The 71,764-nt window shown below is 38.9% G+C and overlaps 4 protein-coding genes and 1 long non-coding RNA gene across 10 annotated transcripts; 4 read left to right on the top strand and 1 right to left on the bottom strand.

Annotated features, from left to right (window-relative positions):
• Nucleotides 1–4,873: 4,873 nt before the first annotated feature.
• Nucleotides 4,874–9,864, top strand: LOC146704943 (mannose-binding protein C-like). The gene is made up of 5 exons (XM_085465155.1): nt 4,874–5,008; nt 5,166–5,346; nt 6,965–7,069; nt 8,494–8,559; nt 9,482–9,864. Exons 2-5 carry the CDS (start codon nt 5,181–5,183, stop codon nt 9,862–9,864), a joined length of 720 nt encoding a protein of 239 aa, XP_085321281.1. The 5' UTR covers nt 4,874–5,008; nt 5,166–5,180.
• Nucleotides 9,865–16,185: 6,321 nt separating this feature from the next.
• Nucleotides 16,186–18,466, top strand: LOC146704942 (mannose-binding protein C-like). Of its 2 annotated transcripts, none has more exons than XM_085462429.1 (5): nt 16,186–16,313; nt 16,563–16,761; nt 16,899–16,955; nt 17,147–17,212; nt 17,663–18,466. In XM_085462429.1, the coding sequence occupies exons 2-5, from the start codon at nt 16,578–16,580 to the stop codon at nt 18,043–18,045; spliced, it is 690 nt and encodes a 229-aa protein (XP_085318555.1). In that variant the 5' UTR covers nt 16,186–16,313; nt 16,563–16,577; the 3' UTR covers nt 18,046–18,466. The 2 variants fall into 2 exon arrangements, with proteins under 2 accessions (XP_085318555.1, XP_085318556.1); XM_085462430.1 differs by having other exon boundaries at nt 16,187–16,313; nt 16,563–16,662.
• Nucleotides 18,467–29,302: 10,836 nt separating this feature from the next.
• On the top strand, nt 29,303–32,357 carry LOC146704941 (interferon-induced transmembrane protein 5-like). The gene is made up of 2 exons (XM_085462428.1): nt 29,303–29,711; nt 31,353–32,357. The coding sequence occupies exons 1-2, from the start codon at nt 29,505–29,507 to the stop codon at nt 31,572–31,574; spliced, it is 429 nt and encodes a 142-aa protein (XP_085318554.1). The 5' UTR covers nt 29,303–29,504; the 3' UTR covers nt 31,575–32,357.
• Nucleotides 32,358–37,189: 4,832 nt separating this feature from the next.
• LOC146704940 (uncharacterized) lies at nt 37,190–45,107 on the top strand. Of its 2 annotated transcripts, none has more exons than XM_085462426.1 (11): nt 37,190–37,378; nt 39,942–40,090; nt 40,276–40,464; nt 41,226–41,287; nt 41,527–41,580; nt 41,702–41,800; nt 41,953–42,088; nt 42,364–42,482; nt 43,090–43,185; nt 43,378–43,488; nt 44,585–45,107. In XM_085462426.1, the coding sequence occupies exons 1-11, from the start codon at nt 37,371–37,373 to the stop codon at nt 44,669–44,671; spliced, it is 1,110 nt and encodes a 369-aa protein (XP_085318552.1). In that variant the 5' UTR covers nt 37,190–37,370; the 3' UTR covers nt 44,672–45,107. The 2 variants fall into 2 exon arrangements, with proteins under 2 accessions (XP_085318552.1, XP_085318553.1); XM_085462427.1 differs by having other exon boundaries at nt 37,204–37,378; nt 44,606–45,107.
• Nucleotides 45,108–50,222: 5,115 nt separating this feature from the next.
• Nucleotides 50,223–56,169, bottom strand: LOC146704939 (uncharacterized). 4 transcript variants are annotated; one of them, XR_014921242.1, is made up of 3 exons: nt 54,939–55,994; nt 53,859–54,237; nt 50,223–50,800 (listed from the first exon to the last, which is right to left on the bottom strand). It is a non-coding gene; the product is annotated as an uncharacterized LOC146704939 (long non-coding RNA). The 4 variants fall into 4 exon arrangements; XR_014921240.1 differs by lacking the exon at nt 50,223–50,800 and having other exon boundaries at nt 50,827–53,980; nt 54,073–54,237; nt 54,939–55,990; XR_014921241.1 differs by lacking the exon at nt 50,223–50,800 and adding an exon at nt 56,009–56,169 and having other exon boundaries at nt 50,828–54,237; nt 54,939–55,087.
• Nucleotides 56,170–71,764: the final 15,595 nt, after the last annotated feature.

Genomic DNA, 71,764 nt, shown 5'->3' with positions numbered 1-71,764 from the left:
ATTGCTCCCTCCATAATTCCTCTTCTACACCACTGCAATCGGGAAATATAAAATATTTAGGTATTAATGTTTCTCCCAAGCTTGCAGATCTAACTAAATTAAACCATATCCCACTTTTAAAGAAGGTAGAAGATGATCTGGCTAGGTGGAAATGTCTACCCATATCACTCATGGGAAGGGTTGCCGCTATAAAAATGATGGTCTTACCAAAAATAAATTATTTATTCTCAATGATCCCAACTAAACCGCCACAAGATTGGTTCAGATCTCTAGATTCATGTATGTCCAAATTCCTTTGGAAAAATAAACCCCCACGTATAAGCTTAAAAACACTACAAAAGACCAAAGATAGAGGAGGATTAGAACTACCTAACTTTCAGCACTACTTCTTAGCCAACAGGCTTCAGTTTATCTCAGGATGGCTAAAACATACCCTCTTAGATGAACCTTGGCTAGATGTAGAACAAGCACTTTGCAATAATCTAGAGATCTCAGACCTACCATTTATCAGCTCAAACATCCAACGACATGAATGCTTTATTACATAGAGTGCACTATACAGGTCATCGGATGTTCAAGATGGGCTTTACGTCTACCAACAACTGCTCACACTGCCAAACCAATTCACCAGACAATTATATCCACGCTCTTTGGTTCTGTCCACCAGTTCAGAAGTTTTGGCGCGAGATATGTGAAGACTTATCAAAGTGTCTGAAATGTAACATTCCAACTTCCCCCTTAGTGTGTTTGTTGGGCAGCTTAGATAATGTCACTTCAGAAAAGAATATAGTCCATATGGTTTTCACTGCCCTATGCATAGCCAAGAAAACAGTCCTCATGAACTGGAAAAATAAAAATAATCTTAATTCTAACCAATATAGAAATTATCTATTAGATTACATTAGTCTTGATACAGCCTCTGTCACCACACCAGATCAATTGCTCTGGGCTTCATTGATCAGCTCCATCACCTAGTGGGGGTGGGGGGTCATAGTTTGGTCCCGCCTTCACTGTTGTGATTGGTGTGGGGGTATGGACAGGCCTAGGGCGTCGGTGGGTTCCCCGGAGGCATCTTCCTTGGGGTGCTCAATCCGGGGTAGCGGTCATGTCCGGTTAGGGGCTCTGTTGGCTCTCGGGTGACTGTTTCCTCGTGGCTGCGTGCAGCGGGGCTAGGGGAGGGTCTGTGCTGACGGACGTGGGTTACTGACCTGGTAGCCTGGCTGCCCCTGGGTGGGTCCGGGATGGGCGTGAGGTTCTGGGGGCGCTCCGTCTCTGGGCTGGGGCCTTGGCCGGGCCTCAGGGGCTTGGGTCCTGGTTGGTGTGTTGCCGGGGTTGTGGGCGGGTGGGTGCATGGGGGCTCAGCCCTGGCGCAGGGCGACGGTGCGTCGAGCCACCTGGGGGGCTCTTCAACTGGTGGGGGAGATTGTCACATCTTGCAGGAGCTTTCCGCTCTTCAGGAACTCTCTCTGCAGGAGGGGGAGATACAGGAGAGGAGGAGGAAGATCTCAGCCTGGGCATCTATTGTCTTATGTAGTCTGGAAGATAAGTGGATGGTGGGGTGGGTGCAGTTTTCTCTTTGGTGGGGTTGGGTGGACTGTCCCGGGCTCTGTGGGGCTGGGAGGCGCTGCTGCACTGGGCCCCGGTCTGGATGGGCCTGGGCCCCTTTCCCTGGCGGGTCGCGGAGTATGGGGGTGCCTACTGGGGTCAGCGGGGGAGCTGGCCCCAGGGAGGGGTCACTTGCCCCTCCCTTCCTTCCCTCCCCATCTCCAGCTGCCTCCCTCTTCCTCTTCCCGCTCCACCACAACCACCCACACATGCAGGGCCTTGGAGTAGGGGTATGTCACCAGGGTGCAGAGGAGGCTACCCCCCCCCCCCCCCCCCCCCGCCTCTGTCCCCTTCTGGCTGCCTCTGCCTCAATTTTATCCCACAACTTAGACATTCACATTGCTCACACTCTCATTACACATACATATAGGATCTTGGGGGAGGGCACGACACACGGAATCCAAATTACCATCAGGGTGTACACCTCACCCTTGGCGTCGTTGCCCACCTCTCAATTTTAAATACACGTAGACATTGAGGGCTAACAGGAGGGACTATGCGCTTACCTGCTGCTCCTTGGCAGGTAGCTCCATGCCCTCCTGGGTTTTAAATGCACCTTAGAACACACATGCATCAACACTACAATGAGCGGGTGGAGGGAGGTTTGGAGTCTTCTCTCACCCCCGTTCTCTGCGGCCCGCTGGAGCAGGGGGGCTAGGGGGAGGAGATGGCCGTCCGGCTGCGGTCTGGGGTGTGGGGCCTCCCTGCTGCTGCGGAGTCGGGGCGGTCTGCCTCTCCCCACCGCAGGGAAAAGGGTAACACCACCTGGGTCTGGGTGCAGTTCCCCCCTCCAGGGGCAAGGGTACCTAGACCTGGTTCGTAGAGTACGCTTGGGGAGTGTGATCGTGTGTACAGCGTCTCTTTATGTCTGTCTCCATGTTGGTTGAGTGTGGAGCAAGTGCATATGAGAGCATGAGGGTGGGAATGGATGTTTGTATCTGTGTGCGCCTGTATGTCTGTGTCTATATGTCAGGTTGGGTATCAGACGCCACCTCTCTGGGGACATCTCAGGCCCTCCAAGGTTTAGAGGCCTATCTCCCCCCACCACCACTTCCCCACCACCACAGCTAAAGTCACCCAAGGTGAGCCACGTTTCAGTCACCAGGAGAAAGTCCAAATTGCGAGCGGTGAAAAAGTCATTCAGGATGACTTTTTAGCCAACGACCTGGCGTTAACCAGGGCCAGTTTAGCTAATGTAGTATTCACCGTGGGCTCGAATGATCGATCCAGAGGGCGAAGATTCTGGTAATCCACTTCACCCCTGCGAAGACGTGGGGAAGGATACCGTGGAAGCTGGATATTTTCCCTGGAATGCTGGATATCTTCTCTGGAATGCTCCCTGGAATCGGGAACGGGTGCCGATTCCAGGAGATGAACAACTTGATGTCCGAGGCTGCCGTGTAAGTAGCGACGCAGTTTCTGAGTTTTACCAGTATTCCACCCCGTTTCCCTCGCCTTCTGTAGGATTTCTTCCTGAGGGGAAGGCTAGGTGGATAACGGCAGAGAAACAGTGGTACGGGTTCTACCACAGGTGGGACTCGGTAATCCTCACCTCCTGGGGCCATATGATACTGCCCATCAACAGTGGCTCGGATGGTTAATAGCGATTGGAAATCATACACCAAAAGAGTAAAGACATTGTTGAGAAAAACAGATATAAGCAGGGTTAGTAGAATCAAAACAGGTAACAGCTGATGGCAAGCCACACACACAGACACCATCTTGAATCCCCACTGGGATCTACTTAATCACCCAGTGGTATCTCGCTCTCCAGTCTTTTCATTTCAAGGTGGTCATGGCTGATTTCCTCTCCCTCTCGTGGGTGGTAGGGTCGCCCGGATGGCTCTCTGGCCTTAGTTGGGTGCTGGAGGTATGTGGCAGGGGTGTGGTCTGCAGCTCTGCTGCAAAGGACTGGTAGGGCAGTGTGTCCGGTGAGCAGTGCCAGAAGGGTGGCAGACCAGCTGGGACTGGTTGGTGTGATCAGTCGTGCTATTTCAGTTACCAGCTGCGACAGGAGAGAAAAAGGCTGCACCATGAACATGTCAGCTGAAAGCTGATCAGAATTATTTAAAAAGTTGCAAATAAAATGTAACCAGCCTGTTAACAGTGTGTACTTCCGGGTCCTTTGTGTCACAGACACCAACTGTCTATCATCTATAATCCAGTTTTGAGATCCCTTCTCAGGTGCCTTAATGCCCACTCACATCTTGTGTCAGTTGATCTCAGTAAGTCACATGATAGGGTGAGGCAAGGTTTCACAGTGGTTTCAACTGAAAACTCTGGTAATAATGACCCACACTCTTTTTCAAACCTTGGCACACGTGATGAGGAACATGATCAATAATGGCTCAACAACCTTCTTGAAGGAAAACTCCCACTAGCGCTTAAAATCCTGGGAGTCTCCACCATTTGGTCTCAGACTTAATGAAGCTTCTTGGATGAGAGACAAAATGTCTTCAAGAAATTTAAAACAGTCGTATGGTTTTTCTTTCCAAGCTCCTCAGATTACCATGACCTGAACCTATACAGTTATGTAAAATACATGTTTCATCAAAGATAAGTCTGTGTTCTTTGTGGTTTAATATAATAAAATAGTAAAGTTTGAACTACAATTTGTTTTATGATACACATATTTGTCTTTCTCAGAGTGTTTTAGCTAAAAAGAGGCAGGCTTTGGGCCTCATGCTCCCCCTCTTTTCTGTGTCCAACACAGAATACACACAAAATACTCACCTGGTTTTTATTTCCTCTCCAAAGAGTGTCAGATATTTTTGACTTTGGGTTCTGAAATTGTTTTAAAGCTGTACATGAAGCAGCACAACTAGACGATAACTACTTACGTATAATGGTGAGTTTCTATTTTATTTTCATTTTAATACAATTTGACACTAACATAACTGAATAACTTTGCAATTTACATTTATAAAAATTCAGTTTAAAAAAATTACATCATCTGCATCTGGCTATCCTTTCTAATAACTGTGAAATTACTGCTTGATCATATTTACTAAATGTCAATTGGAATTATGATCAGAACACTAACATAAACTGTAAATAAGAAAATCTTTCACCAATACCGAACCAACATTACTGATCAGATTCTATTTATCTTTAATCTAAACCCTGCTATATTTCAGATCTAGGAATGCAGGCCTTTTGATTATTCATGTTTGACTGATCACAGTGGTTTGCCTTTTGTGAGTGGAAGGAAAAGCTTTTAAAAGGCATCGGTTGTAAGTGAACTCTCGATTATGACACCAGAGGCAGACTCTGTTTTTTTTCACCTGTCTCTCATTATAGCTGGGCTGGATGTCTTATATATCTGACTTTGACTTTTTTCTTTGCCACTTCTGTTTGGAAGCTGCAAAGAAGGATCACATCCATATCATTCGTCATTTAAACTGTGAGTATTTGTCTCTAAAAAGTACAGTTTTTTCTATTCAGCTGACAACCTGCAACCAAACAAACTGTTATTTTTCTTTGATTTCATTTATTTAAATTATCATAAAAATTGAAGAAGATTTTCATTAGAAAATAATTTCCAATATGTCACATTTCAGAGTTGCATAAAGAAGATGAAGCCATTTGTTTTTGTCATAACCTTCTGCCTCATGGTTCCTGTGGGCTACAGTCAGCTTTTTGGTCCTCCTGGTCCTAAAGGCCCACCTGGGTCACCTGGAGAACCCGGGGCATATGGAGAACCTGGAAAACAAGGACAGAAAGGCTTGAAAGGAGAACCTGGTGAGTGTGATAAACATCCCCCCAAATACACTCTCAGGGAGGGTTATTTTTAACCCCATAATGCCAAGTGTATTGTACAGGACTTTTTATAGGTTTTTAAAAATTTTACATTATCAGTATGATTCTTTTCCACCAAAAAACCTAAATAAACTGCACAATACATTTTCAAGCAATGATCTGTTTTTTTTTTTTGGTTTTTTTTTTAATTCCAAATGCAGTAAGTTGCGGTAAGCAGTAGTTCAACAAATACTTCAATTAAAAAACAAACAGATTTTCCTGGAAATTACTTCATGGTCTAACATATTTGTGCCTCACATGGTTCTGGGTATTTGACCCAGTGCTTTTTTGATTTTGGACTGTTGAATGTTGTTTTGAGGTTTATGTGATTTCTTTATAGTTCTACATTGTTTAGTCTTTTGTGTCTAGTATTTCCCAGTGCTTCCTATTTTAATTATTTATGCGTTTAGTTCTTAGTTCTTTGTTCGCTTTTGAGCCCAGGTTTTCTTAGTCTAGCATCTGTGTGTCTTCCCTAGTGTCCCGTGTATGTTGTCGGTCTTGCTTCCATGTTTATTCACCTTCTTTCTCCACAGTTGAGTGCCCGTGTCTCTTTGGTCCCTCTGTGCCCTGTCTCTGTAGTTTGCCTTGTTTACCCTGTCAGTCATGTCTCCATGTAATTTTCCCTTGTCTACGTCAAGTTTGTGTGTCTCAGTCTCCATGTCAGTGTTAGTTTCCTAGTTTATTGCTATAGTCACTTGTGTTGTGTATGTTATGTATGTAGGTTTCTTTCAGTTAGATTCTGTTGTCATGTGTGCCCCAGGTGTGTTCGAACTGGAGATAAGATAATGTGGACTCAAACGCAGACACAGATGCAAGAGAACTTTTAAACTGAAAGCCAGCCTTTATTAGAGGCTCTACAAAAGACTGCAAAACAACTAATGAAGGGAAGAACTAAAAATGCTATAAAAACCTAAACTGGGTGAAGCTAAATATAATAACATGGGAAGCCTCAAAAACATTACAAAAAACAGACTTCTAATAATAAACAACACAAAACACTGGGTCACCGAGCCAGGACCGTGACAGTAAGTGGTGATGTGTTCGGATTTGAATTTGGCCCACGTTCTGGATCAATATATCTACAATATATTTGGGAAAAAGTAAGCCCTCATAACTTCCTTAGCGTAAGAGCTACACTGGTTTGAAAAAGTGTTTGCCGCGTTCCTGATTTCATATTTTTTTTGTATGTTTGTCACACTTAAATGTTCCTGATCATCAAACAAATTTGAATATTAGACAAAGATAAAACAAGTAAATACAAAATGCAGTTTCTTAATAAAGGGGTTTATTATTAAGGGGGAAAAAATCCTTGTAACGTTTGATCACATAGTTTGAATCAAGACTTACAAATTTAAGTACAATATTGGCAACATTTAACAATTTGACTCCAACATGGATTTTTTCACATTGTTGTGTTGTGTACATGATCATTTTCCCCACCTTATATGGACGACATTTATAAACAACAACAGGGTAAAGTTTTTTTCTCTGGAAAACCAGAAACTGGAAACATTGGTATGAACTTCACATCTTATTTGATGTGTTTATATCTTCACTTTAGGGGCTAGAGGGCCTCTAGGACCACGTGGATTTCCAGGACCTAATGGACCAAGGGGAAAACCTGGACTGCCTGGCCTACCTGGAACTATTATAATGTGTGGACGAGGTTAGAACATAAGAATAACTTTATTGATCCCAGAGGGAACTTCACAGACACACACTTTAATAGTGGCTCTATGGTGTTGTGGTTTATACATTTACCTAACAAGTCATATCTGAATTCAATCCTGTGAAACTTAAAACCCTTTGGGGTTGTGTCAGGGAGGGCATCTAAGGCAAAAACATGCAGGGCTACCTACTGTGTTGACAACTTGTGAATAAGGGAACAACTAATAGCAGTTTAACCATAAATATACAACACACGAAAACTACATTCCCATAAAATATGCTCTTTTAAGTTTCTAGTGAAAACCAAAAATCTTAAAAACAAAGAAGGTTGGTGGTGTTTGTCTTGACTCCATTTTGAGACCATTTTTTCTCCTTATATTTGATCTTTCTTTTGTTTTAGTTTTAATTTTACTTTCTCAGTTTTTCTCTAGGTTTGGTCTCTAAACTTAATTGGTTAGGTTTCTGAAAGGATAATGGTTTTGGGAGTTGAATCACAATTCACTATGGTTTAGCTTATTAGGGAAGTCAAGGTCCCATCTAATACAAAGTATGTCTGGTAAACCTGTCAGGGCTGCAGCTCCCACACATCCCACAAAGAGGACTCAAAATGCAGGCACTTACTGAGTTGTGAGGGAGGTTTATTGCAAAAGGCAAACACAAAGACGGCATTACAAAAACAGAACTAAGGGTAATCTAAGTGTGAAGTGCCAGTGTGTGAATGTGTGTGTGAATGGATGAATGACTGAATGTAGTGTGAAGCGCTTTGGGGTCCTTAGGGACTAGAAAAGCGCTATACAAATGCAGGCCATTTACCATAAACTGGGAGAAATGTAATTTAACAGCAATCCTGAACACGAAGGGGGACAGCAGGGAGAGGACACAGTGGATTCACAGACAGTTTTCCAGGAGACGAACACAGACGGACCAGTCATGAGTACATGAGTTTACACAACATAAAAACACACAGAGGGACACTGGGAAATCACACATACACAGGTGGGAGACACAGCTGGACCTGATTAACCTGACGAGACAGAGGAAAGACTAACACCAGGGACCAACAGAGGGAGCACCAACCCAGAATCCCAGCACCAGAACACAAATAATCCCAAAGCTAGAAGATCACAAATGATAATAATAATAATAATAATAATAATAATAATAATAATAATAATAATAATAATAATAATAATACACCAAACCCAAAATCACTGAGTCCCGGGACTCCATGACAAAACCTTTATGCAGACAAAACTTTTAGTATATACTGAACCAGGTTTAGCACCAGATGCATTGTATTGTGAGATGTCCCTTATGTTTTCATAATTATTTTACAGTTTTGAGAGACGTGGAAAAAGACAGATAACTAAATATGCAAATGAATAAATACACACTTTGTTAACTCTAATGTGTTTTGTCCAGATCCTATTGGCTCTTTTCAAAGCGACACTGAAAAGCTAATGAAGAGAATTGCCAAGTTTAAACTTGGTAAGTATCTTATCCATATTCATTTGTTTCAAATACATAACTGCTATTTTATAGCATAACAGACAGCTGTTATTTCTTTCTGCTGTATTTTAAATTTGATGGTATATCTCTGTTCTGGGGAGTTTGGCATCACTATTACATACACAAGACTCTTCAATGGAGAAAACTGTATTAAGACCACCCCCACCTACAATTTAAAGCAAACCAGACATAAGTAACAATAGTCAAGATGTTGTTGTCAGCCACAGAAGGGACTGGTGTGGTAGTGGGTTGCAAAGTAGCTTGCAGATGACCAGCAGCTGTAGTCAGGACTCAAATTGATGCCTATTTGTATTATTTTGTTCAGATTAACGCAAAGATTTGCTGTCACTGAATGAAGCTAAGAGGTCACATCACTATTGTAATCAATAATAGTATAATAAACAGCATTCTTTAAATTGATAAAGAAAAGACTACATAGTCAGTTTTTAATTTTATTTTATTAAAATACCACCAGTTTGCAACAATAATAACCTGAAGTCAACACTGTAAAAACTATATTGATAAACAGTAACAAAATAATTTTCCAATGCCAATGCAGTAGCTGTAAAGAACATATTATTGATTAACATTAATAAAATTCTCATATTTAGAGGTTTTACTTCAAAATCCAAGTTTCTTTTTTGAGACAATTCATGGTATATTAGTAAAATAAAATTTAACTGAATAAGAATCTTTAGATAAGCTTTAGAAAAGGCAACAATTATTTTGCCAGAAAACATATCCTTAAGATTGCCTACAAGTAATTGGTTTAAATGGTTTAAAATGGAGCACTGTAACAAAAAATAATTTCCCCCAGGGATCAATAAAGTATTCTGATTCTGATTCTGATTCTGAAGTAAATGTCTTTTTTCTAATTTTACTTTTCTGTGCTTTTTTTCAGCTGTAAACTATGATTTTGTCCAAATAGTTGATCAAAAATACTTTGTCTCCAACAAGCACAGAGGCAGTTTCTCAGAGGCTGTAGTGTTTTGCAGCCAACGTGGTTTAGAGCTGGCGTTGCCACAGAACGCGGAGGAGAACAACGCACTGACTCAAGTTCATGGCAAATTCAGAGCCAAAGCCTGGATCAATGTGAACAATAAAAAAGCTGAGGGGGAGTTTAAAACTGACATGAAAAATCAACCTTTGACCTTTAAAAATTGGGGAGAAGGGCAGCCAGACAAATCCATTGAGGATACAGGCTGCACAATGCTGTCAGAAAACGGTTCCTGGCAAGTGACACATGAATGTTCTCTCAATGTCCACATCATTTGTCAGTTATAGAAATGTCTCATGAGAAGAACTGCAAAAAACTCCCAAAACAAACAAACACAAATCCCACATTTATGTGTATATGTGTATTTTCAGCTTTGCATGCTTAATCTAACTCTGTTTCAGCCTTCTTGTGTGTGATGGCAACTAAAGATTATGTAATGCCAAAAGTGAGAAAGCAATGAAAAAAGATCAAAATGATCCTTATGTTCCTTATTCAGACATGATACCTTTTATGTTTAATTTACATCAGTTCATCTAAATCATCTGTTAATTACGGAAGAGGATTAGGGCCACTGGAAAAAAAAAACAATTCTGACTTTAATCTCAGAATTCTGAGATTAAAGTCAGAATTCTGAGAAAAAAGTCAGAATTCTGAGATTAAAGTCAGAATTCTGAGAAAAAAGTCAGAATTCTGAGATTAAAGTCAGAATTCTGACTTTTTTCTCAGAATTCTGACTTTAATCTCAGAATTCTGACTTTTTTCTCAGAATTCTGACTTTAATCTCAGAATTCTGACTTTTTTCTCAGAATTCTGAAATTTTCTCAGAATTCTGACTTTAATCTCAGAATTCTGACTTTTTTTTCAGAATTCTGACTTCAAAGTCAGAATTCTGAGATAAAAGTCAGAATTCTGACTTTTATCTCAGAATTCTGACTTTAAAGTCAGAATTCTGACTTTAATCTCAGAATTCTGACTTTAAAGTCAGAATTCTTTCCTTTTTTTTTTTCCAGTGGCCCTAATCCTCTTCCGTAGTTAATGCAGGGTGTCTTTACATTAGAAAAACTACTTCATGGGCTAAATTTTTCAGCTTTTGTTTTACAAAATATTTCCTTTTGCCTAAGCATATTCATAAATGCACTACATTGCTAAAAGTATTCCCTCACCCATCCAAATCACTGGATCAATCACTTCCATGGCAACAAGTGTATAAAGTCAGACAGCTAGGCTGTAGACTGCTTATACAAACAATTATGAAAGAATGGGTTGCTCTCAGGAGCTCAGTGACTTCCGGTGAGGTATCATGATAGAATATTACCTAACTAAATATTCCACAGTCAACTGTTAATGGTATTGTAACAAAGAAGAAGTATTTGCAATGACAGCAACTCAGAGTCAATTGCTACAGACCTCCAAACTTCATGTGGCCTTCAGATTAGCTCAAGATCAGTATGTAGAGAGCTTCATGGAATGGGTTTCCATGGCTGAGCAGCGCATCCTTACATCACCAAGCACAATGCAAAGTGTCGGATGCTGTTGTGTAAAGCCTGCTGCTACTGGACTGTAGAGCAGTGGAGACATTTTCTCTAGAGTGACAAATCATGCTTCTCCATCTGATGGGTGGGAGAGTCTGGGTTTGGCAGATGCCAAGACAATGGCATTTGTCTGACTGCATTGTGCAAAGTGTAAATTTGGTGGAGGAGGGATTACAGTGCAAGGTCGTTTTTTAGGAGATGTACTCGGACCCATGGGTATGCCCAATGACAGAATGCAACTTTTACAGGGAGTGCAGAATTATTAGGCAAGTTGTATTTTTGAGGAATGATTTTATTATTGAACAACAACCATGTTCTCAATGAACCCAAAAAACTCATTAATATCAAAGCTGAATGTTTTTGGAAGTAGTTTTTAGTTTGTTTTTAGTTTTAGCTATTTTAGGGGGATATCTGTGTGTGCAGGTGACTATTACTGTGCATAATTCTTAGGCAACTTAACAAAAAACAAATATATACCCATTTCAATTATTTATTTTTACCAGTGAAACCAATATAACATCTCCACATTCACAAATATACATTTCTGACATTCAAAAACAAAACAAAAACAAATCAGCGACCAATATAGCCACCTTTCTTTGCAAGGACACTCAAAAGCCTGCCATCCATGGATTCTGTCAGTGTTTTGATCTGTTCACCATCAACATTGCGTGCAGCAGCAACCACACTGTTCAGAGAGGTGTACTGTTTTCCCTCCTTGTAAATCTCACATTTGATGATGGACCACAGGTTCTCAATGGGGTTCAGATCAGGTGAACAAGGAGGCCATGTCATTAGTTTTTCTTCTTTTATACCCTTTCTTGCCAGCCACACTGTGGAGTACTTGGACGCGTGTGATGGAGCATTGTCCTGCATGAAAATCATGTTTTTCTTGAAGGATGCAGACTTCTTCCTGTACCACTGCTTGAAGAAGGTGTCTTCCAGAAACTGGCAGTAGGACTGGGAGTTGAGCTTGACTCCATCCTCAACCCGAAAAGGCCCCACAAGCTCATCTTTGATAATACCAGCCCAAACCAGTACTCCACCTCCACCTTGCTGGCGTCTGAGTCGGACTGGAGCTCTCTGCCCTTTACCAATCCAGCCACGGGCCCATCCATCTGGCCCATCAAGACTCACTCTCATTTCATCAGTCCATAAAACCTTAGAAAAACCAGTCTTGAGATATTTCTTGGCCCAGTCTTGACGTTTCAGCTTGTGTGTCTTGTTCAGTGGTGGTCGTCTTTCAGCCTTTCTTACCTTGGCCATGTCTCTGAGTATTGCACACCTTGTGCTTTTGGGCACTCCAGTGATGTTGCAGCTCTGAAACATGGCCAAACTGGTGGCAAGTGGCATCTTGGCAGCTGCACGCTTGACTTTTCTCAGTTCATGGGCAGTTATTTTGCGCCTTGGTTTTTCCACACGCTTCTTGCGACCCTGTTGACTATTTTGAATGAAACGCTTGATTGTTCGATGATCACGCTTCAGAAGCTTTGCAGTTTTGAGACTGCTGCATCCCTCTGCAAGATATCTCACTATTTTTGACCTTTCTGAGCCTGTCAAGTCCTTCTTTTGACCCATTTTGCCAAAGGAAAAGAAGTTGCTTAATAATTATGCACACCTGATATAGGGTGTTGATGTCATTAGACCACACCCCTTCTCATTACAGAGATGCACATCACCTAATATGCTTAATTGGTAGTAGGCTTTCGAGCCTATACAGCTTGGAGTAAGACAACATGCATGAAGAGGATGATGTGGACAAAATACTCATTTGCCTAATAATTCTGCACTCCCTGTATATATTTTTGTGTCATGCTGTTTTTTTCCTTCGACTTTACTATGTTTATGCCACCACTTTGAAATGGTCCATATTATTTTCACTTTTGACTCAAGAAACTTTACACAGAACTCAGAGGAACATATACAGTTTGTTTTTTGGTATATGGGAGCAAGTCACCAAGACCACTATTTAAGCTATGAAGTAGCCACATTCACATAAGTGAATGTGGCTGCTCCCTTGGTCACATAAAAGGGTAATTTCAGGCGCCATGTGACTTTTCTTCCGCACAATATGTTTTGTCCACTGTTAGGGATGAAAAAGATTAAATAAAGCAGTTTTTACAAACACGTCACAGAGCTGACTTTGCACAAGAATGAGGAAGAGAACACCATACTAAATCAAGTTTTTGGATATATTTACAAAAAGGCCTGGATCAACTTGAGAAACAAAAAAGTGTCTGTTCGTGTGTGTGAGTCTAAAAAATGACAAATGCACAGAAATGATAAATTTGCTTAATAAATTGTTCTTAAATTTGGTTCATTGTTTGATTTCTTTTTTGTTCAGCTACAAGCTACAAGTTTGTCCAAAGAGTTGGTCAGAAATACTCTTGCAAGGATAGAGTTTCCTTCGCCTTGTAGTCCAGAAATAAGAACTCTGCATGCATCAACACTTGAGCTGGCTGTGTCCCAGAGTGAGCAGGAGAACAGCGCATTGACCAAAGGGTGTGGGGGATGTTTGCACAGCAGCTTAAATCAATGTCAGAAATAACATTACAGAAGGGAATTTTGAGGTTAACATGAAAAACCAACCTCTGACCTTTGCCAAATGGGGAGATACAGGCTGCACCATGCTGTCAGAAAATAGCACCTGGCAAGTTACACTGAAATGCCTCCTTGAGTGCATTTGTCAGTTATAGCAGAGATATTATTATTATTGTTATTGCAGGGAAGCTAACTGTGAGACACCAATTAATTTCCTCTTTCATAAAGTGGAAAACACTTCTGCATCATATCTGCACCTTGCTCTTTAAAACACAAGCTGCAGAAAACTAATTAGTAGATGTTTATAGTTTTACAAATACTGACATCCCATTAGTTCGTTATTTTTTGTTTTTAACACAAACACTTAATCATTCAGTCATCAATATATAAAGATGGAGACAGTGATTACAATGGAGATTTATAATCCACTCAGAATAAAATCTATAGCCTCCATTTTTCTAACTGGAAATTAAGTTGTCAGACTGTCAGTCAGTCAGACTTTTCAGCACACTAATCAATAATCACCCATTTGTCCTGTTGTAATTTGTCACACTGATAGAAAAAATGTCTCCTAAAGTTGGATCTTGGAGATGATGTTAATAGTTGTTCACAGATTGACATTTAGTCACATAATAATGTCAAAGATTCTGTGAGGTACAATGTCTGAAGTTGAAATTCTAAACCCTAACATATTTGGAACCAAATACTCTTGTGAATAGCCGTGTGAAGCAGGCAGGGATAGACCCAAATGGAGACTCATTTGGGTGAAAAGGAAGTCAAAAAAGGCAGCTGAACTAAACTAAACAATACAAAAACCAAACTGAGAAATGTGTGACCTAAGCAAGTGTGTGGAACACATGGTGGGGAATGAGGGCGATCACAAGAACGGACGGAGGTAAACAGAGGATTTAAATACACATTTATTATTAAAATAGACATAACATAAAAAAAAAATAAAATTCATGTCCGAAGCACCATATCATCCCGTTATCAGACAGAACTATCACATGATCAAACAGAAGCTGTCAGTTCAGCTGTAAAGTGGTCAATCATAATAAAGCTGTTCATTACAAATTGTAGATTCAAGCTGCTCTTTTGGCCACCAGATGTCACCAAAGATAACTGTGTTGAAAAGCTTTGAGTAATGAACCGTTTTGCAGTACTTCAATGCTTCAGAAAGCTTAATTTGCCCATCCCTAGGAAGTGATACTCTACCGCAGAGAGCACGGACACACATAGGAGTGCTTGTGTAAATCACCCTTTTGCCATTTTTATCCTGACTCAACAGGTCTGTTTAGCAAGTAGTCAGATCAGATTGATTTTAGCGAGCAGAATTCAGCTTTGAGATCAGAACTAACTGTGACAGCATGAATCAGCTGGAGCGCTGTTGGACACTTTCAAAGAATTTAATTGTGCAAGTGGGAATGAATGCCTGTGCCAGTGAAATTAAATTTTAGTGATGATGTTTTCTCTCATATGCCACTTTTAACCAATATATAATTCCGTACTCAAGTCATTATTAAAAGATTCCAATGGAATCGGAAGCAACCCTGCTTCCCAAGAGAATAGCCAGCTGTGACCATAAGTTAGCAGTAATTTAAAAGGTGTTGCAAACATGCAATGAGACAAAAGTGTAATTTTAAAGAATGTCAAAGAATAGTCTGGACACACAAAAAAAGGCTATAAGTAGAAGACTTTTGGACTCCAGAAGCAACAAAATTTTGACTCTAACGGGGTCTCAAAAACAGTTACTTAACCAAAGATATTTTCAAAACTTCAATAAAGCAATAATTATTACTAACAGTTAAATGGATGCATTAAGAGCTGCTTTTTTCTGCCTCTTGTGCCTGTCACAAATTTTGACACAAGTAAAGATTTTACTGTTTATCTGGATTCATAATGTCTCCCTGTGCATAATTACTATACATGGATTTGGATTTGCTGTCTGTGCAACAATTCTCAGGGACCACCTTGGAGATGCAATTCACTTTAGAAACATATTATCGTAGACATTTTTCATGCACTGATAAAGAAATTATGAAACAAATGAGCAATTAAAACACAACAATCCTATTTGTCTTAACAACGAGTTAAGTTAATTGTTCGCAACAAGTTGACGACTGTTGCATTGTTTCCAAAACTGGAAATCTGAAGCTCATTTAGTAATCTTTATCATCAACTTGGCCCCATATGTCTCTGTCAATGTCTTTGCTACACTAAGTTCAACATGTTTGAAGTTTTAAATGTTCAAAACAGACCCAAGCCAAGTATTTATACTTTTCAGAAACATACATTTTGTGAGTGTGGTATTTCTATTGCATGAAAACTATGCTCTGTGTCACCATACTTTGTTTCACACTGAAGTTCGTCTGTGCACAAATACCTGAAGAAAGACTGTTTTTTGTCTTAAACCATGCTTTATTTGTGGTGGGGAAATAAAGAGTGCTGAAAAAATATCAATCTGGAAAGTAGGTTGTGCTTCAGCACAAGAGGGAGGATTCTACATTCTGACATTTTTTTCTATCCCAAATGGGATTTTGTAGCTGTTGTTTACTTTGGAGCGAACGATCCATCTTACATTAGTTCTACCTAATATCTCAGTTATTTTGTTGGGACATTAGCAGTGAGGCAGTACACCCAACAGACTGCTCTTCATTTATATTGTAAGTACTTTCCTGCTTACTGCTTTATTCTACTAAATTTAATGTTATCATGCGAGTTACATATTGTTTGAAGTATTGCTTGACATTCTAAACATATACCTAGAAAATCCCTCGGAGCTACAATCACAATATTTAATACAATCTCTGTTTTGAAAGATCAGATTTCATTTTTGTTACACATTGAATCAGTTAAACCAAGGTAAATCTGGGAAAAACGTACATTACATATATTTTTAATTATCATTTCAGTTCTTCACTGAGAAGATGAGCCCACTTCTTTTTTTGTGCATCTTGTGCCTGTCGGCCCGCATCACCTACACTCAGTTTCCAGGTCCTCCTGGTCTTAAAGGTGAGAAAGGAGATCCAGGAGTTTCTGGGACACAAGGAGTGCCTGGACTACGTGGGCGAACTGGAATTCCTGGACTGCCTGGACTGCGTGGACATCCTGGTGGAAAAAAGTCTAAAATATTATGAGTTCACCACAAGAATGTTGTAAAGAATATAACTTCTTATCATCGTTTGATTTTGACACATATTTATGTACTTTGACTTTAGAAGGCTTTATGTCTGTTTCTTTGCTTTCAGGGGATGTAGGAATATATGGGCTTCCTGGGCACCCTGGAGAAACAGTGTGCACTGAAGGTAAAGATAAGATACAATAAGATGAGAAGATCCCATGTAGCATACTGATATTAGTCCAATCTGTGTCAGACAGCACAAGATCAGTTTGATGACAGATTGCACAGTGAATTAGTTGATGCTCTGTAATTTAAAAGAAAAATAGACCACACAGCTCCTTTCATTCCTGTTGTACGCTCACAATTTAATTTCAGCTACAGTTGAATCCAGTTGCCCAGATGTTGAAACCTTAAAAAGCAGACTTGCTGAGTTAGAACTGGGTAAGTATCATCATCAAGGCATTATTAATTATGTTTATTTAAAACTCTTTCAAAGACCATCCGTTAATAATTTGTTGTTGCAATTTACAATAAATCCAGTGTTTTTGCCTGATGTTACAACTTGATCAACATTAAAAAAGTTAGTTGATTAACAGTTAGCAGCAATAAAAAACAGCTGATCAGAACATCAAAGCTAAAAACATTTGAAGATGACTGATGAATTGGCATATTCATTTAGAAGCCTCCAGAGATTTTGGGTATGGTGTGTGATCTTGTTCCTACAAGCTCTGTGTTTTTAAAATTTGATTTTACTTGCCTTTCTTGTATCTAACTATGACAAATGCACCATGTAGATGAAGCTTTTTTCATTGTTTCCTAATTGCTTATTTACCTTTGTTGATAATGATTTATGAGTCACAGTTTGTTCCCTGACATTTTTCTGTTCTCTAGACATTAACTATCATTTTGTCCGGAGAGTTGGTCAGAAATACTTTGTGTCCAACAAGGAGAGAGGCTCTTTCTCCAGGGCTGTCGAATTCTGCTCCCAACAACACATAGAGTTGGCTTTGCCCCAGAACGAGGAGGAGAACAACGCACTGACTCAAGTGTTTGGCGATGTTTACAAGGCAGCTTGGATCAGTGTCAACAACAAAAAGGCAGAGGGAAATTTTGAGGTGGATATGAAAAACCAACGTCTGACATTTACCAAGTGGGGAGAAGGTCAGCCAGACAAATCCATCCAAGATACAGGCTGCACCATGCTGTCAGAAAACGGCATCTGGCAAGTTACACCAGAATGTTCCATGAACGCTTACATCATTTGTCAGTTATAGAAAAATCCCGGTTCCTTGCGAATCTTGCTTTTGGCAATTTCCCCCCACTATCATGTTTATCTCAACATTTTTATTGCATTTTTATTTCTTATATTACATGTAGAGAAATGTTCTCATTTACCCCAATGGAAGAAAAAATCTAAGCTTGCAGTTGTTTATGAATTATGGGTAAAGCATCGGGGCTGCATTTTGTAGAAGAAAGAAAACTTTGTAGTATTAAAAATGAGACCAACAATTCTCAGTTGACCAACTGAAGTGAAACTCCCAATGGCAATGAATTCATGAATGCATTGTAATAGGAATAACTATTATCTCACAGACCTAAGTTTAAGTCAGTTATTCTGATGCTTGACTGATGTATTGTCAATAAATCATTTAAGCTAACTCTTCATGGTTTCAAATAAATGCTTTTGCATCACTATTGTGCTTTCTGCTATATGTCAGTGTCTTTATGTTAGACAAAAGCCTTTTTCTGTCTCCATCTTCATAATTCTATAAATATAATAATAAATGTATAAAGAATTAAACATTGAACTGCAATAGAAACAAATTTTGTAAGTGTGGCATTCTAATCATGAACTAGTGAAAGTAGGTATTAAAGTATTATTCACATGGTTATAATGCAGTCCCAGACAATGCCATTTGAAGATATTGTTTAATTTTTTCCAAAGGGTGCTTTGAACACTTATGTAGTGTTTTCCTATAAAAACATCACATATTGTGCATTTCTACATAAAAGCCTTTTCAGCTGATTGGTGTTTGCTTTTTGCGAACGCAATACTGTACTTGTGGCTGAAAAACTGGAAAGAAATATTAACATACTTAGGAATAAAATTGAGGTGTCATCATAACTTCATAATATCAGAGATCAAAAAAGAGGTTGTGAAATCTTTATATAAATAAAGGTATGTGCTGTTATATTTGTTGTTAAAAATCCCCCCCCCCCCCCCCCCACACACACACACACACACACACACTAATCCAACTCCCAGTTCCCATATGAGAGTATGCAGCTGTTGTTTATATGGAGGTCTGTCTAATATCTCAGCGATTTTTCTGTGGAATGAGCAAAAAGGAGGTCCACCCAACATAGCAATGCTTATTTGTATTTTGACTTCTTTCCTAGAGTCTTTTAAGCACATCCCTAATGCTTCCATGGGAGTTGAGAGGACAAGTAGCAGCCATATGCTGCTAATCAAATGTACCAAAATTCCTCTACAATTATGAGAGAGCCTGATGAAATCATACAGAGGATGCTTTGTTCAAATTATTGCTGCTAAAGGTGATTCTGCAAAAGTCTGATTCACAGTGTTTGTAGTTTTTCACTAAGAAGTGAACGTAATGAAATATTTACATTGCACACAACCTCTGCAACATCTCAGTGTACTATTTTAAACATTAAACTACTGTTAAATTTCCTTTAAATATGTGTTTCAAACAATTCAGCGTCAACTGATTTATTAATCTTAAATGTTGAACTTCGTCTTTTTAAGTCTGTCAATTTTAAGAGAGCTTTAAAACAATAATGCACTCATGTTTTAATCTTATAGTGATGATTGTGTGGTCAAAATGTGCACAATTCTTTTTGAAATTGAGTTTTGTACAGGGAGTTGCCTTTTATGTTAAGTGGCAGAAACTGTTTGTGCCTCATAAAGTCAAACGTTATCATTTCATTCACCATGCTGTCAGAAAACAGCATCTGGCAAGTTACACCAGAATGCTTCCTGAACGCTTACATCATTTGTCAGTTATAGAAAGTTCACAGTTCCTTGCAAATCTCACTTTGGGGGATTTTCTTTCCCCATGTCATGTTTATCTCAACTTTTCATGAAGGGAATTAACACATAACTTTCTTAAACAATGATAAATTACATTCTACCCCGTGTGGGGTTTTTTAACAGTTTATTATTTTTCTTTTACCTGTATTATAATATCTGATTTTAAAAAAAATTACTACTGCAAACGAAACATATTTAGAGTATTCATCTCTCTTTTATATAAATGCCAGATGGTATTCTTAATGTGTACATGCTTTAAATATAAAAATTATACAATAAAAACAACACTGCAGAAGTGTGGGATTTTACGTTTACTTTTTAATTTTTACCTTTTACTAAAGTGAAAAAACGCAACTTTAATTGCTGTTTTCATTAATTGGTTTGACTTTGTAAACTGATATTAATGAGGCACCATATAGTTTTCTGCTCTTTTTATTAAACGCAGACAGTAATTTTGTTTGTCTCTAAACATTTTAGAAAGTAATTACATAACAAAGAGAGTGAGAATTTCAGAACAAAGATAGTGTTGTAGATATAAACTGTATATAGGTATAAAGTTACTGTGGTTTGATTAGATGTTAATACTAAAATAAACATTTATTCTAAATGAATGTAATTACACGATTTAATGTAACATTATGTTACATATCTTGTAAGATTAGTTAATTAAAAAAAAAAAAAAGAAAAAACATACATAGCAGAGGATGGTTTCGATCCATCGACCTCTGGGTTATGGGCCCAGCACGCTTCCGCTGCGCCACTCTGCTGCGCTGAGTTAGCGGCACGGGACACTATCAATTGGAGCTCTGCATACGCCCCTCCCACTGTTGTCTTTCGCAGAAGCGACGACGATAACACCACATTTTACACCACATTTTGAGACGAAATACTTCGTAGATAATACGCAGCTTAAACCTACCTATCACACTACTGCAACAGTCTATGAGAACAACAGCTACCTGCTCCACGGTCACATAAAACATCACGAGGGACTTTTTTTTGGTTGTTCCGCCTTTGTTGTAAAGCACAGTTATAGGCGGCAGAGGGCGTTGTTGCTCATTTTGTTTCAACATTTGAAACAACAGCGTTCAAAAGCAAAGAGACACGTTTAAAAATCTAGATGATTCAATTCATTAAGTTATATTTGTTTTTTTTATTCAGCCATACTTTGAACTCACAGCTCACTATAGTGGTCATAAGATTTCACAGTACTCATTTCTCTACTTAGCGCATTATCATGCCCGAGTTTATCATCAAAGTCGGTTTTCATTGTGTCATTGGCTCAAAGTTGACTCATTTTTATCACGTTTAAATAGCATCAGAATCATTTTACTGGTGTTCGGAAATCAAACGAAGAAATTGTGCCTCTAACAATGTTTTTCATAAGCTCTACAATACAATGACAGTTATTGTTTTGCTGAAATAAATCTTTTGAAAAATTGGAAATAATTTATAAATTAAATAACCTGTGTGTACTGTAATATTTTGATTATGCATATTTGATTGATTGATTGAATCTTTATTTTGAACATGTTGAAAAAGTATAAAAAAAAATAGAATTAAAAGAGACAAATGAACAAAGCAAACAAAAGGAAAACGAGCAACCACAACTCCAAATAACGTCCATGTTCAAAAAGGAGCAGGAAGAAGCATAAGCTTATTTAATCCCACCCCTTTTCCACTATCTAGTATCAATAGACTACAGAAATACCTCCTTGTAATTACATTATATATTATGTGTAATTTTTTTTTTTTTTAATATATACACATATATGTTTCTATCTATCCATACCTACGTATATACACACATACGCACATATACACATTTTCAATAACCCCATTAACACCTGAAGGATACACAACCTACAATTTTATATATATATATATATATATATATATATATATATATATATATATATATATATACATACACACATACATACACACACATATACACATATATATATACACATACACATATACACATATATACATATATACATATACATATACACATATATATACATACATACATACATATACACATACATATATACCCATACCAACAAACCCGTGCATGCGCACACACATGAAAATATTAGACAAGAACACCCTATCAAATCTCTACCTTTTCCCTGTACCCTGTAAAAACCATATCCTTAAACCGCTTTTTAAACTGCGCCATGCTTGGACATTGCTTCATATCTTTACTTAGTCTGTTCCACAGCTTCACTCCACACACAGAGATGCAAAAACTTTTTAATGTTGTACGGATACGAGGATGTTTTAAATTTAATTCCCCCCTCAAATTGTATCCCCGTTCCCTTTTAGAAAACATTTTTAGAATATTGTCAGGAAGCAGGTTATTTATTGCTTTATATATAATTTGTGCTGTGAGAAAATGAACCAGATCTGTGAATTTTAGAATTTTTGATTTTAAGAATAGTGGATTTGTATGATCTCTGTAACCAGTTTTATGGATTATCCTTATGGCCCTTTTTTGTAATATAAAGATTGATGATAGCGAACATTTGTAAGTATTGCCCCAAACCTCTGCACAGTAATTCAAATACGGTGCAATCAGGGAACAATAGAGAATGTGGAGTGATTTGTGGTCCAGAATGTGTTTTACTTTACTCAAGATTGAGACACTTCTTGAAATTTTGTTATGTATATGATTTATATGAGACTTCCAGTTTAATTTATCATCTATAATCACACCAAGAAACTTATGTTCAAGTACTCTTTCAATTTCCACACCATCTACATGAATCTGCACTTGTGCATTTCTAAGGGAATTCCCAAATAAGATAATTTTAGTTTTACTTAGATTTAGCGATAGTTTGTTCCTGTTAAACCATTTTTTAATTTTGCACATTTCTGAAGTAATTGTATCCAGCAGCTCCTTTAGATTCCCCCCAGAACAAAAAATATTTGTGTCATCTGCAAATAATACTAATTTTAATATATCAGATGCCTTACAAATATCATTTATATAAATAATAAATAATTTTGGACCCAGTACAGAGCCTTGTGGAACACCACAAGCAATGTCCAAGCATGATGAGGAATGGACACCCAGCTTCACAAATTGTTTCCGGTCACTTAAATAATTTTTCACCCATTGCAGTACAACCCCCCTAATCCCATACCGTTCCAGTTTATTAATTAATATGTCATGATTGATTGTGTCGAATGCTTTCTTGAGATCCAGAAATACTCCAGCTGCATACTGTTTCTGATCTATAGCATTCGTAATCTCCTCAATTGATTCGATTAATGCCAGAGATGTTGATCTTTTTGATCTGAATCCATATTGACTGTCAGAGAGTAATTTATATTTATCTAAGAATTTGTCTAATCGTTTATTAAACAGGTTTTCTAGGATTTTGGAGAATTGTGGTAGTAAAGAAACGGGCCTGTAATTTGTGAAGTGGCGTCTATCCCCGGTTTTATACAGCGGCACAACTTTAGCTATTTTCATTTTGTTTGGCACTTTTCCCGTCTGAAATGATAAGTTGCAAATATATGTTAGAGGTCCTACAATTCCTTCAATGACCTTCTTGACGATTTTCATGTCAATATCATTACAATCAGTGGATGTTTTATATTTACACATGTGTACAATGTCAATTATTTCTTTTTCCTCCACTGATGTGAGGAACATTGAGTTAGGGTTCCTATCAATCAGGTTTTCACTACATTCTACTGATGGCAGTGACTCAGGAATTTGTTCTGCCAGTTTTGGTCCAATATTTACAAAATAATGATTAAAGCTGTTGACCTTATCAGCAGTGTTTTCCATAAGATTGCCATTATCGATAAAGTATTGTGGATAACTTTGTTGCCCAGAATTATTTTTAATGATACCGTTTAAAACATCCCATATTCCTTTCATATTATGTTTATTGTTGTTCAATATTTTACTATAATACTCCTTTCTACATACACGTATAATATTGGTCAACTTATTTTTGTATTTTTTATATTTATTTTCAGCTTCTTTTGTTCTTTGTTTTAGGTATTCCCTATAGAGTGTATTTTTCTTTTTACATGCATTTTGTAAACCCTTAGTGAGCCATGGTCTATCTGAATATTTGTGCTTTCTGTTGTATTTTATTATTGGACAGTTTTTATCGTACAACTCCATGAATATTCTTAAAAATATGCCATATGCAATATCGATATCAGCTTCTTTGTACACCTTGTCCCAGTCCTGATTTAATAGATCGTTCTTAAATGCAGTCATAGTTTCTTCTGTCCTTACACGTCTGTATCTCAGTTGTTCTTCATGCTGATTTTTCTTATAATTAGTGTCATAAACTGCAAAAACTGGTAGGTGATCACTGATGTCATTAATTAATATTCCGCTCACAATGTTGTTTTCCATATTGTTAGTGAAAATATTGTCAAGTAAGGTGGCACAATGTGGTGTAATTCTGCTAGGCCTGGTTATTTTAGGATGTAAACTCAAACTGTACATAGTGTTTAGGAATTCGTCGGTCATTTTATGCTTTTTTGGATTCAACAGGTCAATATTAAAATCACCACAGATAAACATAACTTTTTGATTTGTTTTAGAGAATATTTCCTCTATGAAGTCATTAAATACTTGAATACTAGAGCCAGGTGTTCTATATATACAGCTAATTATTACATTTTTTTCTTTTTCCTTATAAATTTCAATTGTTATACATTCTAGTAAATTATCAATTACAGTTGTCATACTTTCTACCACCTTGTAGTTTAGGTTTTTATCCACATACACAGCTACTCCCCCTCCACTCTTGTTCCTTCTATTTACAAAATTCACTTCATATCCCTCCAGTCCAAAGTCCATTCCTTTCTCCGCATTGATCCATGTTTCAGAAATGGCAATAATTCCAAATGGATTTGTCAACTCATTTAGATATTCCTTTATATTGTTGAAGTTGGCATACAGACTTCTGCTATTAAAATGGATTATTGATAATTTATTTTCCGTGTTGATGGTGTGCTTAAACTGTTCATCAGTGAAGTAGCAGCAGTTACAGCTGATGTTGTAGAAGAAATTATTTTCCGGGTCTATATCCTTTTCTAAGTCTAGAACATTATGGTCTGTGTATCGAAATGTTCTCAGTTCCAGATTATCATAAAGAGAATTCCAATGAGTCATGTTGATATTGTTGCCGGATGCAGATGAAGTTCTTTTGGACTGTGCCATGTGTTGTGTTGTGTGTCACGTCACATGTGTATTCATACCTCCAGAGTAAGTTGACCTCAGTATTTGTCCAGCTCTTCCATATTTCTGATGACCAACACTTTGGCTTGTTCCGGTGTTCCATTGAGTTTAATGAATACTTTGCAGTTGGTGGTCCATGTATTTTGAATTTTTCCCTGTTTCTTCAAGTAACGTGCTTTCCTGGCAATGTCCGCATTTCTTTTTATCAGATGTTCATTCATGAAGACATCGGATCCTTTCAGTTTCCTTCCTATTTAATGGCACCATTTGATTTGAATTAATGCCACATGTCATTGACACAAAATTGACACAAAATATCACAATATTGTCATCTCTGATCACCCCCCTGTCACATTAACCTTAAACATCCAAATGCAACTAGACTGCAGCAACCCTCTACTGTTAGGTGCGAAGGATTTTCATGAATATTTGGAAACACTGATCTCTCTGTATTTTGTGGTAAATGAAAACTCAGAAACTAAGCCTGCTACACTTTGGGAGTATTTAAGGGGTACTATTATCTCTTTTAAATCAGCCAGAAGGAAGAGAAACCGGGCTAAGCTCCTTGACTTGGACAAACAAATTAAAGATCTGGATAAAGAGAATGCCCAAACGCCATCCACAATGCTACCTAAGAAAATACTGTCTTTAAAATATGAATATAATAATCTACTCTCAGCAAAAATCAGTAAAGCCTTTTTGTGCACCAAGCAGAAATACTCTGAGCTTGGTGACAAATCGCATAAAGTACTAGCAAGAAAACTTAGGAAACAAGAACAAGACAGTACAATTCATAAAATTAAAAATAATGCAGTTAAGGCTTTAATGGACCCCGGAGACATTAACAATCACTATTTCCAATTTTATCAAAGTTTATATGCTAAACAAAATATAGATTGTGACTCTACGAAAAAGTTCTTGGATAGCTGCACTTTTCCAAACCTAGGGGAGGATGAACTCACATGCTTAAACTCAGAAATAACAGTAGAGGGGATCAAGAAGGCAATTAGTAAAACCAATAAGGCTCTTGGACCAGATGGCATCCCCAGCAAATTTTATAAGAAATTTAGTGAGATTTTGTGCCCATACCTGCATAAAACATTCACTCAAGCTCTAGCAGATAAAGTCCTCCCTCCCACCCTTACAGAGGCAATTATAACTGTTATTTATAAAAAAAAAAAAGGTAGGAATGCTGAGAATGCAGGTTCTTATCGTCCCATCACCTTGCTAAATCTGGATGGGAAACTATTGTCTAAAGTATTTGCCAGTAGATTAAGCCCCTTTTAACACAGTTAGTACACCCTGATAAAACTGGATTTATACCCCAGAGAAATTCTTTTTTTTAATCTCAGGTGACTATTCGACATTATTTACTCCACTGCCAGACCTAAAGAAGAGTTGGCAGTTTTGGCACTCGACGCTGAGAAGGCATTTGACCAGATTGAATGGCCCTATTTGTTCGAAATATTGGAAAGATTTAAATTGGGCAAGAAATTTATTTCAGTGGTAAGTTTTCTTTATGGCAATCCTCATGCTCGCATTCTTACCAACCAGAATCTATCACTATCCTTTGGCTTATATAGAGCGACAAAACAGGGATCTATTTTTAAAAAAAATACTGATACAACTACTAATAAAATCTCACTCTATGCGAATGATGTGTTATTATATATCACCCAGCCAGGAAAGACTATTCCTGCCATATTAGACAAAATTAAGTTATTTGGGTCTTTCTCTGGATACAGGATAAATCTGAATAAAAGTGAACTAATACATGTGAGTAACCCATCATGGCTGCAAAACCTCCCATTCAGTATAGCTTATGAGAAGCTCACTTATCTGGGTATTCAGGTTACAAAATGCTATTCCTCTCTATTAAAATCTAACTTCTCTCCCTTAATATCTGAGCTTCAGTCAAGTGTACAATTCACTTCCTATATCACTCATTGGTAGAGTTAATCCTATAAAAATTATAATTTTGATTGTGGTTGTACTTATTTCAACATCTCTCTGTATTCCTTCCTAAAACATTTTTTAAAAACCTGAATTCACTCCTCTTACCTTTTTTATGGGGCAATAAAACACATAGAATTGCTAGGAAACAGCTTTGCAAGTCTAAAACGGAGGGAGGGTTAGCGCTTCTGAATTTCTTGTTCTATTACTGGGCTTTGCATATAAAATTTATGACATACTGGTTAGCAGACAACGGCAATCCCCTCACATGGTCGCAACTGGAGCAGGAAGCTTGTCAGCTTTACTATATAGCTATACTGCCCATTGATAAGTCTATGTATGATGGCAATGTGGTAATACATAGCACCCTATGTATTTTTAAGCAGATTAAACTATGTTTTAATTTGAAGTCTCTATCCCCTATTACACCCATTGTAGGCAATCCATCTTTTAAACCATCTATTCTAGACAATGCATTAAAACAGGTAGGACTTTGCTCAGTCAGTCATCTATATTGGGACAGTGTCTTTGCCTCTTTCAATCAGTTACAAGAGATATACAAGCTATCAGGAAGAGACTTTTTTAGATACCTGCCAGACTCTGTCAGGAAATATACAGGTCTTTGAGAGTCTCAACATTTCCGGTCTTGATAAGTGTCTCCTACTTTCACCTTGTAGTGAGAAATTTATCTCTTGCACCTTTCAGAATTTAATGTTAGTAAACCCTGCAAGCTCATCCTTTATCAAATCTAAATGGGAAGAAGAATTAGGTATCATAATCACAGACACTCAATGGGAAAAAGGTTTGCAGAATATCCATAAATGCTCCTATAATGCAAAACACTTCTTGATTCAGTTTAAAGCTTCATCTACACTTTACTAGAGAAAGGTTAAATAAAATATACCCTGAGGTCTCTCCTATATGTGAGAAATGCTCCGTAGCTGAAGATACATAAGCCACAGTTTTGTTTTTTGTCCCGAGGTTAAAAAATATTGGGCCGACATCTTTGATTCAATGTCTGAAATTCTTCATGTGTAGCTGAACCCTGATCCACTAATAATTATTATGTGCATCTTTGATGATACTGTGGGAATAGACAGTGCAAAGTGATGTTTGATTTCCTATTGTATTATTAACGCAAAGAAACGTTTATTATTATCATAACAATAAATCAGATGCGCGGATGTCGAGCCAGAGCAAACGCACAGTCACCATGGGGACTTCAGCCGAGATCTAGGTTGCATCAGAAGTAGTTGAGTGGCAGATCTAAGTGTTCTAGCAGGAGTATGTGGTTTGAGAAGTTCACTAAGATAACTCGGCGCTAATTTACTAATAGTTTTGAATGTAAGGAGTAATATTTTAAATTGAATACGGTACTTTATGGGCAGCCAATGCAAGCTAGCTAAAACAGGAGTAATAGGGCAAAATTTCCTCGTACCAGTCAAGTGGCGGGCTGCTGCATTTTGGACTGTTTGCAGTCTAAGAAGAAGAGAAGAGGGAAGGCCGTAGTACAAGGAGTTACAATAATCCAACCTGGAGGTCACAAAAGCGTGAATAAGCTTCTCCAGGTCCTCATGCGGAACATAATGCCTAGCCTTAGAGATAAGGCGCAGTTGGTGGAAGCTAGATCTCACTACTTGGCTCATTGGTCTTTTAAAACATAGTCTGTTGAGTCTGTTTAATTCCCTTTCAAATGTATATAATCCTTGTGTTTATATCAAAATGATTTTCAAAAAAAAAGAAAACAATGAAAAGGACAAGCACTTGATTATAAAGCGTATCCTCTTACCCTGGTTAACCCTATTGTCCAGCATAAATTGGTCAGTGGCCATCTACTGTGGGATCTTCAATGTATGCAACTGTTACAATTTGTTACAAATATTACAATTTGTTTGGCTTCAGCTTAAAAAATAATGTTCAGGTTGGGTAATTTACTTTATTTTATGTAAGAAACTGTGACCGTTCACATGAAAACCAAATGAAATGAACTGAACTAATGGTTCTTATATGTTTTAGAAATGTGTCCTGTTGGTTGTGTTAACCCACTCTGTTCCCACCAAGATACAGATGCCTGCCTCAAGACCTCTGGCAGACTCTTCATCAGACATATCAAGGCTTTTCAACATCATTCAAATGGCCTTCACCTTCACCCAAATCACCACGCACCACCTTCAAATCTCTAGGAAAATTATTGTTTGGATACTTTTCTCAGCTACAGTTTATATATTTGGTCTTTCTCTCAGAGAACTGTTTCCCTGTCTTCTTCTCTCTATCTCTATTTCAGTCTCACAGGCTTGACCACATAATGACAGACCTGCAGTGCATTAAAGGACCCTGCCCATGGATGCTTTCCCTGCCACCTCCCTCTTTATGGGCCTTTTTAAGCCTCTCGCATAGAGGAGTGGGGGGAGTACTCTCAAGACGAGGACCAAGCATCTGGAAGGATAACAAGCTCACAAAGTTGTCTATCCACTTACAGCTAGGATTCCCCTCTCTGAACGCTAACAATGGACAACCATTCCTACAACTTCCCTTCCGACTGCACCCCTCTTACCAACTGCAAATCTGCTCGCAAGCCTGTTGGATCCACTGTAGTGAACATGGGGAACACTGGCAAGAATCCTCCCCGAGACTATCTAGTCTGGTCGCTGTGCAACACCTTGTATGTTAACTTCTGCTGCCTGGGTTTCATGGCGCTTATCTACTCCATCAAGGTGAGGCCTTGTGCTCTTTTTCTTTCTTTGCTTTTGAAAATGTTTTATAATCAATTTACAGACATCTAACAAAGAAGGGTCTACATTGTTAACTCAGTCCCAATTAAAACAAATCTTTCTATTAATGTATTTATTTTTAAATAAAGTAGCCTTCATTGTTGTCTCCAGTTATTTAAACTCTTTATTAAAACATTTTGAAAACAACAAAGGCAGAAACACTTGGATACACTTGATGAAAAAAAATGGAAGAATTTCTATGCAGTGTAATACTAGACTTTTGTCAGTCTTGAACAGCTTAATGCTAACAAGAACATTGTGTTACTATAATTGCCTCAGCCTTCTGCAATGAAACTTGGCAGCAAAAGCAAAAGTTGTGCAAAGTTGGCAAGGATACTTATGAAACAATGGGCAAAAGTCAAGCACCAATGAGTGGCTGCACCTACAATAACATTTCTAAAAGAAGCAGCAGGAACCAGCAATTACATTTTTGACAAAAAGAAGAAAATTGTTTTCTTTTAACCATGTGTAAGTGAGGGTATAAACTGTAAAAAGAGGGGAAAAAACCCTGCATACCCTATGATTTTTAAGGTGTTAAAAAAAATTCTTATAAAATGAATATGGAAGCATTCTTCATTTAAAAATTGTACATTTTACTTTATTTTTTTTACAGATTTTTTATGTGTAAAAAGCAGAACAACTTCTAGCTTTTCCTCTGTGTAAAAGTTCTGTTGCAAAATCTTTGAGTTTGATTAAACACAGTAAGATTCTGAAGCATGTAAAGACTTATTATTGTCTCTGGTCGAATGTCTCACACAGTAGAAAGCAGGAGCGCCCTTTACCACAGGAATGGAGCTGCAGAGAAACATAAAACAAAACAAAAAACTTAACACATTTTAAAAAGTTAAGAAGTCCTGGAAAATTGCATTTTCAAATCTTGTTTGGAAACACCGCATGACTACCTGGAAATAAAAGTTCCCGAAAATCTCACCACAAAAGGGTGTGTATACCCTTTATTTAATTTTTTTTCTGCATGCACGCGGTGCAGCTCAGAATCACAGGGCCACTGGCTCAGCACTCAGATTAAAGACAGTCACTGGTTCCTTGTCTGGGGAGTTAAAAATGGCATAATTGGTATCTTTCTAATGGGCAAGTACTCATGGGAAATTAGAGAGTTGTATGGAAGGCCCTGGCTGGGTTCTTTCCACAATAAATGGATACACTTAGAAGCTATTCAGTCTGCCCTGGGTCAGCACTGAACCAGATCTGTGGGACAAGCTGTCTATAAACAAAAAGATGATCTGTGTTTTACCTTCTTTATTTACAGTGAATTCATATTATCTTTTTTATGTAGTGCAGATGAAGCTTTAATGTCTCTAGATGTCCCACAAGACTTATGAGACTGAGGAGCAGGGGCGTAATTTCCAGGGGGGGTTATGACCCCCCCCAATAATCAGACCCAACCAATATATAAATAGGCTGTTCATTTTCTTTACTCATTTCAGTTATTACCAGCAAAATAGTTGCATGTTTAATCATCTGGGAATTTACCCAGACGCTGAGGAGTCTTCATATTTAAATTACCAGTTAAAACTGACTACACCAGATGTCTTAATATGAATTTGTCTTCCTGCATCTTTGCAGGCCAGGGACCAAAAGACTCAGGGCAACCTGCAGCTGGCTCAGGAGTGTTCGGACAAGGCCAAATGGTACAACATCCTGGCAGCCGGCTGGAACCTTCTCATTCCACTCCTGGCCATCGTCCTGCTTGTCCTCCTGCTCGTCCACTTGGGCTCGTCTCAGGGCTCTTTCGACTTCCTTGGAGAAGATGGACTCCAAAACTTCCTGAAACTTTTCAGCTGGTAGATGAAGGCAAGAGATAAGAGTGATATATGAAGAAGGCATTTGATTTAAATCAAGAATATGAAGGCTGACATGAGAATTTATTACACTCCTAACCTAAATGGGAGTCTGGACTTGGGCTGGCCTCTCTACCCCCTAATCAGCGCCAAAATACCATTTTAACTCAAAGGAAATCATGTCAGTGCATTATGAGATGGTCTCAAAAATGCGGAAAAGTAAACTTAAACTTAAAAAAAATAAAAATTAAGAACAAACACATTAAGAAAAAGCATAACAGAAATTTCACACATGGGATCTGAAACACTAATATTAAAATTTCCCCATTTTAATGTCAGCCTTACTAGGATTGGTCAGTAGAGATGTGAAGCTGACCAAAGACTGAATAAGTATTAGTATTGTATTGAGACTGGGAGCTGAATCAAGTTGAGAGACTGAGCAAGCAGCTACTCTGCATCGTTTTTGTTATTTATTGTATTTATGAGTGAATTTGAATGATCTTTTGTCAGGTTAGAGAAAGAGAGAGAGAGGGAGAGAGAGGAATAGCAGAGAGAACAGGGGGCTGTGGAGCTGATGTCTGAATACCACGAGGATGAGAAACCACTTCACAAAAGGACAATCAACATTCATCTTGCATTGACAGTCAAATATATTTTATCTCTCAGCAGGCTTTAAATGTTATTAGTCACGACACACATTTATTTTTTATCACTATTCCTGTGATTTTATAAGTATTTTGAATTTCTCTTGCTGTCTTATAAATGAGTTAAATAAACCAGTTACTGTTAACACTTTTAGCACAAAACTTTTATTCTTTTGTTTAAAAAAACTTTTGCTCAATTCATCAAAGATCTACAAATGCTTTTCAGGTCTTTCAGGAACATAGAGGCAAAGAGGCGCTCCATTATATTGCGGTTTTGCACCTACACCCAACTTTAAAGGTATCATTTTGGGCCTCATATGTAAGCCTGTAGGGTGGTTCTAAGGCAACGGGAAAAGCATGGTTGTTTTCATAGCAGCTGTGAGCCTGCTGTTTTGCCAATTATATACAGCACATCCTATTTCTGGAAGCTGCACAAATGTGCCCTGCAGTTTTGAGGCAGTGCCGACCACTACAGAGGAGTCAGCACCAATGTGGAGGCCTGCAGTGAAGGGGCAACATGGCTCATTTCCACTCAATCTGCTCTTTGCTCAGGCATTATTACAGACTGAATGGGTGTTGCTCCCTGTTTAGCACTCTGAGACTTCAGAGTCAACATGTTTTTGTTAGTTTACTCGTCTACTGCAGATGGACTCATTAGAACAGCCTTAAAACACCAGTTTTAAACAAATTATTACTTGTTCTAATAATTGGTAATATATCTGACAACATTCTTTAATTTGTTCTAGCGTTGCTTATATTTTAAGGAGTGAAGATTGAGATACAGATAGAGCAGTATACCATATGGTTCAATTACATTTTATTTACATAGCATCAAATCACAACATTGGTCACCTTAGGATGCCTTATATTATTAGGTAAAGACCATAGAAAAACAAAGATAACGCCCCAAGAATCAAATGACCTATGACCAAGCACTTGACGACAGTGGGAAAGAAAAATACCTTTTAATAGGAAGAAACCTCCAGCAGATGCTGGCTCAGGGAGGGGCAGCCATCTGCACTGACCAGCTGGGGGTTAGGGGAAGGAGACAGGATAAAAGACACACTGTGGCAGAGAACCAGAGATTAATAACAACTAATGATTAAATGATTGTGGTTTATAAGCACATTAAACACACCCCTCAGCAGCCCTGATCAAGCCCTGACTATAATGACATGCGTTTGCAACAGCTGTCCCAAAATGACTTACCCTTCCAAGTGTTTTCATGTTCAGCTAAGCCCTGGTTACCATGTGCAACCCATAAAAAGAGAAATCATTTAGAAATGTACGCTCCATGTATGTTTTGTTTTTAGCCACACATGCAATGAATCAAACTTGTACTTACATATGTAAAATATACACCCACGAATACCTCATGAGCAAATCAGAAACTAACCTTTCATATAATTCTTCAGAGGCTCTGTTTGCCCTCCTGCAACTCATTTCCACTCTTTGATGATTTGGGTGTCCTGCTCCTACTAACCTCCCACCTTCTGGACTCCCATCACATTAGCAGCTTTTCCTTTGCTAGCAACTTTATTTATACACACCCAAATCACAGCCTGTAGCTTCCAACTTTCTATTTTCCTCTTGTGGTCTGAGAGAAATGCTTACAGATGTCTGACCCATGGAGAATTACAGGATAGGAGGCGGCACTGCATAGGGAGGTGGTGCTAACTTCTCCATACTCTTTCTCGAGTCGCAGCTGAGGCCTGTGGGAGTAAAGACGTGCAGGAGGACTGCTTAAACTTGTGCTATCAAGTCAGTCAGGAGACGGAAAAACTTCTTAGCAATGAACTTCAGTTGTTTTTTTTTTATAGTTGTGTGAAGGTAACTCACACAGTACGAATTTCATTGCTCAGTGTAACCAATGTATTTTGTGGTGTATATGACAATAAACTTCTTGAATCTTGAATCTCTAACATTTACACTAACCTAAACTCAATCATTAGTTTTCCAATATTGGTTTGTTAGTGTTTTATGTCAAAACCAAACCATAAAGCTACCGGTTTATGGCACTGTAACAAAAGTACTTTTACTCAAATTACAACAAGATAAACAACTAAACACTTTTTCAAGACATTTTCTATGAATTAATAAAAACCGTATCATTACTGGACAGTCTTGGCCAATGAACTATCAAATAGTTGAGAGTTGATATCTGCTATCAACTTTTTGCTGTAATTTTACACATTTATATTTTTATTTAGGACACAGACATATTTCTTTGCAACAGCAGCTTTTTCTGTCACGGAGAAAAACTGACACATAGTCTTAAAATTATTATTCTTTTTCATACATAAAGATACATTATTACATTGCCACCTGAAGCAAACATTTTCTGGTTCAACATCTGGGCTACAAGGGTACTAACCAGGTGTAGAAATTGTGAAGATGCTGTGCTTTTGTGTTGTATTTAGTCTCACTCTGGCTTATCACTTATTTGAGTCTAACCAAAATTGGTGTTCTACAATGTGCTCCAAGATGTATATGATTATGAATATGATTTCTACACATGACACTGTGGAGAAAAATGTGCTTCAAGTCATTCATAAAGGGTCACATAGTTTCAATGATGTCAGCATTGTCTGTAGGACATGTATCAACGTCACAGCAATCAGGAGTGGTTTATGGAATCCATCGCTGGAGTACAATGACTCAAAATTTTCCTACAATATAGTACGGTTGCTACGGTACAATCCTCAAAAGTCCAGTACTGGTCATTACAATTCATCATTTACACAGAAGTCAAACTGATTCCCAGATCATTTCTTCTTGTAGCACGGTCCAGGTTTTAAGAGCAAGTAAAGACTAAATTTTGTTTCGTAACACTCGATAAGCTTTCTTGCCACACCACAGCTACATGTTTTCCCTTTTATGGATAGCCTAGATAGCTGGGCTGTTGTTGTATTGAAGCAGGACAATGGTCATGTTGTTTTGAACAGTGTTTACATTAAACTGCAGCGCTACAGGAGGGTTAAATATCTCATTGTCTCCTTATTAGCACCAGAATGACCTAACTGAAGTGTAGCACTACGAACATTTACACATAGGGCCAGAATGTAGGTTTGCAAGAGCGGTTTATGCCTAGGAACAGCTCCTTTTGGTGAGTTGATCCAGCAGAAACAGGAGCGTAATGTGAAAAGCTAATTTCTCTTGTGGGTTGGCTCAAATATAATTCATGTTAGGTTAATGTGCTAAAAACAAGCAAAAATTATAGCAACTTTTGGTAAGTTACTTGTACAGGATCACTATGGTCTAAGATACATCATGTCTTCTTTGCTTATTTTCTTTGTAAATATCCATCCATCTCTCTCTCTCTCTCTCTCTCGCTCTCTCTCTCTCTCTCTCTCTCTCTCTCTCTCTCTCTCTATATATATATATATATATATATATATATATATATATATATATATATATATATATGTATATAAAGTTGTATGTATGTATGTATATAGATTTAAAGTTGTTTGCTGCAGCATATTCTATGTTTCTGCATCCCAGCATTCAGTGATTGCCTGACCCCTTGTGGACAGAAAGCTTTCAAAGAAAGAGACTGGCATCTAATTCACTGATGCAAGACATTCCTTGGCCTTTTCAAAATAAAAATTTAAAATATAAGAAAAACCTTGGTTTACATCACATCACTGTGAGAGGAAAAAGACTAAAGGTTTATTCATTAACTATGAAGAGATATAATCTATTATCCATATGAAATGTTTCCAAGCAGCTTTCATACATCTATCAAAAAAGTCTCATTAGCTCAAAGAAGTATTCAAGATTATGTCTCTGTTTTGTAATTCTGTTTCAACTTCAGCTGGTTCAGTCATTCTCAGTCTAGACCTTGATATGTTTGGAGGAAGTCAGGGGAGAGGTACAGCAGTGAGTGTCTACAGCCATCTGTAAGACAGGGTGGAGGCTCTGTCATAGTTTGGGGCTCCATTTGTTGTTGTTGTTGTTTGTTGTTGCTGTTGTTGGGGGAAACCTCTCAAAACTTGCTTATTAGTCAAAGTGATTCCGACATCATCTGTTCTTGCGAAGTAAAGACAATATTTTGCAATATCTGGCACTCAATAAGGGCTCTTCCTGGACCTGATCACACCTTGGCCTAAAGCGGATCACATTTTTCTAAGAAACTGTGGCTGAATAAAAAGGACATGACTATAAATAAAGCTTTATTCACGGGTTTTAAGTAAACATTTTCATTCCATGCTTTTTTTCCTGCATGTACCATCAGCATTAAGATGCATTTATTTAAAAGGTAATGATTTTTTTTTTTTGCACTTTTGCTCTTGAAAAGCACCCTGTGTATGAAAGCATTGCGAAAAATAACGAACTGACCCGCAATATTTCCTGTTAAATAGCAATATATGTTGTTTTATTATTTAAATAAGTTGTATAAAGATTACATTTTTCTTTAAGACCGTGATTGGGGAGTTGCTGGTGCAGGACAGCAGTTTTCAGCGGTACCGGGTGGGTGCAGTGTAGTCAAAGTTGTGATCCTCCGCTCTCGATTAAGATTATGAAAAATGCATCAGAGAGAAATTTCTCAGTCTTCCCGCAAATGTAAAAGGAGTTGCTGAGGTATAATCATGCAGCTCTTAAGGGCTTTTCTTGTCCATTCTTAACCTGTGTATTACCAGCAATTGTGTTTTTAAGCAGAAAAATTATGTGTATACCTACATGTCTGTATAAGCTCTGTATTAGGGACGCAAGGTGCGACGTTTACGAGGTGGTCTTTGAGACAGAAATCAGAAAGTAGAGCGCGATTAAAACAGCAGGAAAACGGAAAGCGCCAGGTGTGCCAAAAAGTGATTCCACTCTGCTGCCCTCTTTGGCCAGATCTCTCTTGAAAAATACATTTTATTGCCAATGACACTTATTTGCCAAACTCATTGACTTGTACTTGTGATCAGAATGTGCTTTCTGGGTTAAATTGACACGATATAATGGAAATACCGAAAGCAGCAGGTTCACGACCTTGCCAAATCACAAAGCTTCTCCCCGGGCAGAGACACCTGACAGATAGTTTTGACACACGGGGCGTTTCCTAACATTGAGGCACTTGAAGAGGAAAGTTGCCAGGTCATCGGATTTACCCCCAACACATCTGATCCAGGATCGACAGACCATCATAGTGAAAGGACAGCAAAGTCAGCATGAACAGGTAGGAGCGTGGTTAGAAGTGTGGTCAAAGGACACCTGTAGATTCAGTCAATGAATTAAAAACCTGTGCGCCAAGACGAGTTAGCAACTCATCCAAGAGTTTTTTCATTGTGATTAACATAATCGCAAGACTTGCGACAAAAAGTGCTTTTGTGATGCAGTAGCTTATTATTTATTATGTGTAAAGACGTTTACCTCTACCGTGTTTTAGTATTTCTATCGTCTCCATCTTTATTAATATTCTACCATCTCACTACATTTCGTAATTGCTAGATTTTAGAGAAAAAACCGTAAACGTCAGCTTACAGCGGTGCTGTGCCATCCTACATTTTTTGGTGTCGAGCCACCAAATCATTAGCATTTGTCCATTACTGGTAATACCGATACTTTTAACCTATAAAGCTAATGTAGGGAAGAGCAGTGTGCTACGACTTCATTTGATGAATCATAAATAATGTGCGAATTCTGAACACATTTTAATGACCCCTAAATTACTGTGAGTTTTACTTTCCACAATAATTAGTTAATACAACAAAACACACCTTTCAACATTTCATGTTTTTTGAAACTGAAAAGCTGAAAGGCATTTTTCATTTCCAATACTACTACTACTACTAATGATAATAATGATAATAATGATAATATCATAATTATTTAACTGGCTGGCAACCTGGAAACGCAGTATTGATACTATTGTGCTAGAACCTAAGCAATACCAATACCAGCATTGGTATCAATGCTATCAATATTTGAATTGTCCATGCACCTCTAGTTTTGAGTGCAATGCCCAAAATCTGGCCAAAAATAAAGAATGGTAAATTGCTCCTTACATCAAAGTAATAATAATGCATTAAATAACAATAATGACATTATACACAATTATGTTAAACTTTCATTAACTTGTCTTACTTTTATTGTTTTTTTTCTTTTGGGTAATTCTTGGAATGTGAAAATATCTTGCTGGAAATTAATTTTACAAACGAAAAGGAAATGTTTTTTTGTTTTGTTTTTTATCACAAATAGTCTCAGGGTAAATTATTTCTATGTCTATTTTTATTGATTCTGAAAGAAGCAAAAAGGAGGATGAGAATGACGACAGGATGAAAAGCATTACATTTTCACCATTAAACACTCAGAACGTATCATTAGTTGTTCAAACTTGTTTTATTACAGGAAGGAAAGAAAGGTTTGATAACCAACTGATAACCACTAATCATGATACACATCATGACTGACTGGGCTTTTAGGTTTTGTCAAGCCAGTTAATGTAAGAAAGCCAGGCCATGTTGAAGTTCACAATATACTCCTCAGGTGTTCTCTTGAAGGCAGTCCTACCACAAGTATATCATCAGTGTGGTTACAGGTTTTGCAATCACTTCAAAAATGGAAATTTGAATTAGCACAGGGCAGGAAACAAATCCCCATGGTGGAACTGTTGTGTAGAGTATGGGGGAGCTTTGCAGTTTACTTTATTTATGTCCTGTTCTTGATTCCAGTCTTTGAATGAGAGCTAGACCATCAGGCAGAAAACTCCTGTGGTAGTTTAACTGACTGCCATGGTCATGTGCACTGATTTTTAATTAGATGCAGTGAGCCAAAACAATTATTTACGCAGGGCTCAAAGGTGAACACAAAATATGTATGATGTAATCAGCTCAGCTCACACAGATGCAGATGTGTTACACAGAAACATTTAATTAAGCTCATCAAGGAGACAATTGTAATACAACTAGACAGGCTGACAGCCTAGTCATGTGTGTTACACATTCATATCCACGTGTCAAAAGTGAAAGAACAAAGAAGGTATGCTAGCTATGCTTTCCAAATAAACAACTTCTGGTGCTAATAAAATGAAAATGAATGAACCTGTAGTAAAAAATACATACAATAATAGATGTTAGGTGTGTTTTATTTTGTCCTATTTGGCATTTAGTTGTAATTACACAGGCAGCAGGGCAAGCCCAACCACTTTCAGATGCTCCAGTGTGGTGATGAGCCACTGGATGTAGTGCATGGACAAACCAGGTAAAGAAAATATGATACACCCAAGCCTTGTGAAAATAAATAATAAATAAATGTTTTTATGGTTAAGTATTGATAAGATTTGCAGAGTGTGGTGTGTGAACTTTTTGTGGCTTTCTAAATGTCTGTCTTTCACTGCACAAAAGTGACACAGCATTTAATACACTTATATAAATGAAGTACCACTGCACCATTCTAATAAAATTAGCTAGCCACCCCTTTCATCCAAATATACTCAGGTCAAGAAGCCAAGATGGTGATGGTTATTTAACCTTACAAAATAAAAGCAATACATTTCATATAATTATATGATATAATTCAAATTTTTAGGTAAGATAAACTGCAATTTAAGGAAAATCAGCAGTTCATGTTAGAGTAAATAACTGGACTGTCGACCGTTGAATTTGATATGACTGATAAAAAAGTAATATGTGTAATGTGTTTTTAGTACATGCAATATCTAAACAAGCAGTATGATCACATCATCATCTTTACTCTACTTTTTCAAATGTTTCTTATTAAATATCACGTTCCCCATGCAGATGTTTGATCAGCGAGGTGGAGGTCAAAGGCTTCATTGAGAGGTGCATGACAGCAGTGGGTACCAAGCAGCATCATGCTCGCAGTCTAGCTGAAGTGTTGGTGGAAGGAGACCACAGGGGCCACTACAGCCATGGACTCAACAGGATGGGTCAGCCTCCTTCAAAACTGTGTTTTCATCATTGTTGCTTCATTGTTTGATCCTCACTGTACATATCATTGTGTCTTATTTGCACAAAAACTAAGCATCTTTCCTCACTGATGCTGGAGACATCAGCAGTAATTTTAAATTTAAGTCTGTGTGTCGTTTATGTGTACTCACTATATTTTTAACAGACATGTATGTGAAGGACATTCAAACTGGCATCTGTGCCAAGGATGGTGAGCCAGTGGTAGAAAAGGAGAGTGAAGCGACAGCACTGGTGGATGGGAAGAATCTCTTAGGCCCGGTGGTGGGAAACTTTTGTATGAATCTGGCCATAAAAAAGGCCAACGACGTTGGCATTGGCTGGGTGGTGGCACACAGTGAGTCCCATTTCAAGGAAATGTTATAGTGGCGACACAGTTAAACAGGTTTCCAGATCATTTATTATTGAACTGTTTGCATTTTACTTCCAGTAAGAACCAAAATATAGTGCACTATGTTAGACATAACTGGTCTTATACTAAACAAGCAATATATGTCTGTCATTTGTTGCCCTGTTTAAAAACCTGTTCATTTTACATAGATATTTACTAAAGTATTTGATTATACAAAATCTTGCCTTTATAAGTGCATGATTCCTGTTCAGCAACTAGTTGACTGTTTGGTTTGTTTAACACTCAGTGAGGTATATAAGACTCAGTTAGACTTTATTAACCCTCTGAAGTCATAAGTCACTATTGGTAATAATAACCCTACCCTTAACTTCTATTTTGGAGAAATAAATCTTTAAGTAGTTTTTAAGAGTGTAAATTAGAATTATTGCTTTCCTTGTTGCCTGACTGCCAAAACTTAAGATAACAATTAAAAACAACAAAGAAACCTACATAATTAGATTGCACAGGGTTTGATTAGGATTGGGGCCCATGATGATTTAGCTCTTAGAGGTTTAAGAAACTTTCATTTAAGGGGAACAAGTGCTCTGATCTCATCAATAAAATCTTGAGTTTTTAAATATAATTATTATATTTCAACACTTATTTATAGTGGAGAGATAGTTCTCAAATCTGACGACTAAAACAATGACAGTGCATTACCACTGCTGTTCAGCTATTAAATTTATATGTGACCTTTTTCTTTTTAGACTCCAACCATTATGGCATTGCTGGATACTATGCAATGCAGGCGCTGAAAGAAAACATGATTGTGAGTGAAATGTTTGTCTGTTGATCTTTTTTCCCCCTTTTCAGTTGATTTTTCCCCCCAGAAAGAATACATTTTTCAATTATAGGCCCAGATTTAGTATGTTTTAGTATAGCTTTGTATTTCCTTCCAGGATGATAGATGTCAATGACTTTGTTTCTCAGCTGCTTCTTTAGATCATAGCATGATCAGTTGCTTTTGCTTTTTGTTTAACTTTCTAAGAAAAAATCTAAACTCCACAGGGGATGTCATTTACCAACACATCACCACTGGTGGTTCCCACACGTGCTAAAGAGGTATATGTATTAACTATTTTAGAAAAGAATCCATAGTTAATGCAATATACGACATTTTAATTAAGATATTTATGAATTTGATCATAAAATCTTCATTATTCAAACTCTGTGAACTCTGCAGTGTACTTTGGGCACCAACCCCATCAGTGTTGCGGCTCCTGCTAAAGATGGAGACAGCTTTGTTTTAGACATGGCCACTTCAGCAGTAGCCATTGGAAAGGTAAGATCAACATCTCTACTGCTGCATATTTGTTTATTGCACATGTAAGCTGCTAACAAATTAAATGCAAGCGAGCAGTGATTGACCACTGAAACAACAACATTTTTAATGTGGAAACATTCTTCTCTTGTACTGTATATAAATGTGCATAGGTGGAGCTTCATGAGCGGCGTGGAGACCCCATTCCTGAGGGCTGGGGCTGTGACCCTCTGGGAAAAATTACAACAGACCCCAAGAGAGTGCTGACTGGAGGAGGACTGGTGCCTGTTGGTGGCAGTGAAGCCACAGGTCAGAAGCAACAGATCTTGTCAAGAATGTTTTCATTCTTCATGTGTGAAATATGTGTTTGTTTGCTTGCTTTTTTAAGTCTATATAATTGAACCACAATCCTAACTGGCTGATTTGTGCTTCATCTATACCAAGATACACAGATCTGAGAAACTCATATAGGAGATTAATTGGAAACCAGTTATCAGAACTGGTGGAATTACATGCCATTGATGGCTAGGATCAGTATAATACATTTATTCCATGCATATGTTTTTCTGTGTTTTTATCTTCAGGAGGGTACAAAGGCTATGGTCTGGGAATGATGGTGGAGGTGTTCTGTGGCATCTTGGCTGGTGCCCAGTACAGCAAATACATCCGCACTTGGAAAGTAACAGACCGTGTTGCAAACCTGGTACATCTTGTTTTGCCTAGTTGTGAAACAACTCTGTGTTTGCGCTTCGTCGTCCCGGTTATTGGAGGAGGGGCACATTTGTTTTGTTCACCTTAGCTGTTAGATATGGTTTGATTACATTTATGTTTGATACTTTAATGCAATTTAATGCAGGACACACTGGTTCTATTTTAACATGTCCCTGATGTAACTTGTGACAAAACTGATAACAAAGTGTTCTAAAAGTCATGTTGTTGTTTTATCTGTGAAATGAAACAGACTGAGAAACAAGTTGAAACTGTTGTATCACCTTTTTATTAAGAATAATTCAAACACCCCCCCTTGCTCCCACAGCAATGATAAAATACAGTTTTTGAGTAGCTAGAATAGATAATACACTGCAGATAATGTGGTGCTGATTATTAGATCTGGGGCAAAGTTCATAAAGTAATCAGCCATCATGTACCAGCAGAAGAGAAATCAGCATGACACAAGTCTGAAGTGTTTGACTGCTGTTATCTAAAACAGAGGCCCAGCTAGTGACTCTGATATAGGTCATCTGACGTCAAGGCTCTGTTTGATGTTCATGTTTGATGAGCTCACAGTGTCACCTGTTTCGTATTTTCAGGGTCAGTGTTTTGTGGCAATCAATCCAGAGAACTTTGCTCCCGGGTTCAGTGACAGGATGTCAGATCTGCTGTCCATCCATAGAAACCTGAATCCTGTGAGTTGCTCCCAGTGATGGAATATTAAATGCTAAAAAAGATTAATCAAAAATGCAGTTGATATCCAGTAGTTACAGTTTCTTTGTTTTATGAAATCAAGTAGGGACAAACATTTGCAGATTAAAAGTGAATTTCTTGCTCTATACTTTCTTTTTTTTCTTTGTTCCTTTTTTGTGGCTTATCTGCTTCAGGCTGACCTAGACACTCCTGTTTTGGCTGCCGGAGATCCAGAGAGGATGAACATGAAGAAATGTGAGGATATGGGTGGGATCCCTTACCACATCAACGTCGTCAAATACATGGTAAAAGCTAAGAAGTGGGGATGTTCTCATGCTAGTCTAAACTGCAGTGGCTAAAGGTTGTCCTTTTTCACATAGAGCTCCCAACATGAAATGCTTTTCTTCAGACCTGTTGCTTTTACTGGAAATACTCCATTTGATTTGAGTGAGAGTGCTTCTTTGGTGGAGCCAGGAAAAAAAAAGTGTTAATTAAATAGCTCCTGCTCTGTTTTCAGTTACACTCACACATTTTGCTCTAGAGAAAAGCTGATAGAGTCCCAGATATTTAACCTCTAGTGTTGCATGAGCTATGTTAAATGGTATTGGTAAATGGACTGGTTCTTATATAGCATTTTTCTACCCAGTCAAAGCAATTTATACAACATGCCTTATTCCCTCATTCAGACTCATTTATACAAGCACTTTTTCCCACACCCAAGTGCTTTCTATCTAACATTCGTATTCAGATGAATGCATCAGGGTAACATGGCGTTCAGTATGTTGCCCAAGGTATTTTAGGTATGCTGAACGGAGCAGCCAAGGATCCACCGCCAACCTTCAAATTAGTTGATGACCTGGCATCACATATGAGTAAAGCTGTGACTTATTTGTGAGAAACTGCCCCTCCCTGGGCCATCAAGGTCACACAGCCAAAGTGTGAGTGAGGGATGAAATGCCTGGGAAGGGATTTCAAGCCTGTGTTGCAGGTAACTGATAGCTATTGTCATAGGCTACTGTATTCATTGATTCAAGGTAGATATAGAAATCTAGCCTCTTTTACTCCTCTCAACCAGTCTATCTTCCATGTCCAAAATGAGAACATTTCTAACCAACGTAGAGGTTAAATACTGGGAACTCCCCATCAGCTGTTAGAACTCAAGAAGCCTTTCAGATGAAAGGTGAAATATTTTCAAATCCAGTTCAACTCACATGCTTGAAGACTACCATAACCTGGATGACTGAGAACCTACACAGACTACAGGAAGATTTAGAGGTCCTGTTTTAGCTTGGCATTAACACAAGTTTATGTTTTTAACTAGAAAGTAAATGAGAGTATTTTTACCTAAATACAATCTGACTTTATTTAAAACCTCTTTAAGCATGATGCTAACTTCATTAGCATTTTGTATTTTTCCTGCAGAATGAATGCGCCAAGAAAATCGGTGTCAACCCACTGTTGCCATGTGACAAGATCGTCTCGGGTTAAGTTTATCCAAACAGGATTCTCAGCTGTGGTAATCAGCCACTAATGCTCAACTTGAAGTGCAATTCTGTTAATACACCTTATACATTTTAACAGTAATATTTTATTCATGATTATACATGTGACATGTACTGTTATTTTTTTTTTTTTACTTTACTAAAAAAAAAAAAATGATGTTGTTGCAGATGCTTTTGAAGTTTCATCATACGTAAAGACACAGTGCTTTATCATCTACAATTAAATATATCATTCCTTGTTGCTGATGAAAGACAGTACTGTTGCTGCACAGCAATCACAAAAGTATTATACTCACTTCTAATTGAAAATAATAATTTTCTGCTTCTTTGCTACTGATGTGAAAATTGTATTTTTACTGTGAGATCATCTTAAAAACATAATTCTTTTATTCCCAGATCAATAAATGCCATACTATTTGGAATGTAATGTGTGTTTTTTTATGCATTAATGCAATCCTGTTTTTAATAGACATACTTTAGCGACCTCTTGATCTACCAATAGATGAGGATGTAAGCTTCTCTCACTCAATCTCATCTGTCAGGGTTCATAGCCTAAACAAGTAGTTCAAATAATTCTCCATAACTTTAGTTTATAAATGCATGAAATGCACGAGAACTAGCACAGAAATATATCTGATCTTCCAAAAGCCTAAAATTTCATTTTTACTAAATGTCATCAATATTTTTTGTTGCAGTTAAACTCTACTACATTCTAAAACCATGCAAAATTCAGCCATGTCCTTCTTTCAGTTTGAGCTTGTGAAACTGTCAAACGCTTTGGGTTTACATTCTCCTCCAGTTTTTTGCTCATGTAAAAACCTTAAACACTAACACAAAGAATGAGTTGTGTAAAATAATCTCTCAACTTTCGAATCAAATTCAACTCTACTGACTTGAAAATCTGATATCACAACACTAGATGGAGACATAGACTCATTAAGTCCTGGGTCACTATTTGCTAATGCTATAACCTGACAGTTGTATGATATAGTCCAGGGGTCCCCAATCCTAGTCCACGAGGGCCGGTGTCCCTGCAGGTTTTAGATCTCACATTGGGTCAGCACACCTGAATCACATGATTAGTTCATTACCAGGCCTCTGGGGAACTTCAAGACATGTTGAGAAGTTAATTTATCCATTTAAATCAGCTGTGATGGATCAAGGACACATCTAAAACCTGCAGGGACACCGGCCCTCGAGGCCTGGGTTCAGACCCCTGATATAGTCAGTTCAATTCAATGCAGTTATATTTATGTAAATCGGAAATTTATTTAAACTGCACATCACAACAACAGATGTCTCAAGGTGCTTTATAATGTGAGGTAAAGACCCAACAATGATACAGAAAAAACAGACAAAACCCCAACAATCAGATGACCCCCTATGAGCAGGCATATAGGTGTAGGTGGCATATAGTTTTCTAATGTTTTTCTTTTGTTTTGGGTTTTTTTTACCATACATTAGATAATTTTAATGTAATATCACATAATTTGGTGGTAATTTCCTTGTTACACAATTCTTCCATCACTTATAAAGGACATAACCTAAGGACTGATTTGCAAACTACACTGCCACAGTTTAGACAACCTTAGCTATACACACAGATGTGTGTTTGTACTACATCGTGGTATAAGTACAATGAACTGCCCACACAGGATTACAGATGTATTTGTTAACACAGTGCACCACCAGCATTAGAAATCAATCAACTTCATTTATTGCCCAACTGCTTTCAGACATGTGGCTTTATTTGTAAACTGCCTCTATGCTCTATTTGAATCGGGGAGTTTTCTTTTTTCTCAGGGGGTCTTCAGCTTGAACAGCTAATTAACACTGAAAATAACTCAAGAAAAGGCCCCTCTCCAAACGGCAAAGAAAAAGCAGTACTGGACATTGACAGATGCCCAGATTAGGACCTTAATCTCCCATGCCAAAAGTCCTGTCACTGCGCTCTGGACTCTGGATGTCCCGTTAACACTCGGCCGACTGCAGACAAAAGGGGAGAAATCAACAAATCAATGGGCTTTCAGTCCCACCAGGGGAGGGAAAGGAGGTGGCGGCAGAGTGGGAAAGGAGGTGGGGGCAGAGTGGGGTAGTGGTTGGGTGGGGTCAGAGTGGTGAGTGCTGGGCTGGGCCAGATTTGTGAGTGGGTATGGAAAAGATGCATAAATATTAAGTCTGGGCAGAGGGGGAAGGTGGCTGTGTGCTCGGGTGGAAGGCTCCACTGAGTCCAAGGATTAAGAGGCCAATTCAAACACTTGCTATAGGGGCCAGACTCAGAGGTGTGTGTTCATGGATGGATAAATTGATGGTGGGGGTCTAATCTGCCCTGGCCTTGGCCCGGAGCCCTTGTGTGGATTAGACCAGGCCCCAGAAAGCACAGAGAGAGCAGGGCCGCTGGCTAGGATTAAGCAGATTCTAACAGGTGTGTTCTTTTGTAGGGGGAGGGAGTCGTCACTTACTGAACGAGCAAATCATGAAGTAACTGTTTATTACTCATTGACGCCAATGATGCCAAAAGATGTGGATTTGTGCCTGCTAAAAAACATGCTTGGTGATGAGTGTGTGGTGGTGCAAGGTGACATGCAGGAAACTAGTCAAATGAGGCAAAATGGAAAAAGATAAATAAAGAGGTAATAAACTCTCAGATTACTCCCACAAACACTTCGTCATCCCAGCAGATCGGTTGTTGTCATAGCTGGACTGGCCATCGGGCATACCGGGCATTTGCCCGGTGGGCCACTGGCGATTTTTTGTTTTTATGGGCCGATGGATTTTTTTAAATTTTTTTTTTTTTTAGGAAGGGTATATATAATGAAAGGTGTTGGATTGGCCAATTGGTCATGATCGACTCTGGGCTGGACCAATTACAGCCGAGGAGGCCGAATGCACCCGCCCCCTTGTTTAGCAATCACGTGATTTTCGCGCATTGCATGCCGTGAACTCGTGGCAAAACAATCCAAGTACCGCATCAAATGCAAGCATTTGCAGCACCGCAAAACGTTCATTCTCCGGTTCCAATACCTTCTTGTTTTTTCTTTGCCGCACAAAAAAGGAATGTACAAAACAAAAGGAGAACAATGCTGGTCCGTACAAAGACAGACTTGATGAAAAGTCAAAGAAAAGATACGAGGAAAAAATCAAAGGTGTGAAAGTGTCAGACCCTTACGAGCACACAGAGGGACAAAAGACGTTAGCGTGCTGCCCAACTTTCACCACGCTCATATTTATAATTACACGGTTCTTGGAGTGAGTGCACACACTCATGAAGTTTAGTAACTTCAGGTCACTGCAACAAGCCCAGGTACAGTTTACCGACGGATGGGTGCAGGACCTTGAAATGCACCGTGTAGAACGAAAGACCATCGTACGAACATAGGTAAGTTTACCAGTCTCACAAATCGTCTTCATAAATACACATTCGTTAACCGTTTATTAATATAACCTTTGAGCTCAGCGGTAATTAATTAGTAGTGGAAATAATTTCTGGTTCTTTACAGAAATGTAGCAGTGACAATAATATTGTATGCTGTAATCGCACTGGACAATTAGTGATACAAAACAACTGTTTTATCCTGTGAATAAAAGTATATGTTTTTGTCAATGTACCATAATAACAGAAGCGAAACGCAATATTGTGTCAGGACAATTTACTATTTATGCACAATAAATAAAGGAGCATAGCGCGACAATTTCTGTTCAGCGCCAGACTTGCTTGTAACCTATATCACCAATTATGTTAAGAAAAATGACGTATTAACGACTAAAAAACTCTGACCTTTGTGGGAATGCTTGGAGCAGACTAACATGTGAGCTGGAGTGTTCTGAGACGTTATATTTGGTAGGGGAGACCTGGGATAGTTGTAACGTGGGTCAGTTGTAACACTTCCAATTTCTCCAATCAGGGCTAAGTTTCAAATGATGTGACTCATCCTGTGCATGCCCAATTCAGTTCTGCTATCACATGTGAAAAATCAGCACATTTTGTCAAAAACAGACAATTTAACACCAAAAAAAGTAATTTGTATGCCAAAAAGTAAGTTTTTCTACTTTATTTCAATTTATAATAGCATTATCTGCTTTGCAGTTAAAGTCATCAAACTTAAATTATGTTATTTGTATGTCTATGGGGATATATTCTGTGTAGGTCTTTAGTGTTAATGTTTTAGCCGTTGGCTGTAATGTTAGCTAGTTCATGGCTATAGGAGTCTGGGTCAGTTGTAACAATAATGCAGATGTTACAACTTACCACACTATTACTTTAACTTATATTAAACAAGTTGGGGCAACGGCATCAGCAGAGAGGGGTTCACTGGTCACTTTTGTATATGCGGTTAATGCCATTGGCAACACAATTCCTCCACTGTTTGTGTTCCCACACATACACTATGCACACCACTGTGTCAGAGATGGACCAGTAGGAAGTACTGGTAGTGGAAATAAATCAGGATGGGTGCAAGAAACAGATTTCCTCATCTTTCTGAAGCACTTTGCAAACCACACCAAGGTAAGCCATGATAAAAAGTAATGGAATTGCGATGCTGGTGAACAACTACATTTTTTCAGCTTCATTGTTATGTTCAAAATTGGTGCAAGAGTTGTAGGTTATAATGCCCACTGAACCAATGAGGCCAAACTCAAGGAAGACCAACCAAAATTAATGAAATATTCAGTTGCAGAAAATTCCATAATTTGTCTTTTTGGGGGGGTTGGAATATGTTCAAAAGCTAGATTTCTGCATTCTGTCACACACACACATATAGCTACATAAATGGCTCTAAGTGCATTCATGTGTTGAATAAACAAAGATTACATGTTAATGTTTTGTTAGTACCCTTATTGAAATAAGGGTACTATGTTACAACTAACCCACACTATGGGGTCAGTTGTAACATTTCACTATTTGTGTTTGAGGCCATACCATGCAATGGGTAATTGTGCTGCAGAGAAAATAGCTGCACTATTTAATAGCCGAGACATGTAAATACTTTGCATTACATTTTGAATCCACTACCTTAAAAGAGCTCCAATTTACAGACAGAAATGTCAAAAATGTTACAACTATCCCCGGTCTCCCCTATATCCAGACCATCCGTCGGCTCTTACTTCGGAAACATGGCTTAAAACATTTCTCTTCAACGACGTAATCCGATTAAAAAAAAAACGATCGGCTTCCCATGGCTGTCATGCGACCGGCTGTTGCAGTTAATAATACAACAGCTTCTTGCCATTTTTTGTGTTTCTTTTTATCCTGTGTAACTGAGTTCAATTGAAAGCCTGCGTGCGCTAGTACCTCTTGCCACAAGTTCCCAGAATCCTTTGCGGTTTTACCCCTGAATGACGTCACATTTTCAATCTTTATCCTGGTGGGCCGGTCTCTAGTCAAAATGCCCGGGCCGATTTTTTGTCCCAGTCCAGCCTTGGTTGTTGTACCTGTGAAACAGCAGCTCCGCTATGGAGGAGAGGGAGAGAGCACTTTCACACTTGTAAGAGGATCAGCTGTGAGGAGCTTAGAAGCTCAATGACCACGTTAGAAATAGAAACAGACTTGGGGGATAGTTTATTGCACTGATGGGAAAGGTTTAGGAATAGGTGCCATGTTTAATTGGACTTATAACCATCAGTGGTGGGGAAAGGCATATGCACAAGTGTGTATTGGCCAGTAGGCGGGAGGAGGAGTAGAGTGATCATGAGAACGGGGTGAGCTAGGAAAGCTCTGCTGCTCTCATGCTGAGTCTTTAATGAAGTGAAACGACTTCCTGGTCTGTTCCTCCCAGCTGTTGTCCCTGCAGAGCCAAGATATTTGGCCTTGGCTCTTTGTCCTTCTCTGCCTACCATACCTCCAAATGTCCGAGCGAACACAGGAAAAAATAAAAGCAAAGCATCTGTTGTGTTGTTCACTCCAACTGCTCGGGAATGCAAATACGTCTCCATCTGTTGTCTCTCTTATTCGGATTTGAGCTCGGTGTTGATTGGTGCCACGGACTTTCTTAAGTGCCAAGAAGATGCTGGATACTGAACTCGAGGCTGGAATATTGGAATGATTTGCATAAAACACCATCCAGCACCTTCCCTCCCTCTGCTGGGACGATCTTCTTAATACTAAACACACCATCTAGAACAGTAGTGTCAAACACAAAGCAAATACTTCAATCTGGCCCATCCGACGGGTTTGGAAAATATGAATCTCCAACTGCCATTCAATGGATAAACAATGAAATCACAGAAAAGTTCCTGTTTTTTCACTGTCTGCTGTAGAAAGGACTGTTTTCTTTACAGCCAGTCCAAAATGTGTTTGTTATAATTTACAATTTCATAACTACAAAACAGTCTGGAAGATGAACTACCAGAACGTTTTCTGTAATTTCACAAAATGATCATGTAGTTTCTCTGGGCTATATGTGGCCCATGATGTCAAATGAGTTTGACGCCCCTGATCTAGAGCATTTTGACATTAATAAATATGTCTTAATATATTTTTTAATGCTTTATTTCTTGAGTTGAAGTCATGTCACATATAAAAACAGATACCAAAAACACAAAAAGCAAGCCCCAGCATTCTCACTTCAACAATGAAACTATGCACACACACACACACACACACACACACACACACACACACACTAAGTGAGATTAGATAATGTTCATGAGAAACTACAGAGTTTGAAGTAAATCTAAATAAAAGTCAACATTTCCTTCCCCAAAAAACTCTTATTGCACTGGTAACTGAATAGTGCAACAAGAGTTTGCTGGTATCTCAGACATGTGAGTATGAGAAAGTTGCCACTGTGTGCAAAAGGTGTACAAGATTTCTACATTTTACCACCAAGCAAAACCAATCACAGGATGCCCTGAGGTCTGCTCCACTGATAAATTTGTTGACGGTCGCTTTAAGCTCAATTTATTCCAGTTTTAGAATCTTAATGATTTTAGCACACTCATCTTCACTCATATATTTACATTATCTCCAACATCAATATGAGTCACTGCAATATAATAACTGACTAATGATTTACCAGAGTTTCACATGTTTGAACACTCACACAGGTTACTTTTACCTAAATAGTGATTTCTACAACAAATATTTCACAAAATGCTGACAGCTGCTTTACAGACCACAAAGTCACAACATGAGAAAGATGTATACATTTTGTTCTGAGCTGATAATAAAGCCACAGTGTCTACTGATGGCAGACTGATTGTAAAAGCTTCTTCAGTGTTTGTAAAGACATTCATTTTAACAAGTTAGTATGCTCTGATATGAGATTTGCCAGTCACTAAATGAATGAGGAGTTTAAATGGAGCACCACAAACCTGCTTTCACAGTCTTTCTGAAACACACCCTTGGCGTGGTGCAAATAAAGTGTAAATAAACTGCTGGCAGATGTTCTTGTTTAGCATGAGAAAGTTGCACAAACCACAGGAAATTCATATAAAATAACAAAACAACCAGCCTCGTGCCTGTTCACCAAAATGCAGAACACCAACGACAAACGCAAAGTACATACATAAGCATAAATAGCTGTAGTTACCCTTGTTTTTTTCTATAGTACACATACTACATACCGTACATTGTGAAAACACATACAGGGAGTGCAGAATTATTAGGCAAATGAGTATTTTGTCCACATCATCCTCTTCATGCATGTTGTCTTACTCCAAGCTGTATAGGCTCGAAAGCCTACTACCAATTAAGCATTTTAGGTGATGTGCATCTCTGTAATGAGAAGGGGTGTGGTCTAATGACATCAACACCCTATATCAGGTGTGCATAATTATTAGGCAACTTCCTTTCCTTTGGCAAAATGGGTCAAAATAAGGACTTGACAGGCTCAGAAAAGTCAAAAATAGTGAGATATCTTGCAGAGGGATGCAGCAGTCTCAAAATTGCAAAGTTTCTGAAGCGTGATCATCGAACAATCAAGCGTTTCATTCAAAATAGTCAACAGGGTCGCAAGAAGCGTGTGGAAAAACCAAGGCGCAAAATAACTGCCCATGAACTGAGAAAAGTCAAGCGTGCAGCTGCCAAGATGCCACTTGCCACCAGTTTGGCCATATTTCAGAGCTGCAACATCACTGGAGTGCCCAAAAGCACAAGGTGTGCAATACTCAGAGACATGGCCAAGGTAAGAAAGGCTGAAAGACGACCACCACTGAACAAGACACACAAGCTGAAACGTCAAGACTGGGCCAAGAAATATCTCAAGACTGATTTTTCTATGGTTTTATGGACTGATGAAATGAGAGTGAGTCTTGATGGGCCAGATGGATGGGCCCGTGGCTGGATTGGTAAAGGGCAGAGAGCTCCAGCTCAGACGCCAGCAAGGTGGAGGTGGAGTACAGGTTTGGGCTGGTATCATCAAAGATGAGCTTGTGGGGCCTTTTCGGGTTGAGGATGGAGTCAAGCTCAACCCTCAGTCCTACTGCCAGTTTCTGGAAGACACCTTCTTCAAGCAGTGGTACAGGAAGAAGTCTGCATCCTTCAAGAAAAACATGATTTTCATGCAGGACAATGCTCCATCACACGCGTCTAAGTACTCCACAGCGTGGCTGGCAAGAAAGGGTATAAAAGAAGAAAAACTAATGACATGGCCTCCTTGTTCACCTGATCTGAACCTCATTGAGAACCTGTGGTCCATCATCAAATGTGAGATTTATAAGGAGGGAAAACAGTACACCTCTCTGAACAGTGTCTGGGAGGCTGTGGTTGCTGCTGCATGCAATGTTGATGGTGAACAGATCAAAACACTGACAGAATCCATGGATGGCAGGCTTTTGAGTGTCCTTGCAAAGAAAGGTGGCTATATTGGTCGCTGATTTGTTTTTGTTTTGTTTTTGAATGTCAGAAATGTATATTTGTGAATGTGGAGATGTTATATTGGTTTCACTGGTAAAAATAAATAATTGAAATGGGTATATATTTGTTTTTTGTTAAGTTGCCTAATAATTATGCACAGTAATAGTCACCTGCACACACAGATATCCCCCTAGAATAGCTAAAACTAAAAACAAACTAAAAACTACTTCCAAAAACATTCAGCTTTGATATTAATGAGTTTTTTGGGTTCATTGAGAACATGGTTGTTGTTCAATAATAAAATTATTCCTAAAAAATACAACTTGCCTAATAATTCTGCACTCCCTGTATATGTCATATCAAAACAAGCCCACACCTGCAGTTGTTTCAGTTTTTCACTGGTGTTTCCTGTCAGCTGGTCAACCTCACTCAGGCGGACATCCATATCAGCCAACCAAACGACAAGTTCCTCCCTTTGTGCTTCAAATCCCTCCCACTCTGAGACAAGGAGCGGAAAGAGATAGAGAAAAGAGTCAATTATAAAGAAGAGAGAAAAGTGAAACCCTCCTCAGAAGGTCTGACTCGCATACGTGCAGTTGTGCAGTGATGGACTCCAGTTTGGCGTTCACGTCATCCCTCGTCGATGCCAACAGCCGAGTCTGCAGGGTGCCCTGGAAGAGCTGAGTTAATGTTAGACTCCTCCTGGTCAGGCTCTCCAGCTGGATGAGCCGAGGTCTCCCCTCTCGCCGCTGCCTCTGAACACAGAAACACAAATTGCATCTGAAGCAGGAGGTGCAGATTTTTTTTGCTATTCTTTTCTAAATGCAGGCTAGATCAAGTGGAGGTATTTGGAAAACTTTTTTGGCCAGCGGACGACTGTTGTCTTGCAGAAAGTCAAATCAAACATATGCGATACACAATCAATTCACAAGAACACATTATAAAAAATAAGTCCAGTTCTTGCCTGATTTCAAGTGAAATCTGCATCAAAACAGGGTGACAGAAGTAAAACGAGTGCACAAAGCCTCACTTTGTACAAGCCTGCTATTACAGTTCTCCTCTATGCAGACGACTTTCCGGTTTTCAAGGCACAACTTGGATCTGCTGTACGAATCTTATGGATACACACTAAATAAAACAATAGTGTGCATGACTCCAGATTCTGATCCCTCATCCTAATATGGTCCCAACATAGCAACAGCAATAAAGCAAATGTTGAGGCTTCAAAATACAAAGTCCATAAACCAATGGCTGACATGGGTTTTATCATAAGGGTGACAAATATACAGATTTCAGTCTGTCTTAGAGATTTGATGTTCATTTACCTGCAGATGCACTATACGTACCTGCTCCATGGTTTTTCACAACATTTTGCACATCACTATTTAATACAGGAAGTACGTGAACTAAAACAAGTCATCGTTCTTTGTGAGAGGACCATATTAATGAAACAAACCTCAATGACATCATAGGGATCCCTAAAGATGCTCCTGCTGCTTCTCTTCCTCCTCATCCTAAGCTTCCTTCTCCTTGTCCTCGCCTTCCATCCAATTGTAATTCAACCTAATTGTGTTTCTCCCCCTCCTCTTCCTCATTTTGTTGGAGCTGTGAACACAATTAATGTGAATCTGGATTAATTTGTGCAAACAAGAAAAATCTACAGCTTTTTGGTCAGAGGTGCTCTTGTGATTTAAGCCGGGTAGAGTAGATTTATGTGTTGATGCTACCTGCTTCAGCTCTGGCTGCTGAGTGATATTTACACCCTGGCTGGATTACAAACTTTAACCATGTGCTGAACTTTGGCCCGGCGTTGATACCTCTTGTTAGTATAACGACCTCTTCTTAGCTTGTATGTATGATGTATGATGGTGGATAAATGAAATATACAAAAAAATTAACTATATTACAAAAGAACATCTATCTTGGAAACATCAAATGACCGGAGCATAACTTGTCAACTAGTCCGAAACTAAGTTATGCAGGAACAGTCAAAGACACACCTTCTCATGTCACATTTCTATTCATTTCTATATAATTTGATTAGACAATAAAGAGTTATCTAATCTAATTATTCATTCAAAACACTTATGCATAGCTGTATTTTATACAGCTCATACAGAATTCAAAGTAGAGGTTCATGTGAGTATTTAATGTACGGCTCAGATCTACAGAATTTCAGAGTTTCTAGAGCAGACACAGAGCTCACGCCACAACAGGCTTCAGGCGCCATTTTAGTGACTTTAACAATATATTAAATTTTAATTTCGGTCTAGCTGACATTAGGTTATGTACGCAGCACGCAATTGAACCACATATTTTAGAAGCCAAAGGTTCAAATTAGCTGGGAGCAGCTTCACTTAATTATAACAGTGGTTTTGTTAGGAAAACAGTTGGATACTAAATTGCGCTGACGTCAACGGCTAACGTATCTAGCTAATCGCTACTGTTAGCACAACATTAACAGCAAGCTACAATGACGAGTAACAAAAACAAAACAGTAATAAGGTTTCAATGAAAATGTTTTACCTTTTCCAACAGTCCCAGAATCCACAGCTTCACAGTTCAGCAGGTACTGAAGACTGTTATCCGTTTCGCTGTCACCGTCCGTGAGTTTTTTCCCCCGAAAGGTCACGGCCCGCCGCTCGCACACTCTGTCTGCGCATGCGCATCCCAACGACTGACCCCCTCCGTCCGCTCCCGGGAGGTTACAGTATGACGTGTTCTGACGTCACTCTCTCGCTCCCTGTCATTTATTTGGCTCGAAACACATATTAACAAATTGCTCAGTGATGAACAACTACTCAGATCATTTACCTAAGCAGTGCGCTTTGTCAAAACGAAGTGTGTGTTCATTACACTGACATTCTGTTCTGCAATTGTTATTTACTTGTATTTTATAATTTGACTTACATACTACTGGGTGGTTTGTAAAGTTTACAATAACTAGTATTATCATTATGCTATATTTTCAAAAATATATAATAATCTCAAAAGTAATGCATTGGAGTAGAAAATAGTAATGCTTTATTAAAATTTAAAACTAAAGTACAGTATTTGAATGTGTGTATTGTGTCTATTGTTAGCAAATATTTCTAACTTTTATTTGAATATTCAGTTTCCTACCATCTTCTCTTAAAGGGTAATTGCCAGGTATCCCGCCCTCCCCCTTCGCACACACATGCACACAAAGAAAACACACAGTATAATTCACAGCCTCATTATAGTGAATAAATATTTATGCCATTTACACCATCAAACTTAGATTGCTAAGGATGAAGAACCTTTTGTTCTTTAAAGAACCATTTGTAATAGCTGAAGAACCATCCACAAAATAAAAAGGTTCTTTGACGTATGATGGTTCTTTAAAGAACCATGAAGACATCTGAAGAACCATTGAAGAATCATAATTTTTCTGAGTGTGGATGGGGCGTGGCTGGATTGGTAAAGGGCAGAGAGCTCCAGTCCGACTCAGATGCCAGCAAGGTGGAGGTGGAGTACTGGTTTGGGCTGGTATCATCAAAGATGAGCTTGTGGGGCCTTTTCGGGTTGAGGATGGAGTCAAGCTCAACTCCCAGTCCTACTGCCAGTTTCTGGAAGACACCTTCTTCAAGCAGTGGTACAGGAAGAAGTCTGCATCCTTCAAGAAAAACATGATTTTCATGCAGAACAATGCTCCATCACACGCGTCCAAGTACTCCACAGCGTGGCTGGCAAGAAAGGGTATAAAAGAAGAAAAACTAATGACATGGCCACCTTGTTCACCTGATCTGAACCCCATTGAGAACCTGTGGTCCATCATCAAATGTGAGATTTACAAGGAGGGAAAACAGTACACCTCTCTGAACAGTGTCTGGGAGGCTGTGGTTGCTGCTGCACGCAATGTTGATGGTGAACAGATCAAAACACTGACAGAATCCATGGATGGCAGGCTTTTGAGTGTCCTTGCAAAGAAAGGTGGCTATATTGTTCGCTGATTTGTTTTTGTTTTGTTTTTGAATGTCAGAAATGTATATTTGTGAATGTGGAGATGTTATATTGGTTTCACTGGTAAAAATAAATAATTGAAATGGGTATATATTTGTTTTTTGTTAAGTTGCCTAATAATTATGCACAGTAATAGTCACCTGCACACACAGATATCCCCCTAGAATAGCTAAAACTAAAAACAAACTAAAAACTACTTCCAAAAACATTCAGCTTTGATATTAATGAGTTTTTTGGGTTCATTGGGAACATGGTTGTTGTTCAATAATAAAATTATTCCTCAAAAATACAACTTACCTAATAATTCTGCACTCCCTATATTTAGAGCTATTACTTTCTTTTCTTTTACTCTCCACTATTGCTCCCGAGTCACAGTTCCTCACTTCTAGGTATACAATTAGAGAAAACTGTATTTGCGATTTCTGATTTGCAGCTAACTTTCAGTAAAACAACAAACACTAGTAGGAAAACAGAAAAGACAAAACAGAGTCAAATGACCCCACCTACTTATTGTTACATAACAGCAAGAAAAAAAATAGCACCAGTAATCAAACCCATTACTGAGAATTTTTGGGGATATGGCCCAGAAGAGGATGTCTCTCTTTTGATCAAGCTAAGATTAGAGATGAGTAAATAAAACTTCTCATCGTCTCTTTTCTTGAATCACTTTGTGGTTTGCACACCTTTGGATATGGCCACCCCTGATGCCAGGTTCTTACACCCACATGTCAAGAGACAGCTGAGGTGCTGACCTGCTTTTGTCTATGTGTGAGGTCCTAATGGCAGTCTAACAGTTGTCCCCATGTGTTTTCCACTTAAGGTAATGCTGACTCTGTCACTTTCCCTTAATTTCCTGTTATCACCTTCATTATTTAGCTTTCACAAGGAATTCATTTAGGTTTGTTTGCACTGATGCTTTCTGTCATAAATCAATAAACACAGCAAAAATAATGTAGATTAATCTGTTGTTTTATTTCATTCTTGCTGTTTTTAGTGGTTATTTTTTTGTATTTCTTAGGCAATGAGAACTGAGAACTGTGTGTGATTTTGACATTCATCCTTTCTGTATAATTACTGCTAAACCAAGAAAATACACATTGCAAATGGTAAGAATTTGATTTATTTCATGAACATGTTTACCAGTATTAGATTGTCAGACTGATCTAAAAACAATCCCATCTGTTAGGCCTCATCAAATTCTTTCACAGACACTGTCTCAAACTGGTGTAATATAGCCGGAATAGTTAGATTGCTCAGCCGGCAGAGTCAGCTCCTGTGAGCAGTGAAGATTTTGTCACTTTTGTGTTGCTAATGCCAGCTTCAACCCCACCCCACAGTGCAAAAAGCACACCTCAAACAGATTCAGATTTCACTCTGCATACACTGATGTCCCTGAAGACCTTCAACAGGATCCTGCTGTGTCCTCTTATGAGGTGACAGGTATGACACAAGTCGACAAATAGTCACAATCTGACTTCTCTGACTGTAGTTCTCACCATCAGCAGCAGTCTTGACTGAGCTGCCAGTGGCAGCTCAGTGCTTCATTTGCTAACCAGCTGGTGACCTATTGTTTTTGCTCTGAGCTTAATAATCATTGCAATCAATACTTTGTTGTAAAGAAAATCACACATAATCTCAACTAATCTGCAAACAACAACTAGAGAGAGATATACAGACTTTATTTTCTATTTTACTTTGAGGCCATATAAATATGTGATATATATATATATATCAAGTGGTGATTCAAGTGGACATTTAGTGTGCAGAGAGCCTCTCATGAAAGACGCATGGGGAATATGTATTTGGAGTGGGCTCCATGTTCAGTATATAAGTATACTGCTCAAAAAATTAAAGGAACACTTTTTTGCATCGTGACAATTAAACTGAGTTACTGATCTGTCAGATAAGTAGTGGTGGTGGTGGTGGTGGTGGTGGTGGGGGGGGGTTCTAATCAGTTTCAGCTGCTTTGGTCTTCATAAAATTAACAACAGGTGCACTAGACAGTGAGGCAATCCACAAGACAGGAATTGTTTTACAGATGGAGGCCACAGACATTTGGCTAGGGTCAGTGTCACTACTGGTAGCATGAGGTGACACCTGGATCCTACAGAGGTTACACAGGTCCAGCTCCTCTAAAATGATACCTTCGTGCGTGCTATCCCCAGTAGGCTTGTGTGTCTCTCAGCACACAAATCAGGAGCATACAGGAGATTCCAGGAGACAGGCTTGGATAGCTGGACTGGGTCATAGAGGTCCTTAAACCATCAGCGGGAAGGGTATCTGAGGAACAGGATGACCACTACCAGAGCCACAAAGTGAGCTCCAGCAGGCCACTAGTGTCAATATCTCTGATAAAACAATCAGAAACAGACTTCATGAGGATGGCCTGTGGGGCTAATGTCCTCTGGTGAGCTCTGTTCTCACTGCCCAGCAACGTGTAGCCTGATTGGCATTTGCCATAGAATAACAGAATTGGTAGGTCTACCATTGGTGCTCTGTACTTTTCACAGATTTCACAGATTGGTTTAGTAGTGGGTCAATATATCCATGGAGAGAAGTAATTTTTTAAAATCTATAAATTGTCATCTGTTTGTTCAGTTTTGGTTTGATTTGGTTCTCTCCCTTGAGTTTTGATCAGCCCGTAACTGAAGAGGTCTGCTCGCTGCTTATAATATTTCCAGGCAATTAAATGAAATCAAAGAACAAATGACTCACCCGTTCTCAAGCTGTTATATAAACAAACAATGAGATAATTTCAAACCATGAAAGGCTTTTGATCATTCCCCTCCCTACTAAATGAAAGCTATTTTCTTGGTGCCCAGCAAACCTCATTCCCCCTTAGATAAGGTGTTCTGGTGCGAGATGTTTTTTTTTTCCTTTGGCAAAAGAGGCCTTGGTACACAGCAAAAGGACTTACAGAGCAACCTTTAACACACTCGCAAAGGCCACCCATCACACAGTCTGCTTCATTAGGCCAGCTGCTGCCCTGTTTTCTATAAGGAGTCAGAGGGCTGCTGACAATAACAGGTGACAGGTGATGGTGGGAGGGCCTGGGACAGCAGCTCACCCTTCTCTGTGGCCAGTCACTGTTGGTTTAGGGGCTCCCAGGCCAGTGCTTGGGCCTTGTGTGATGGATTGCTACAGCTGACATGGTGATGGTTGGGGGAAACTGATCCAACAACAACCTGACCCTGAGGACCCCAAAGCCTTTTCTGAGCTCCCTTTTTATTGTGCTCACTCACTGAAAAGCAGGATTAGAGAAATGTATCAGTTTGCTGGACAGTTTATGGTCTCTTTAGAGATGTTAGAGATGTGATTTCAGCTTGTGAGTGTTAAATAGCAGTAACAGAGGGTTTCTCATTCTGCACTACCTCAATGTGTTATTTATGATGATATACACTCACCAGTCACGTTATACCTTTGTGTTTCAGAGCTGCCTTAATTCTTAATGCCACAGAGTTAACAAGGTGCTGGAAACTTTCCTCAGAGAATTTGCTCTATATTGACATGATAGCATCAGACAATTGCTGCAGATTTATCAGCTGCATATCCATGATGCAAATGTCTGGTGTCTGTGGAGGCCATTTGAATACTCACTGGCATGTTCAAGAAACCAGTTTGAAATGATCGCATCTTTGTGGAGTAGGGCATTATCCACAAAGTACCCTTCAGAACATGGTTACAATGTGGATATGAAGACATAGGAGACTTTTTGTTAGTGCGCCAGTGCTCACTGCTTCACAAAAAAATAATGTTGCTCTTCACTAACACAAACATACAAATGCAAACTTCTTAAATTTAAAAGAAAAATATATATATTAAAATAACTAAAAACTAAAGAAATTGCATCAAGCCACAGCCTCTGTCCTTCCTTCCATCCTTTCAAACCATAAAGGGATGGAGGTGGTCAGCAACGATATGTCTGTGAAGGTTCTCAGTCATCCAGGTCATCGTAGTCAAAGGAGCTTGCAAAGAAAAGCATCTGGACTTCTTTAAGTTGCTTGAAGACGTTTCACCTCTCATCCGAGAAGCTTCTTCAGTTCTAAGGTCAAATGGTGGAGAGTCCCAGATATAAACCTAGTGGGAGTGACCCCCCACAGAGGGACAAAAGGACCCCCTGATGACCCTCTAATCGCCTGAGCCAAGGTGGGAAACTGGGCGTGGGTCCCAATCAGCCAGAGTTTCGGGTGTGTCCATTGTGAAACCTGGCCCCACCTTATCATGCGAATTCCTGAGGTCAGATGGCCCAGGATGTGAGTGGGCGTTAAGGCGTCTGGGAAAGCATCTCAAAACTGGATTATAGATGGCAGAGAGTTGGTGTCGTAAACCCCCGCCTCTGTTCAAAGATGGTCGCTCACAGTGGACATAGATGGCTTCTTTTACTCCTCTTTCAAACCATCTGTCCTCTCTGTCCAAAATGTGAACATTGGCATCCTCGAAAGAGTGTCCTTTATCCTTAAGATGCAGATGGACTGCTGAGTCTTGTCCTGTGACAAGTTTCTCTGATACGCCGGCGTATCAGAGAAACTCAGGAGAGTTTTCTCCAAGCATGACATCCCAGTGTATTTCAGACCCAGCAACACGCTCAGACAGAAACTGGTTCACCCGAAAGACAAAACGCCAAAACACAAACTTAACAATGTGGTGTATGCTGTACAGTGCAGCGAGGATGCCACTCACATCCTGGGCCATCTGACCTCAGGAATTCGCATGATAAGGTGGGGCCAGGTTTCACAATGAACACACCCGAAACTCTGGCTGATTGGGACCCACGCCCAGTTTCCCACCTTGGCTCAGGCGATTAGAGGGTCAATCAGGGGTCCTTTTGTCCCTCTGTGGGGGGTCACTCCCACTAGGTTTATATCTGGGACTCTCCACCATTTGACCTTAGAACTGAAGAAGCTTCTCGGATGAGAGGTGAAACGTCTTCAAGCAACTTAAAGAAGTCCAGACGCTTTTCTTTGCAAGCTCCTTTGTCAGCAACGATACTTAGACTGTGGTGTTCATTTAGTACAAAGCAAAGGATCTAAAATGTGCCGAGAACACCAATACACCGTCACCAGCAGCCTGAAATAGTGATATAATTCATGATTGGTTGTTATGTCAAAGTCTGACCCTGCCATCCAAATGTTGCAGCAGAAGTTGAGACTCATCACAGCAGCTTTTCCAGGTGAGCCCATGTGAATTGTGGCCTCTATTTCCTGTTCTAATGTGAAATGACTGGCACTAAGCATGGTCTTCTGGTGCTCTAGCCCATCTAATTCGAGGTTCAACATGCTGAGCAGTCTTTGGACAGAATTGTTTTTGGACAATTCTATAAATCCTGAATGTGGTACAAAAAATCCCAGTAGATCAACACTTTCTGAAATACTCACACCAGCCTGTCTGGCACCAACATCCATATCTCGTTCAAAGTCACTGAAATCACTTTTTGTATGATTTTACTGTTCTGTTCTATTGATGCGCATGTTTTACACATGTGATGATGAGCTGACATAATGATTTCAGCTTCTGTATGTCACCAAACAGGTTCACAGAATTAGCTTGTTAAACTGTTATTTGAGACTAATTTTATGTTCAATTACATTACATCAAATTACACTGTAACTGAATTCAGTTTGTGCTCGGCTGACCATCGTGACGCCATCTCTAACCCAATAGTCTCCCATATGTGGTATGTTGTGGTACTCACGCCCATAAACATGTTTCCCATCCACCTTCCATATGGGCCCCCACACTGACCTTCATCTATGTATTACACACATGCACACACACAGTCCTCCCTCCTTCCTTCCAACCACATGAAACAGACAATCAACAATAGCTGTTTCAACAAGGTAAAGAAAACTAATATGAGTGACTGATATTATCAGTAGATGTGATGTGAATAAGACACAATAATATATTAAATACCAAAACAATTACGCAAAAAGAATTTTCTTGCCTGAACAAACAGCTGCCAGATAAACATTTAAAGTCAGTGAGTATGTCTTCTTAAAGTTGCTATAAAACACTGAGAGAGCCTTTCTGAGTTGAATAAAAGTGAAAATAAATCAGGCAGTAAGATAAGGATCAGGTGTCTGCACACTGATGTATTTGTACTGAACCTTAAGGCTTGTTTATCCAGCTGTGCTAATAGACTCATTATGTGGAACACGTGTAGATTAGCCCATAGCCGAGGCCCGGCTGAGGAGCACTGTAGCTCCTTTTAGAGTCATAATGTACTTTCTCTGGCCAGTGTTCAGTTTTATTATGTCCTAAAATAGGAAATCCAAGGACAAGCACCATAATAAAGTGATCCAGTGGGGTCAAACTCATAATGTCTGCACTGGCAGACTAGTTTTTTAATTATTAACCACTCATTAATTCAGCTGTTTCAGATGCAGCCTTTTACCGCTGATCTTAACTTATGTAACAGCTGTGCATTTTCTGCTTTTCTGGGCTTAAGATATAAACATTGATGTACTCAGTTACTGTTTGCTTAACACTTTACTTTGCCTTCGTAGTAACTCACAGGATTAAAATGTACTTTATTTTTTTCCACTCAACTTGTGTCACAGTTGTGCCTTTTTTTTAAAAAGAAACAGTTTCACTTATTTTTGAGTTGTCATAGTGTTCACTTCTAAACCTCACAGAGATCCTGCAACAAAACTGAGCTTTATTGTAATTCCACATTGCTAATAACGTACCTGTTGACTACTGGGGAAAAAAAGCTGTCTCTGCCAATCTGAACCTTTAGTCCCACAAACATTTCTTCATGGATCTGTTCCATTTGGCTCAGGTGAAAGGGTTCAGGTGAGAGCTGAGCTGACCTGTTACCTGCTTCTACAGCGGCCCTGAAAGGTCAGAATGCACTGCAACGTAAGTAAAACAAGAGCAAAACGAAAAATGCTGACAAAGTGCACAAAAAAACCTCCCCAAACATCCTTAACAAAACTCACAAAACAAAACCAAAGTGTGGCGTGACATGCTAACAGTAAACAGCTAGTAGCAAACATGTAGCTACAGTATTGCATGATGACTCATGTGATTAAACTGCACATTACCTTGCTTTTTTCTCTTCCTCACCACACTGATTAATACACTCTTTCTTTTAACCATCAGTGCAGTTCTTCACATGCGTTTGTAGTGCTTTTCTACTTGCTGGTGTTTTTATTAAGATGTAGCGTCTCGCAAGAGCTAGCCGATTAAAAACGTGTGTAGGACACTTCTGTTGTCACATACAGCTCAGTTCGGTGATGTTAAGAAAGGTTTAAAGCTACCGTGTGAAAATAGCTTTAAAGTGAGGAATCACATTTTATGAGACCAGAAAACTGCTGGACACAGAATGTTAATGTTTTGGGGCAAATACTGTTTTTGAAAAAACAGCAACCTATCAGCAACAAATATCCAGTTGCCTGCTAGTTTATGGTGAGCATAAAACTATAACGTCATGTTTGTTATCATATCTATGGCCACACAAAACAGATGCAATTATGTTAGACATGTTCGACCAGCTTGTTGAACACCTTAGTTTGTTTGTAATTCTACATTTTTTACATTTGGAAATAACTAGTAATTGTTCCAGGTGTAATTAATCCACATATATGTAACTACTCCATATATGTGATTACAGTCATGTAACATAAAGGTTCAGATTTACTGTTCTGTATAACACAAATCTTTAATTGAACAGCTGTGTGAGTCAAATGGGATATATTGTGCATTTCCATGTGTGTTTTGTCTGGGATCGTTTAGGTGTGGAGTAGCTGTGGGGGGTGACAGTGTCAGCTGGTCCATACAGTGAGACGACACTACAGCACTTCCACTCCATTGACAGCGAGGAAGTCTCTGGTCTGTTTGGTGCGATCATCAGGACAGCTGGTGCCTCGGCAGCTGCACGGCTGCGGGGTGGCTGGGAAAGAGCCCGTCCTCGGCAAACCCAGTAGGGGCTACTTCATCTGCTCAGCTGTTACCCACCCACCCCCACCCTTCCTCCTTCATATCCTCCCAGCTCCCCTATTCTTCATCAGCTGAAAGCAGCAGGAGAGACAGCTGGCTGATGCTGCCAGAAAGAGGAGGGTGAGGTTGTGTGTGTATTTGCATGGAGCACGGGGTAGTCAAAACACCAGTGACATCACTGCCAAACTGAAGCATTTAAATTCACTCACAAATGTGTTGTTTTGCTCCTGGTTGCTTGTCTTATTGTCAACTTGCAGGCTTCTGTTTGTGAAGACTGAAGTGAGTTTTCAGCATTTAAGTGACATAATTAAAGTGAACCTGCCCATTTGCACTGGCTTTAACACTACATGCATTAATAAAGTAAACTGGACTTTTTTTTACTTTGTATAAAGCACGTATGCTGTACTTAGTGTTTTGTTTCAAATTGATGCTTTATGTGCCAGTACCAATAATATCCTATTTTGTTATATACACTAACCCTGTGAAGCCTGAACCGTGAGATAAATGAAGCTGGAGTGTTTATTTAACCTTTTGACAATTTTTCAAAAATAACAATTTGCATATATTTTAACATTTTTGCGGCATTTGGCATTTTTGGACAATTTATTGATTGATCTTAAACAAACAAAAGAAAAATTTCAGATAAATTCATGCATGGTCCTAAGTCCAGAACCCCCTGGGTGTCTGGTCATTTGCTCACATCTCTTCCATTTACTCGATTCAATATGTGTCCAACATGACCTCTGTTTTCTTCTTTTTTCCAGTCCCTTGTTTCATGATTTTATTAAATGCCTGAATGACTTGTATTTATTTTTGTATATATTTGCACTATCTGTTGAAGACTATGGTGTATCTTTTTGTTTTACCACTTTGTTTAAGTGTTAGACAAAAAAAAATCAGGAATCCATCCAATACTGAGCATGCACTTTATAACCAGTGCAACACTGCAGGGTAAAAGTGCTTATTTTCATATCATTCTGAAGGATGTTACAATACAAAAATAACTGTGCCTGGCATGGATGTCCATTCATTGTGGAGGTTTTGTTGTTGATTATGACTTGGGGGGCGGGGCATCCTGGGGAGTTTAAATGAACAGAAGTCGAGTAGGGAGGAGGAATAAGAGGAGGAGGAGGGATGTGGCTGTACTAGAAAGCAGAGTTCCTTTGTCCTCAAAAAATCTGTCCATAGAGGGGTCAGGAGAAAACTTCAGTTCAAGAGGGGTGAAAACAGAAAGAGAAGTTGATGTCATACTGAGCACAGCTGCCTTGAGGTAACAGAAAGAGGTAAATCTGGATTACTTGAATGCAGTTATTAGGCGCAGTCAAACAGGATATCTAGCTTCTCCAAAGTATTTCCCCCTGGGTTACATGTTACTGTAATCATTATACCTTTGGATTGTTGATCAGAAAAAAAAACTTTATATTTATTTATATTTATTTATGTGAATTTAGGCAAACCAGCTTTTTTCCAAAATAATCTGCAGACTAATAACATGATGAAAATAATCTCGAGTTTTGGCTCCAGCAATATGCTTTTTTTGTTATTTTAATATGGCCACACATTTTCACTTGCAATACATTAACGCCCATCTTTGATGAACCTGTAGGCTTAAATTCACTGCATGCCCAGGGGTTTAAAAAATAAACCCTTTGCTCTGGGCGGGGGGGAGGGTAGAACTGTGAATGCGAAGGATGGACAGGGTGGGGGCGGGGGAGGCTATACATATCCATCTGTCTGGGCAATAAAGCATGATCATTTCATCTCCACTGTCATCCTGTTACGGTTTCATCTAAGTGGTCACAGCCCATCTGCTGGTTGCTGGTGACAATTGATCCCTTATTGATTCATTGAAATGTTTAATGACAATCAAGGTCAATTAATTAACCATTTGCTTGGTGTTTCAATTACCCTGGGCTAATTTAAGTCCACTGATTAATTCTGGGTCCCCAATGGTGGAAATGAACCGCAATGTCAATGGCCGGATTAAGGGCACAACAATGGATGACAGATGACTGACAGAGCACTGAGTGGCTTTGGAAAGCTGTCCTGATGTTCGTATTGTAGATTTTAATGAGTGCATTGTGTTAACGGACTCCAAAGATGAACTGACCATATTGCTGCAATTTATTTTGACTACCACTGGAACATATTGAACAATTTCTTGTTATTTTTGTGAGGTCAACCTTGCCAAAGGACAAAGGCTGAGTGGCTGTATAGCCCGGTATTCATATCACAGATATGTGAGCCTGTCAATTAGAACAACAGGAAACCTAACAGTGTGAGTATGTGGGGGGGAATATACTTCAATTAAGCTTCTTGTTGTGATAAATCTTTAACAAGTAAACACTAAGGCCAGCAGGCAATCAGCATATCTTGAACGCTCAGGTTTACCTGGAGAGGATCGTTTGAAGAGGGGGCGATTCACCTCCTTTTGGGGGCCTCTTTTTAGTGCTGTGCCATACTGCACCTTCTGGTATTGAGGTTTTGGTATAAAGGCAATATGAATCCTCATCAATTTGCAAATTCTGAACACATTTTAAGGACCACTAAATCACTGTGATTTTTACTTTTGTGCTGTCTTTTTTGGAGACCTTGAATATAAATGCACCTGTCTCTAAAGCACTTTGGGTTAGCTTCTGTTGTTTAACTACGCTATAGACTGTAAATAACATAGACGAGACAATCAACAAAGGTTTCATAATTCATGTTTGAGGTATACTTTTTCATTTCCTGGAAAAATTATTTCGTTATTTCGTTTACATACTGAACTTTATCGATAGAAACCAAGTATCTCTTTTTTCACCCATAGTTCACTAACGCCACAGTTACCACAGCCAGTTGGAGTCCCTCTCTTTAAAATTTAAACTAAAGTTTGAATTTTATGCAAAAGATAGCTTCATACATCATTTCTTCACTTTTCTTTACCACTTAATAGAATATTGATAGAATATGGTCATGGGTGGAAACAGGAAAAGTGGTAGGGCATTTGTGTGTGTATTTCTGTAACTGTGTATTCAGCAAATGATGTCAGCAAAACCTATAGTGACTGTTTGGAGGTATAATGTTGGCCACCTGACACAAAAGAGAGTTTGCAGGGTTTGCCGTTTCCTCACATTCTCTGCCAAGTTTGGCTAAACTGGAGATTTGCATTGAAATCTGTTGGATGATGTGAGGATCTATTGTTTCTGCTTCTAAGTGTCTTTCCATAAATCCGGTTAAAGGTTTTTTTTTTCTACCCCACATCTTATAATAATACACTCCTTACTCCTTATACAAAGATAAACACAAACAAGCACATCTTTATTTCCACCTTTGTCTCCCACGTCCTTCACCCGCTGCTTAATCTCAGTGTTTGGTGACATCAGTGTTGCTCTGTGTTTGCTATCAAATACAGACCTCATCTATCAGCCCTCCTGGCCTGTGAGAAAGTCCCGCAGTCAGCAAGTGGATGTGTGTGCATGCGGTACCAGGAGGGTGTGTGTGTGTGTTTTCTCCTGGCTATGCCAAGATAAAAATCAATAAGCTGTAAGTGGTGAATTTAATCTCTTGCTATCTTGAGTTCGAACTTATCAGTGTTTCCCGTGTTAGATTAAAAAGTATCTCAGACCTGTTTTCTCAGACCGAAAAGGGCAACGTGTATATGGGGGTAAACATCTAAATATCTACAAATAATTTGGGGGATTTTTCTTTTGGAACTTGATCTCTTGTTTTAGAATAAAGCAAGGGAGTTCAAAGACTCTCATAGTTTGGTAAGTGAATTAAATCTTCCCCATACTAGAGCTGACCTGTTAAGAGAAAAGCAATAATATACATAATTAATGAGGATATAAATACATGATCTACTTTTCATCTAAATGTATTTAGCATTATATCTATCATATACATTAACTAAAAATGACTGAAAAGGATTTACTTTAAGATGGTTTGTTTGTTTTCTGATTTTTTAAAATCTCAGTTTTAATTTTCATCAGAATCCGAATCAGAATACTTCATTGATCCCTAGGGGAAATTATGTTGGTTACAGTGCAAACAGACAATGCAAGAAGTAAGAAATAGCACAATATATGCAATATATACATACATATAAGTCACTTACTAATAAATATCTGAATAAGAAAGAAGAGCATGTGCAAAAAGGGTGTAGCTATTATTAGTATACAGTGTGTTAGGTGGATGAGTTGTACAGGGAGATGGCCACAGACAGGAATGATTTCCTGTGTCGTTCAGTGGTGCTTTTTGGTAATCTCAGTCTCTCACTGAACGTGCTCCTGTGGCTAGCCAGCATGTCATGAAGTGTGTGGGAGGAATTATCCAACATTGTCTTTATCTTGGACAACATTCGCCTCTCCGACACCACCTTAAGAGAGTCCACCTCCATCCCCACAACATTGCTGGCCTTGGGATCAGTTTACTTAGTCTGTTGGCATCTGTGACCCTCAACCTGCTGCCCCAGCATGCAACAGCGTAAAGGATAGCACTGGCCACAACAGACTGGTAGAATATCCTAAGCATTGTCCAACAGATGTTGAAGGACCTCAGCTGCCTTAGAAAATAGAGTCGACTCTGGACCTTCCTGTAAAGTGCTGTGGTGTTTAACCCGTCTCTTCTGTGTCAACATAGCTCCAAGAAACTTGTAGTTAAGTCTCTGTAATGAACACACAGCGCATTTTCTTGATCACTGTAGTGGTAATCAGATTACTGTCACACTCTTACATGGCGGTAGTAACTTAAAAAGTTTTGGTAGGGTCATGTCTTGACCTTTTTTTACCAGCAGGAGGCGGTGCCCGTCCGCGTAGGGCCTGATGAAATTAAACACTGCTGTCTCTCCACAGTAACACTTATTCCCCTCATCTAGTTCCAGCATGTCATTTTATACCTGTGTGTGTGCGCGCGCGCGCTTGTGTGTATTAGTGTGCTTTTCTGATTAAGAAAAGCACACTAATACATCTGGGGCGCACAATCTTGTGAATAAGGACATTTTGGAAACACTTTTAGGGGACCTAATTCTTTAAAGGATATTTGAGGGCATGTGCTTGAAGCATAACGCTTTGAATTTTGTTTCATCTCACAGGTAGCTTTTGCTCATGTCTTCACTCAAGGTATCAATTTACATGTTGTGCGCAAAGACGCTAGCACTGTGTCCTATATTTCATAACATCAGTCTTTGAGTTCCTATGGAGACTGCAGCCTGCCTCCACCCTCGCTTTCCCTTTACACAGCAGTAAGAATTACAAAATTAAGTTAACTCTGTAAATATTATTTATGACCCTAGGAAATGAGTTTTTGTTGGTAAAAGCCTTATCAGATGTGAAGTTTATTTATTTTGTTGCAGGGAACCAGGCAACTTATAGTAAGTGTTCAAGTGTTTCAGATACCAGAAGGGGGCAATAGAGGTCCATTCCCAGGTGGTATTCCCCAAATGCTCTCTTTCCCTCCCTCTTAATCAGAAAGGCACACTAATACACACAAGCGCGCGTGCACACACCCACACACACACACACACACACACACACACACACACACACACACACACACACACAGAAAGAAAGAGAAATCACATCGCTCCTCCTAGGGATATGCCAAGGGAGAATATCGCTCCAACCTAAGAGGAAACATGAGGAGTTTGCTTCAGGTAGGCTGTGCAAAACTTGACGTTGGTTCAGCAATGGTCGCTCATTCCACTACCCTTTCCACCTATGTTAAAACAAGCAATCAAACAATTGACCAACGACTCCAACACGTGTTGCCATGGATACATCTAAAATTAACGGTACTTTTTAAAATGTGTGTGTGTGTGTGTGCTCACCAGATGCAGATTCCTGAAGGTGCTGCAATTTCATGTATCTGTGCACTTTCCCGTCAGTGCGCTAAAGGTCAAACGCTTCCTCGTATTTTGTCACAGCTGCAACTGCATGGCATCCTCCCACATAAACCACTGGGTTGTGCATGTGTGCACGTCTGCATGTGTGCACTTATGTGACATGAGGAATGAGTGTGCTTCAAACCAAAAACAAAGGTAAGAGTAAAAATAGCACCCAGGGCAGCCACAGCTTGAGAGAATGACAAATGTGTAAAAGCAGGGGTGTTAGTGGTGGTGGTGGGGGTATTCACGTGATTCACATGAATTATGATTGGTAATGATTGGACAAAATGTTACCCTTAGATAAGGTTCAGAAATATATTACTTTAGCATAAACTTTTTGATCAAATTAAAAAATTAAGTCGTGCAAAAAAACAGGCACGCCTTTCTGACCTGAAATTCACAGACAGCACCTTACAGTAAAAAACAAACAAACAACTAATTGAAATGGAAAAAAGAAGTAAAACTATTTTCTTGTCCTTGTCCACAAACATACA

The sequence above is a fragment of the Copadichromis virginalis genome, linkage group LG7 (assembly GCF_057382275.1).
Source record: "Copadichromis virginalis isolate Kocher_CV1m ecotype Utaka linkage group LG7, C_Virginalis_male_GT1.1, whole genome shotgun sequence".
In the NCBI taxonomy this organism is placed as follows: domain Eukaryota; kingdom Metazoa; phylum Chordata; class Actinopteri; order Cichliformes; family Cichlidae; genus Copadichromis; species Copadichromis virginalis.
The sequence above is the reverse complement of the archived record's forward strand: the minus strand, read 5'-3'. Positions and strand labels throughout refer to the sequence as shown.

Coding starts and splice junctions, on each gene's coding strand:
- LOC146704943 (XM_085465155.1), top strand. CDS start 5,181: ATGAAGCCATTTGTTTTTGTCATAACCTTCTGCCTCATGGTTCCTGTG. Junction 5,347..6,964: donor AGGCTTGAAAGGAGAACCTG/GTGAGTGTGATA, acceptor TCTTCACTTTAG/GGGCTAGAGGGCCTCTAGGA. Junction 8,560..9,481: donor AATTGCCAAGTTTAAACTTG/GTAAGTATCTTA, acceptor GCTTTTTTTCAG/CTGTAAACTATGATTTTGTC.
- LOC146704941 (XM_085462428.1), top strand. CDS start 29,505: ATGGACAACCATTCCTACAACTTCCCTTCCGACTGCACCCCTCTTACC. Junction 29,712..31,352: donor CGCTTATCTACTCCATCAAG/GTGAGGCCTTGT, acceptor GCATCTTTGCAG/GCCAGGGACCAAAAGACTCA.
- LOC146704942 (XM_085462429.1), top strand. CDS start 16,578: ATGAGCCCACTTCTTTTTTTGTGCATCTTGTGCCTGTCGGCCCGCATC. Junction 16,762..16,898: donor TGGACTGCGTGGACATCCTG/GTGGAAAAAAGT, acceptor CTTTGCTTTCAG/GGGATGTAGGAATATATGGG. Junction 17,213..17,662: donor ACTTGCTGAGTTAGAACTGG/GTAAGTATCATC, acceptor TCTGTTCTCTAG/ACATTAACTATCATTTTGTC.
- LOC146704940 (XM_085462426.1), top strand. Junction 42,483..43,089: donor CAGACCGTGTTGCAAACCTG/GTACATCTTGTT, acceptor TCGTATTTTCAG/GGTCAGTGTTTTGTGGCAAT. Junction 43,489..44,584: donor TCAACGTCGTCAAATACATG/GTAAAAGCTAAG, acceptor TAACTTCATTAG/CATTTTGTATTTTTCCTGCA.